At 46.8% G+C, this 72,089-nt stretch overlaps 1 protein-coding gene across 3 annotated transcripts; it reads right to left on the reverse strand.

Moving 5' to 3' along the window:
- Positions 1-7,897: 7,897 nt before the first annotated feature.
- On the reverse strand, positions 7,898-53,528 carry LOC141055846 (uncharacterized). Of its 3 annotated transcripts, none has more exons than XM_073552562.1 (8): positions 53,477-53,528; positions 51,101-51,282; positions 49,740-49,889; positions 49,431-49,610; positions 49,225-49,348; positions 49,044-49,141; positions 48,755-48,845; positions 7,898-9,911 (listed from the first exon to the last, which is right to left on the reverse strand). In XM_073552562.1, the coding sequence occupies exons 3-8, from the start codon at positions 49,833-49,835 to the stop codon at positions 8,743-8,745; spliced, it is 1,758 nt and encodes a 585-aa protein (XP_073408663.1). In that variant the 5' UTR covers positions 49,836-49,889; positions 51,101-51,282; positions 53,477-53,528; the 3' UTR covers positions 7,898-8,742. The 3 variants fall into 3 exon arrangements, with proteins under 3 accessions (XP_073408663.1, XP_073408661.1, XP_073408662.1); XM_073552560.1 differs by having other exon boundaries at positions 7,898-9,914; XM_073552561.1 differs by lacking the exons at positions 51,101-51,282; positions 53,477-53,528 and adding an exon at positions 53,434-53,466 and having other exon boundaries at positions 7,898-9,914.
- Between the last annotated feature and the right edge of the window lie 18,561 nt (positions 53,529-72,089).

Here is a 72,089-nt window from a genome sequence, read left to right on the forward strand (position 1 = left end):
CGAGAATATGATGCCACTCTTGCAGAGCAAGCTTGATGGCCAGTAGCTTCCGATCTCCGATGGAATCATTTCTCTTGGAACAGACCATCCACCCATAGGAAGACTTCTGGGTAAGAACTGCTCCTGCGTCTATGGAGGAGGCATCCACCTCGAGGAAGGACTGTTTATCTGTGATTGGCCGATGGAGCACAGGTGCGGAAGAGAAGGATTTCTTCAGAGAAGTAAACACCTCCTCTGCTTCAGGAGACCAATGCTTGGAATTGGCACCTTTTCGGGTCAGAGCAGAGATGGGAGTCACCCGAGATGAAAAATGTGGAATAAATTGACGATAATAGTTAGCGAACCTCAGGAACCGCTGAATCGCTTTAAGAGCGGTCGGCCAAGGCCATTTGAGTATAGAGGCCAACTTTTCAGGATCTATGCCCAGCCCACTGGACGAGACAATTTAACCAAGGAAAGCCAGTGAGGGTTGCTTGAAGACACACTTCTCAAACTTAGCGTACACCCTGTCTCTGCAGAACCTGATGGAGAGTAGATCAAGATGTCCTCCATGTAGACAACAATGGAAGCATACAGAAGATTTCTAAAAATGTTGTTCACAAACTCTTGGAAAACAGCAGGAGCGTGGCTGAGCCCGCACGGCATAACTCGGAATTCATAGTGGTCATCTCGGGTGTTGAAGGCCGTCTTCCACTCATCTCCCTGGCGTATGCGAATCAGATTGTAGGCCCCTCTGAGATCCAATTTGGTGAAGATCTTAGCCCCTTTGAGACGGTCAAACTCCGAAATAAGTGTCAACGGGTATCTGTTCTTCACCGTGATCTGGTTTAAACCCCTGTAGTCAATATAGGACTGAATAGATCCCACACCCACTGGGGAAGACGACTTCTGGATGAATCCTCTAGCCAAGTTCTCCTTGATGTTCTCCGACATGGCTTGGGTCTCTGCTTGGGACAGAGGATAGTTTTTATCCCCTGGAGGAGACGTCCCTGGGAGCAGATTAATGGAGCAGTCATATTGCGTGTGGGCTGGCAACATCTCCGCTTCTTTCTTATCGAAGATGTCGGAAAATGACCTGTAGAAAGATGATAAACACCGCAGGGTGAATGGCGCCACAAGATGGTGAACTGGAAGGACGGAAGTAAGACATCTGTTGAGTCTCCCCAGCACAGAATCTCGCCGGTCCTCCAATTCAACACGTGTGCTTGATGCCAGGATAAACCTAGGGGCAAGAGGTGAGACAAACCAGGCAACACATAAAAACAGATTTTCTCTGAGTGTGTCAAACCTACCCGAAGTTCCACTGGCTCAGTATGGAAATGAACAGGCTTGGTCAGAGCTCTGCTATCCACGGAGGTCACCATTACAGGGTTCTGGAGGTGCCGGACAGGAATCTGGTAAAGATTGACCACGGCTTGCTGAATGAAATACCTAGTGGACCCGGAATCCAGGTAACCAGACTCAGAAAAGCTGACAGTGCCGAAGGACAAGGACACAGATGTTAGCAGAGAACGAGAGAAATGATTTTTGCCCATGGAAGCCTCTCCTACAAACTATAGGCTCTGGAGTTTCCCGGCCTCTCAGGACAGGAACGGATCAAATGATCGGAACTGCCACAGTAGAAACACCTCCTCTCCAAGCTGCGCCCCTCCTGAAGTCCATCCGGTCAACTTGCATAGGCTCGGGGGAAGAAGCAGAGTTTTGAGAAACAGTGGGCCGTTGGAAACTGGGTGTTGAGTGAAAAGGTCTCTTCTCCCGCTTATCCTCCCTGAAGCGCTCTTGAAATCGGAGATCAATCCGGGTCGCCAGCAATATCAGGTCATCCAGAGATGTAGGAACATCCCGTCCTGCCAGTTCATCCTTTATTCTACCAGACAGACCCTCCCAGAAGGCAGCTACCGACGCCTCATCATTCCAGGACAACTTGAAGGAGAGAGTGCGGAACTGAACAGCGTGCTGTGCCACTGTGAGGTCATCCTGGCGTAGGTGAAGAAGGGAGGAATCTGTCAAAATAGTATGACCGGGCTCATCAAAGGTACTGCAGAACACCCCTAGGAAGGACTGGAGGTCGTTGACTAATGGATCTCCTCCTACAACGGATTTATCCAAGCGAGAGCCTGTCCAGCGAGATGGGACATAAGGAATGCTATCTTAGCCCGATCAGATACAAAGAGATGGCCCAGAAGTTCAAAGTGCAGCATGCACTGATTAATGACACCCCGACACTGAGTGGGATCGCCGTCGAACAGGGTGGGAGCCGCTAGACGAGGTCCTTTACCAGATGGATAGCCGGGAGCCTGGAGATTGGCAGGTGAGGTGGTCGCAGCTTGAACAGAAACAGACGAGGCTGATGATATCACTGAGTCCACACGAGTAGACAACTTCCGCAGATACATCGTGATCTTGTCCTGCTGGTCCCTGAAGCGGGAGATTTCCTGACATAACTCGACCGGGGTGGTTGAGAGCCAGCAGGTTCCATGGCCTGAGCAATCTGTAATGAATGGAAATGGAGGCACAAATGGTTAAGTGCACATTTGTTTATTGAAATTTTTGTGGAACCATGGGACCACTGCCCACGGGGGCTCCAAGGGGGCGAGACTAAGCGAGTCCCAGACTTCCATAGTAAGACTCCTCAGACAGGGCCATAATGGAAAGTGCAGGAGATGGAAGGTGCTACCTCCATTTAGACCCCGGATACGTGGAAGCTGACTCGACCAGACTGGTGGGCAGGCAGGTACTGCAAGTAGCGGAGAACCAGACAGGAGATGAGAGGCAGAAGAAAGTAGCGGGCAGTTGCTGGCACATAGAGATGCAGGAGGTTCTGGCGTAGTCCCGGAAGGCATAGGAAGACACGTAGGACACACTGAGGAGACCATCCAGTATTAGCAAGATGCAGCAGAGCATTAACACGCAGGTACAGGAACCTGAGAACTAGCAACAGGAAACACTTAGTGCTCAGGCGCCACACTAAGGGCAGAGGTGCCTGAAATAGTACAAGACAATCAGCCATTGGCTGAAACCTATTTGTGAAAATGGCGCGCTGTCTCTTTAATAGACCGGGAGTGCGTGCGTGCCCTCAGTGGTATGCCTGGAGACCTGCAGGACGCGCATAGTATTCAGGAAGCAGGAGCAGGCACCGCAGGACACGGGAAGGTAGCCCTTGGAAACTGGCGACCCCATCAGGCACCGTGCTGAAGTGGCGGCCCCGAGGCAACAGGTGAGAGCCAGGGAGCGGACCGGGACAGAAGTGCTACACTCTGCATACATGTCCTCACTCAGTGGAGGCCATGCCCCCACATTACTGGCCACGCCCCATATTGATGCTGGCCATACATGCTCAAGATGCCTTCAGTAGCCTCTTCTGCAGGCCAAGCCCCCTCTGTGTTATGGCCACGCCCCCTTTGCCTGCCTCTGCTACCCAGGAAGAATCCTCACATGTGACACCAGCTCATCTCCACAGCAAAAACTGTTCTGCAACCTGAGGTAATTATTTGACCCAGCAGCAGCCATGTCCTGCAGGACAGGACAGCAGTGGAGGTTGATTCCAGGCCCTGACAGTGTCATGTCAGTCTCTCAGGGCAGTCAGCGGCAGTATGTCAGGGCAGTCTCAGGGTAGTGAGTCACTGCAGTCTCAGGGCAGTCACTGCAGTCTCAGGGCAGAGAGTGGCAGTCTCAGGGCAGACCCTGTGCCTGCAGGCAGTGTGGTGTATGGGGCTCTGTGAGCCTGGAATGGCTCCCCTTTTTTGCCTCTGCTCATGGGGCCCCAGGGACAAGATTCTGCAGGTTCTATATTCATCTGAACGTGCGTACGTGCATTCAGCTGAAATGCATTGTTTCCTGCTAACCCTGAAATAGTTCATAGCCGTCAGCCAATCGGGGGGCTGGCAGCTGACATGAGTGCGTGGGTCGCTGGCATATAATGTTATTCATGCGCTGCCACATCCCGCGCTGCCCATGACGACCGCCCGCTCTCTTGACAAGAACTTGCAACTGCTAAATATTTGCAGCTAACATGCTCCTGTTCATGGAGAGTGGGTGGTTGTTCCAGGTGATGGGATGCGAATCACATACAAGTGTGACTCCAGCCAAAGGAAGAGAACAATGTTGGACCGCTGCCGGGTGAGGAGGAAGGAGGAAGATGACGCTGGATCGCGGCCAGGTGAGAAGGAAGGCGGAGGACGATGCTGGATTGCGGCCAGGTGAAGAAGGCGAAGGACAACACTGGATCACGGCCAGGTGAGGAGGAAGGCGGAGGGCGACGCTGGACCACGGCCGGGTGATGAAGGAGGATGATGCTGGACTGTGGCTGGGTGAGGAGGGAGGATGACGCTGGATCGCAGCCGGGTGAGGAGGAAGGAGGACGACGCTGGTTCAGGGCGGGGTGAGGAGGAAGGCAAAGGATGACGCTGGACCACGGCCAGCTGAGGAACTTTTTTTGTACTACAGGCCGCAATGTGAGGGGAAACAAATGGGGGCAGGATGAAGTTATATGGGAGAAGGTGACACATTGGTATAGGGTGGGAGTGGCCTGTCAGGACAGCGGATAATCCCCCCGATGGGCGCCAGATCCTCGGGCCTGTAACATCCCTGCCGGCATCACTGCATGGCTTCCTATCTCCCATCTTACTCACGACTCCGGGCCATGCTGTGAGTTCTGTCCTCTGCCTACTTGCGTGCTGCATACTTCCTGACTGTATGCTTAGGGGGGGCGGCGCTGGCACTTCCTGAGTTTTATAGAGACAGTGTACACACCCCTAATTTGGCCCCAGCCTATTGCCAAGAGGCATTGGGTACTTAAGGCATCTCCACCCATAGGGAGATGCCTGAGCAACCAACTCTGTCAGTCTGTACTTTGCTGCAGAGTTGCCAGGTCCTGTCCTGTTTTCTGCCTCTCTGGGGGCAGCATACCCAGACCTGTTTCTGTGCTTGTTGTGTCTTGTGTTCTGCCTCCCTGAGGGCTGCATACTCAGGCCTGAAACCCGTGTCTTGTGCTTGTTCCCGTGCCTGTCCTTTTCTGTACCTAGGCCGTTCTTTATACCTGTTCGTATCCTTGCCTGTTTCCTTCCCTACTCATCTGTAAATGACCTTCTGCCCTGCTCTTCGCTCCGCACCTTGCAGTTCTGCTCTCTTCGCTCCGCACCTTGCGGTTCTGCTTTGCTCTTCACTCCGCACCTTGTGGTTCTGCTCTGCTTTTCGCTCCGCACCCTGCGGATCTGCTGTGCACCTTGCAGTTCTGTTCTGCTCTTCGCTCCGCACCTTGCGGTTCTGCTCTGGTCTTCGCTTTGCACCTTGCGGTTCTGCTCTGCTCTTCGCTCTGCACCTTGCAGTTCTGCTATTTTCTTCGCTCCACACCTTGTGGTTCTGCTCTGCTCTTCACTCTGCACCTTGCGGATCTGCTCTGCTCTTTGCTCCACATACTGCGGGTCTTATTCCTTCTAGTCTGAACTGGTTCCTACCAATTCCTGTCTTTCCAGTCTGAACTGGTTCCTACCTGTTCTGTTATACGATTCATACCTGCCTGTGTTCCTGCCCTACCCGTTACCGTTCCGTCTCCTTTAGTCTGATCCATGCCCGCCAGCCTGCCAGAGTGCCAGCCATGCCTGCCAGAGTTCCAGTCGTGCCCATCTGTACTTGCCCGCACCTGTCATCAGTGTCCTGTCCCCCAGTCAGATCAGCTGCTACAGAGTGGTGCCTGGCAGCTACCTGCTGCACAAGCCTCACCTCACCACTAGAGGCTCCAGTGAACACCAAGGTAGCTGCTTAGTCACAGGCCTCCAGAGTAGTCTGGTTTGTGGCACAGTGGGGCTACAATCCTCGCTTGGGCCACCCAGTCAGGGCACGAGCATTTCAGGGCCCCCATGCTGGATATAGAGATGGCCCACCAGTAACCTTGGGCCCACTCTATTTCTGACCGCGGGCCTATCAGAAATCGCATCCACGTGTCACAAACTAGGGTATTAAGATGGCTGCCGGCGTTTGGGCCATTAGACGCCATTGCTATGCTCTGCGCTGATGTCAGCTCCCGATGCATAGCCTTGACATTTAATGACCCCCGACCTATCAAATGCCGCGCACATAAGCTAGCAGCCTGTGATATGCCAGCGTCCATTGAACATCACTGCTATATGCTGTGAGCTGACGTCAGTGCGGTGCAAAGCAGTGACTTGAGATGGCCGAAATGCCAGTGGGAACATAGAATCGTAGAGTTGGAAGGGACCTCCTGGGCCATCTGGTCCAACCCCCTGCTCAAAACAGGATTCGCTAAATCATCCCAGACAGATGTCTGTCCAGCCTCTGTTTGAAGACTTCTATTGAAGAACTCACCACCTCTCGTGGCAGCCTGTTCCACTCATTGATCACTCTGTCAAAATGTTTTTTCTAATATCTAATCTGTGTCTCCTCCCATTCAGTTTCATCCCATTGCTTCTAGTCTTTTCTTGTGCAAATGAGAATAAAGATGATCCTTCTACAATGTGACAGCCCTTGAGATATGTGTAGACAGCGATTAAGTCTCCTATCAGTCTTCTCTTCTGCAAGCTAAACATTCTCAAATCCTGCAACCTTTCCTCATAAGACAGGGTTTGCAGACCGGTCACCATTCTGGTCGCTCTTTTCTGAACTTGCTCCAGTTTGTTGATGTCTTTTTTTAAAATGTGGCACCCAAAACTGGACACAGTATTACAGATGAGGTCTGACCAAAGAGGAGTAGAGGGCAATAATGACTTCACGTGATCTAGACTGTATGCTTCTGTTAATACATCCTAGAATTGCATTTGCCTTTTTTGCTGCTGCATCACACTGTTGACTCATATTCAGTCTGTGATCTATTAGTATACCAAAGTCTTTTTCACATGTGCTGTTGCTTAGCCCTATTCCTCCCATTCTGTATATGCTTTTTTCATTTTTATTGCCCAGATGTAGTACTTTGCATTTTCCGTTAAACACCATTCTGTTAGTTGCTGCCCACTGCTGCAGTTTATATATATCTTTTTGAATCCTCTCTCTTCTCTAGTATTAGCTATCACTAGCTTTGTGTCATCAGCAAATTTAATCAGTTTACCCTCAATTTCTTCATCTAAATCGTTGAACAATACAGGGCCCAGGACAGAGCCCTGTGGTACCCCACTTGAGACATTCGTCCAACTGGATGTGCAGCCATTTACGACCACTCTTTGGGTCCGATCACTAAGTCAGTTATGAATCCACCTAACAGTTGCCTTGTCCTTTCCATACTTAGCCATTTTTTCAGTAAGGATTGTATGAGATACTTTGTCAAATGCTTTGCTGAAGTCAAGATATACTATATCTACAGCATTTCCCTGATCCATCCAATCATTGATTCTGTCATAGAAGGAAATTAAGTTAGTCTCACATGACTTATTAGTTACAAACCCATGCTGACTCTGGGAAGGCACTGGGAATATGCAAATTCTCTCCTCAGGACTCTTCCCCTGGTTTACCGATTTCCTCTTTTCAGCTGCAACGGCCAAAATCCAGTGGTCGTTGAGCTCGCGGAGACTCTTCACTTATCCCAGAAGGCACTGGGAATATGAAAATTCTCTCCTCAGGACTATTCCCCTGGTTTACCGATTTCCTCTTTTCATCTGCAACGGCCAAAATCCAGTGATCGTTGAGCTCGCGGAGACTCTTCACTTATCCTAGAAGGCACTGGGAATATGCAAATTCTCTCCTCAGGACTCTTCCCATAAAGATGGAGTGGCTGAGCAGGTAAGATGGGTGATGGGTTCAGAATGCTCATCACTGCTGCATGTCCCTCATGCCGATAACTGAATGGCAGATATTCTAATGTATACACATCACAAAAAAATAATATGAGTACAGATTTCTCTGGAGTGTTATGAGGGGGGTGTATTCGTTTGAATGAAAAAAAATCGAATCATTGGAAGAAGATGACAACTTTATTGTATTTTATGTAAAACAATAACATGCAGTATAATGATACCATGTAACATTTAAAATATCTTTGTTCTACTGATGTCTCTTTTTAAAAACTTTTTTGCAATTTTCTTAATAAAAATGATCTAATAAAAAGGGTGTCATAGTCCAAGAAATATATATTAAGTTCTAAAGTAATTTCTCTTTCTCATTCAATTATACATCTGTCCTTTATTTGTTTTTGTACAATTTGTCAATAAAGTATATAGTTTTTCTGAGTTATTTTTGATGGTCAACAAAATACTAGTTTCCAGTAATTCATATTTCACACTCTAGGTATGATAATGTCTTCTCCTCTGTGTGGGATTTTGACTTCTCATTCCTCATGTTTGGTCCTGTTAAAATAAAACCACTTCTATAAACCTCCCATGCTGGCATGGTTCCAGCGTTGTCAGCACTTTTGTTTTGGGGGCTCAGGTTGTTCTGTAGTGTGAGCCCTGCGTCCAATTAGCACTGGCTTCACTGTTCTCACCTTCAGACAAATCGAACAATAAGAGGAAGTAAAAGACAAGTCGCAGCCCTGGCTTTCTGTTGATGTTCAATACGTCTGAGGGTGGGGACAGTGAAGCTGTGGCTGACTGGGCACAGGGCTCGTGTGATGTAACAACCTCATATGAGCCACAGGAACGCGAGTGATGATATCACTGGAACAGCACTGACATGGAAGGTGAATATGATTAGATGAATATAATTTTTTATTTTAACAAGGCCAAATAAGATGACAACCCCTTTAAGAAAATACCATTTCTGTTTAAAACATTTCCCACATTAAGAACAAGAAAAAGGCTACTCCCCTGTGTGAGTTCTCTGGTGGTAATCAAGATGTGCTTTCCGTGTAAAACATTTCCCACATTCTGAACATGAAAAAGGCTTCTCCCCTGTGTGAATTCTCTGGTGCTTAACCAAATCTGATTTCCAATTACAACATTTCCCACATTCTGAACAGGAAAAAGGCTTCTCCCCTGTGTGAGTTCTTAGGTGTATAACAAAATGTGTTTTCTTGCTAAAACATTTCCCACATTCTGAACATGAAAAAGGCTTCTCCCCTGTGTGAGTTCTCTGGTGTATAATAAAATCTGATTTCTGGTTAAAACATTTCCCACATTCTGAACATGAAAAAGGCTTCTCCCCTGTGTGGGTTCTCTCGTGGTGATCAAGATACACTTTCTGGGTAAAACATTTCCCACATTCTAAACAGGAAAAAGGCTTCTCCCCTGTGTGGGTTCGCTGGTGCTTAACCAATCCTGAACTATTGTTAAAACTTTTCCCACATTCGGAACAAGAAAAAGGCTTCTCCCCTGTGTGAGTTCTTTGGTGTATAACAAGATGTGATTTCTTGTTAAAACATTTTCCACATTCTGAACATAAAAAAGGCTTCTCCCCTGTGTGAGTTCTCTGGTGCCTAACCAAATCTGATTTCTGGTTAAAACATTTCCCACATTCTGTACATGAAAAAGGCTTCTCACCTGTATGAATTCTCTGGTGCTTAAGCAAATCTGATTTATGGTTAAACCATTTCCTACATTCTGAACAGGAAAAAGGCTTCTCCCCTGTGTGAGTTATCTGGTGTATAACAAAATCTGATTTCTGGTAAAAACATTTCCCACACTTGGAACAAGAAAATCTGTTCTCTGCTGTGAGAATTGTTTGATGTTTAAGAAAAGACTTTTCAAGGGGAAAGCTATTTCCATATTCTGAATGTGATAACAGCATCTTTGATTCAGGAGCAGTTCTTTTTTTAATGCTTATTTTGTGACTTTTTTCCTTAGTAGTCGGTAATGAATCAGAAGACAGGACCTGTTTCAAAGGGTCAGATGACAGATCTTTGCTGTGAAGGGATGATAGTATATCTAGAGTAATGGCATTCACTTCAATTGTAGCCTGTGTGATCTCAAGATCATCTGATTTAAAAATTGAAGATGTCAGCTGTTCCTCTGATATCCTGGTACAGTAATCTGCTAAGAATAAAACCAATTATTATTTTTCAATTAAATATCCTCAAACTTAATATTTTTGAACATTTCTACTTAAACTGTCATTAAAAATGGCAAGTTATGTAAAAAATTTGAATTATTCACCAAAAAAATTACAGTACACAGTCTAATAGAAAACCTCATGGCACACTTTATGAGGATTTCTAAAGCTCTGGTTTTATGACATTTTGTCATATTAGGACTTCTAAAAATGCTGTGTCCCATATTCTTTGGGATCTGCTCCTATGACGTTTGCTTATTTATTCTGTAGGCGGCGCTAGTAATGGAGGAGACATCAGAACCAGAATCTCTGTGGGGCGCAGACTCTGTCCAGCCACTAAGATTAAGATACCTGCGACCTGTGATACCATCCATTCTGTCAGTGGTACCATCCAGTCTGGCATTATGGGTGTGTGTGCTGTCCAGCTAAAGTAATCTGCTACCTACTTCAGCCAAATGGAAAACACCACACCCTACTAAAGCTCGAAGCATATTGCCGGAAGCTGCCAGATACAGGTGTCTTCTCCTCTGGTTCAGTCCTCTGTACTCAGTTCTCAGCTTGTGTATTTGTTTCCTGTTGGGACCCCGGCCTGTTTACTGACTACTCTTGCGTCTTCTGATTTTGTATTTTCTCGGCCCTCCCGGTTGTAGCCAGACTACCTGACTATTCTTCTTGCCATCTCATACTACATTAATCCACTATATGTCCACAAATGCTGCAAATGGCACTTCCATACAAATGCACAAAAACCAATGGAGGTAGTAATTTAAACTGACACCAAAAAGAAGAGAACCATAAATGTTGACAAACAATATCATTTATTAAACAATAAAAATGTTTAAAATAGCTACTGTAATTTTTTACAAACATATACCCCTAGGAGGCAGCATCAACTACAGCCCATAAAAATTGGTTGTAATATTACAATATTGTATTTATATTATAATAATAATATAATAGAGCCATATTATTATAATATAAATACAATATTGTAATATTACAACCAATTTTTAGGATAATTAGGCTCTTGGCAATATAAACTATCATAAAGGCAAATGTTTTCTATAATATTAATTTCAACAAGAGATACTATTAAATATAACTATTTCTAATAGTGCAGAGCTGATGTGTGATAAATTTAGATCTCAAGCATTTGCAAGACGCCATGTAGACCTTTTATTAACCCCTTAATGACCAGGGGTATTTTTGATTTTGCATTATCATTTTTTGCTCCCCTTCTTCCCAGAGCCTTAACTTTTTTATTTTTTGCTCAATATGGCGATGTGAGGGCTTGTTTTTTGCGGGACGAGGTGTACTTTTGAACGAGAACATTGATTTCAATATATCTTGTATTTACATCAGCACAATTTTGCAACATTTTTTTTTTTTAGGAAGTTATAAGGATTAAAAGTTGACCAGCGATTTCTCATTTTTACAACACCATTTTTACTGAAGACGTTTATTAACCCTTCAAGTGCTTCACAGGAATTTTTTGAATGTTTAAAAAAAAATGAACATTTAACTTTTTTTCCCCAAAAAATTACTTCAGGTCCAATTTTTTTTGTTTTACCAAGGGTAACAGGAGAAATTGGACTGCAAAACTTATTGTGCAATTTGTCCTGAGTACGCTGATACCTGATATGTGGGGGGAACCGCTGTTTCTGTGCATGGCAGAGCTCAAAAGGGAAGGAGCGCCGTTTGACTTTTTCAACCCAAAATTGGCTGGAATTCAGATAGGACACCATGTCACATTTGGAGAGTCCCTGATGTGCCTAAACAGTGGAAACCCCCCACAAGTGACCCCATTTTGGAAACTAGACCCCCCAAAGAACTTATCTAGATGTATGGTAAGAACGTTGAACCTCCATGGGCTTCACATAAGTTTATAACGTACAGCCGTAAAATAAAAAAATCATATTTTTTCCATAAAAATGATCTTTTCACCCCCAATTTTTAGTTTCCCAAGGGTAACAGGACCCCAAAAGTTATTGTGCAATTTGTCCTGAGTACGCTGATACCCCATATGTGAGGGTAAACCACTATTTGGGCACATGGCAGAACTCGGAAGGGAAGCAGCGCCATTTTAATTTGTTGGCTGGAAGAGATCGGACGCCATGTTGCGTTTGGAGAACTCCTGATGTGCCTAAACAGTGGAAACCCCCCACAAATGACACTATTTTGGAAACTAGACTCCCCGTGGAACTTATCTAGATGTATAGTGAGCACTTTAAACCCCCAAGTGCTTCACAGAAGTTTATAACGCCCGGGCGTGAAAATAAAAAATCATATTTTTTCCACAAACATGATCTTTTAGTCCCCAATTTTTTTTCATTTTCCCAAGGGTAACAGGAGAAATTGGACCCTAAAAGTTGTTGTCCAATTTGTCCTGAGTACGCTGATATCCCATATGTGGGAGAAAACTACTGTATGGGCACACGTTGGGGCTCGGAAGGGAAGTAGTGACGTTTTGGAATGCAGACTTTGATGGAATGGTCTGCGGGTGTCGTGTTGCCTTTGGAGAGCGCCTGATGTGCCTAAACAGTGGAAACCCCCCACAAGTGACCCCATTTAGGAAACTAGACCCCCAAGAAACTTATCTAGATGTGTGGTGAGCACTTTAAACCCCTAGTGCTTCACAGAAGTTTATAACGTAGAGCTATAAAAATAAAAAAATCATATTTTTTTCCACAAAAATGATAATTTTGCCTCCAATTTTTTATTTTCCCAAGGATATCAGGAGAAATTGGACCCCAAAAGTTGTTGTGCAATTTGTCCTGAGTAGGCTGATACATCATATATGGGGGTAAACCACTGTTTGGGCGCATGGCAGCGCTTGGAAGGGAAGGAGCACCGTTTGACTTTTTCAACGCAGAATTGGCTGAAATTGAGATCAGACGCCATGTTGCATTTGGAGAGCCCCTGATGTGCCTAAACAGTGGAAACCCCCCAATTCTAACTCCAACCCTAACCCCAACACACCCTTAACCCTAATCTCAGCCCTAACCGTAGCCCTAGACCTAACCCTAGCCCTAATGGGAAAATGGAAATAAATCCTTTTTTCCTAATTTTATTATTTTTCCCTAACTAAGGGGGTGATAACGGGGGGTTTGATTTACTATTTATGGTGAGTTTTTATGTTTGGCAGCTGTCACACACTAAAAGACACTTTTCAATGTAAAAATAGTTTCTTCATCACCACATTTTGAGAGATATAATTTTTTATATATTTTGACCCACCGAGTCATGTGAGGTCTTATTTTTTGTGGGACAAGTTGACGTTTTTATTGGTACCATTTTCGGGCCCGTGACATTTTTTTATCTGATTTTTGGGACGCAGAATGAACAAAAAAACAGCATTTCATTAATTTATTTTGTGGAGGGGGGGCGTTTACACCGTTCCTCGTCCGGTAAAATTGATAAAGTGGTTTTATTCTTCGGGTCAGTACAATTATGATACCTCATTTATATAATTTTTTTATGTTTTGGCGCTTTTATACAATAAAAACAATTTTATATAAAAAATAATTATTTTTGCATCGCTTTATTCTGCGAGCTATAACTTTTTTGTTTTTTTGCTGATGACACTGTATGGCCAGTGGTGTAACTACAAAGTTATGGGCCCCGATGCGAACTTTCAAATGGGGCCCCCCATGCCAAAATATATTCCACCCATATTCCGTAACTGGGTAGTCTGTGCTATCACCACCAGAACGGAGGCCAGACGGAGGACAAAGTGACTGACTCATTATATTGAACTAGCTATGAACCCGTTTTATGCCCGGGTGGTGAGCATTTTTATTGGTATATGGTCTCCCATCCTGGTATGTGCTGCCCCCCTCCTGTCCTGGTATGCATGACACCCCTCATCCCTATCCTGGTATGCATGGTACCCCTGATCCCTATTCTGTTATGTATGGTACCCTCACCCCCCCAATCCTGATATGCATGGCACCCCCTTCCTCATCCTGGTATGCATGGTCCCCTCACCCTCTAATCCTGGTATGCATGGTAAGCCCTCATCCCTATCCTGGTATGTATGGTCCCCTCACCTCCCAATCCTGGTGTGCATGGTTTCTCACTCCTCAATCCTTGCATGCATGGTCCCCTCACCCCCCAATCCTGGTAAGCACTGTCCCCTCACCCCCCAATCCTGGTATGCATGGTCCTCTCACCCCACCAATCCTGGTGTGCATGGTTTCTCACTCCCCAATCCTGGTATGCATGCTCGCCTCACCCTCCAATCCTGGTATGCATGGTCCTCTCACCCTCCAATCCTGGTATGCATTGTCCCCTCACCCCCAATCCTGGTATGCATGGTCCTCTCACTCCCCAATTCTGGTATGAATGCTCCCCTCACCCCCCAATCCTGGTAAGCATGCTACCCCTCACACCCTAATCCTGGTATGCATGGTCCTCTCACCCCCCAATCCTGGTATGCATGGTCTCCCTCGCCCCTAGTCCTGGTATACATGGTCCCCTCACCCCCCAATTCTGGAATGCATGGTCCCCTCAGTCCCCAATCCTGGAATGCATAGTCCTCTCACCCTCCAATCCTGGTATGCATGGTCCTCTCACCCCCCTTTTGTGGTATGCATGGTCCCCCTCACTCCCCTTTCATGGTATGCATGGTCCCCTCACCCTTCTTTCCTGGTATGCATGGTCCCCTCACCCCCCCTTTTCCTGGTATGCATGGTACCCTCACCCCCTCTTTCCTGGTATGCATGGTCCCCCTGACCCCTATTAAACTGCACACATACAAAAAAAATTATACTTACCTTTCTTCCCTGTGTCCAGCGCTGTCCTGTTCTGCCGGAGGCCGGGGGGGGGGGGGGAGGAGTGTGGCGCCGGAGTACGCGCATGCCCATACCGCGCTGTCCGGCGCCATATTGCTGAAGACTCACTTGGATCTGGAGGCCTGCAGGGAGGAGACCCTCGGTGCAGCGCGAGCACATCGCGCTGCTCCGAGGGTCTCAGGGAAGCACGCAGGGAGCCCCTTCCCTGCGTGATTCTCCCCTATGCCCCCCGGTACACTGTGATCATGTTTGATCGCAGTGTGCCAGGGGTTAATGTGCCGGATGCGGTCCGTGACTGCCCCTGGCACATAATCAGCTGACACCCGGCCGCGATCAGCGGCGCTCCCCCCGTGAGCGCCACTGATCGCGCTGATGTACTATTCCGTCCCCGGTCATACGGGCCCGGGTACCATGGACGGGATAGTACGTCAGATGTCAGAGAGGGGTTAAAAAAATAAATTGCGCCATTTTCCGATACCCATAGCATTTCCATTTTTCCTGATCTCGGGTTGGGTGAGGGCTTATTTTTTGCGTGCTGAGCTGACGTTTTTAATTATACCATTTTGATGCAGATACAATCTTTTGATCACCAGTTAATGCATTTTAATGCAATGTTGTCGTGACCAAAAAAACGTAATTCTGGCGTTTTTACTTTTTTTCTCGCTACGTCATTTAATGATCAGGTTAATCCTTTGTTTTTTATTGATAGATCGGGCGATTCCGAATGCGGCGATACCAAATATGTGTAAGTTTTATCTTTTTTATTGTTTTATTTTGAATAGGGCAAAAGGGGGGTGATTTGAACTTTTGTTATATATATTTTTAAAAACATTTTTTTTTTAACTTTTGGCATGCTTCAATAGTCTCCATGAGAGACTAGAAGCTTCTATAATCTGATCAGCTAAGCTACACACAGGTGATGATCAGATCACCTGTATGTACTCACTTGCTATGAGCGCCAACCATGGGGCGGCGCTGACAGCAAGCCAGCAGTAATAACCATAGAGGTCTCCAGGAGACCTCTGGTTGTCATGCCAACCCATCGGTGACCCGCGATCACGTGACTGGGGTTATCAATGGGCAGATTTCTGGTGCGATTGCCGGAAGCGCATGTTAAATGCAGCTGTAAGCGTGTGACAGCGGCATTTAATGGGTTAATGACCGCGGGTGGATCGCGATTAACGGGTAGGCGATCTCACCACAATCAAACTATCAAACAGATGAACAGGTAAAAAAATACATAGAAAAAAAACCTATGATACATCCACAAGAACAACTTATGTATGAGGGGAGATCACCAACACTCAAACGGAAAAGCACCCATTTATGGTGGATAATTGGAGCTACTATGAGTTCTGACCAGAAGAGTAGGGAAAGTATTAGTGCTCCTCATTTCAGGAGAGATTGTGCATAAGGCCGGCATCACACACAACGTATAAAAATCCGGACCGTATTGTACGGCCGTAATACGCATAAATGGTCCCTAAATAATGATCCGCATGTCCTCCGTTGTCAGGGTGTGGCTGCATATTTTTCCCATGTAAGCATCCGTATGTAATCCGTATGACATCCATATGCTGAGATTTTCTCGCAGGCTTGCAAAATGGACATATAATGGAGCCCTATGACAGGTTTTCAAACACAAATGAAAGAATAGATATATACACATAGAATGCATATATATATACATACACACACACACGTCATAGAGGCATTTACTGTATATATGTATATATATATATATATATATATATATCTCCAACAATGTAGACCAGCTCACTCCTGTGAACCACCTGGGACCTCAGCTGACCTGGTTAACTCCGTTGTGCCCGGATCTGGATGTAGGAGTCCATCCATACAAATGTGAACAACGACAGAGCAAAGTCCAGCAATAATGTGAGCAATCCAGGATGCTGTTAAAAAAAAATTTTCTTTCTTTTTATTCATAAATCCATTAAAATACAATGGTCCAAGCAGTTCAAAACAGCAATAACGCAGGAAAGTAGTGCAGATAGGACTACGCGTTTCAGCGGTAAAACCCGCCTTCTTCATGGTCCAGAATCTGATCTGCTTTCCAAACATGGAACCTTATATACATCCCACTCCCATCAGGGTAATTATAAACATATGTGAGACACTAAAAAACATGTGTTATAAAAGCAGATCAAACATATAACCTATCCACATATTGATCAGTATACAACATGCATAAAGATTATAAGGAAAGAATTCAACATATTGGAGAAAAATACATTAGGAGTGTCCAATAACCTGACCATAAGATTTAAATGGTACAAGATCATATAACAATAGTACTAACCAGTGTTGTATAGTACAAATATATCCATAGTGCATAATGATATCCAGGCGGTTATTGAAGCCCTGCGGCATACGTGTCCCCAACTCAAATATCCACCTACTTTCTCTTGCAAGCACTTTTTTTGTGAAAATCTCCCCCCCCCAATGGTTTTTTTACATGCTCTATGCCCATAAAGGAGAAACCACGTAAATCCTCATTATGTTTTTTTGAGAAATGTCGGGATACTACTGATGCACTAACCATAGGCAGATTACTGGCGTCTGATAGGTGTTTGCGGATTCTAGTTTTAAGGGGGTTCATCGTACAACCTACATATTGCATACGGCATATATTGCAATTAATTAGATACACTACATTCTCCGTATTACAGTTTATAAAAGAACAAACATTAAACTGTTTTCTATTGGAGATAGATGTAAATGTTTTAGATTTATTAGCAAAACCGCAGCACTTACAAATGTTGGCACCGCATTTAAAAAATCCTGTTGTTTTTAACCAATTGCTAGGGGAAATTTTATCCGGATCTTTGAACATGCTGGGTGATAATAATGTAGCTAAAGTCGGGGCTCGTCTTGCTACAAAGGCAATATCATTATTTTCCACAATATTTTTCAAAACATCGTTCTGAGATAACAAGGGGAGATATTTTCTGATGATTTTAACAATAGAATTAAACTGAGGACTATAATTGGTACTGAAAACCACCCTAGATTTTTTAGAGTCAAACTGTCTTTTTTTCTCAGTAGATTCCAACAGCTTAACCCTATCCATGCCTGGTACCATTTTCTTGGCTCTGTTCAAGGACCAATTAGGAAACCCCCTTTTTTTAAATTATTACAGGTCATTTCAATTCCTTCCTCCAATTTGTCACTAGATGTAGTATTCCTTTTCAGTCTAATAAGCTCCCCCACAGGAATATTCTGAATGACATGTTTGGGATGATTAGAGGAAGCCATTAACCCCTTCACCCCCAAGGGTGGTTTGCACGTTCATGACCGGGCCAATTTTTACAATTCTGACCACTGTCCCTTTATGAGGTAATAACTCTGGAACGCTTCCATGGATCCCGGTGATTCTGACACTGTTTTCTCGTGACATATTGTCCTTCATGTTAGTGGTAAAATTTCATTCAAATAACTTGCGTTTATTTGTGAGAAAAACGAAAATTTCGCAATTTTCCAACTTTGAATTTTTATGCCCTTAACCCCTTCATGACCAAGCCTATTTTGACCTTAATGACCAGGCCATTTTTTGCAATTCTGACCAGTGTACCTTTATGAGGCAATAACTCAGGAACGCTTCAACGGATCCTAGCGATTCTGAGATTGTTTTTTCGTGACATATTGGGCTTCATGTTAGTGGTAAATTTAGGTTGATAATTTTTGTGTTTATTTGTCAAAAAATCAGAAATTTGGTGAAAATTTAGAAAATTTTGCAATTTTCAAATTTTGAATTTTTATTCTGTTAAACCAGAGAGTTATGTGACACAAAATAGCTAATAAATAACATTTCCCATATGTCTACTTTACATCAGCACAATTTTGGAAACAAAATATTTTTTTGTTAGGAAGTTATAAGGGTTAAAAGTTGACCAGCGATTTCTCATTTTTACAATAAAATTTACAAAACCATTTTTTTAAGGGACCACCTCACATTTGAAGTCACTTTGAGGGGTCCATATGGCAGAAAATACCCAAAAGTTACACCATTCTAAAAACTGCACCCCTCAAGCTACTCAAAACTACATTCAAGAAGATTATTAACCCTTCAGGTGTTTCACAGGAACTAAAGCAATGTGGAAAGAAAAAATGGACATTTTAATTTTTCCAACAAAAATTTTCTTTTAGCATCAATTTTTTCATTTTCACATGGGAAACAGGATAAAATGGATCCTAAAATTTGTTGGGCAATTTCTCCTGAGTACAACGATACCTCATATGTGGTCATAAACCACTGTTTGGGCGCACGGCATGGCTCAGAAGGGAAGGAGCGCCATTTGACTTTTTGAATGGAAAATATGCTGGAATATTTAGCGGTTGCCATGTCGTGTTTGGAGAGCCCCTGTGTGCATAAACATTGGAGCTCCTCCACAAGTGACCCCATTTTGGAAACTAGACCCCCCAAGGAACTTATCTAGATGCATAGTGATCACTTTGAACCCCCAGGTACTTCACAAATTGATCTGTAAAAAAAAAAAATACTTTTTTTTCACAAAAATTTTCTTTTAGCCTCAGTTTTTTCATTTTCACATGGGCAACAGGATAAAATGGATCCTAAAATTTGTTGAGCAATTTCTCCTGAGTGCACAGATACCTCATATGTGGTCATAAACCACTGTTTGGGTGCACGGCATGGCCCAGAAGGCAAGGAGCACCATTTGACTTTTTGAATGGAAAATTAGCTCCAATCGTTATCGGACACCATGTCGCATTTGGAGAGCCCCTGTGCACCTAAACATTGGAGCTCCCCCACAAGTGACCCCATTTTGGAAACTAGACCCCCTAAGGAACTTATCTAGACATGTAGGGAGCACTTTCAACCCCCAAGTGCTTCACAAAAGTTTATAACACAGAGCAGTGAAAATAAAAAATATTTTTTTCTCCTCAAAAATGATTTTTAGCACACTATTTTTAATTTTCACAAGGCTAACAGGAGAAATTGGACCACAAATCTTGTTGTCCAGTTTGTCCTGAGTACTCTGGTACCCCATATGTGGGGGGGAACCACTGTTTGGGCACACGGCAGGGCTCAGAAGGGAAGGAGCGCCATTTGACTTTTTGAAATGCAAATTACTTCCAATTGTTAGCGGACACCATGTCGTGTTTGGAGAGCCCCTGTGTGCCTAAACATTGGAGCTCCCCCACAAATGACCCCATTTTGGAAACTAGACCCCCTAAGGAACTTATCTAGATGTGTAGTGAGCACCTTGAACCCTCAAGTGCTTCACAAAAGTTTATGACGCAGAGCCGTGAAAATAAAAAAAAAAATTTTCCCTCAAAAAATTATTTTTTAGTGCGCAATTTTTTATTTTCACAAGGGTATCAGGATAAATTAGACCCCAATATTTGTTGTCCAGTTTGTCCTGAGTACGCTGGTACCCCACATGTGGGGGGGAACCACTGTTTGGGCACACGTCGGGGCTCGGAAGGGAAGTAGTGACATTTTGAAATGCTGACTTTGATGGAATGGTCTGCGGGTGTCATGTTACATTTGCAGAGCCCCTGATGTACCTAAACTGTGGAACCCCCCCACAAGTGACCCCATTTTGGAGACTAGACCCCCCCAAGGAACTTATCTAGATGTGTGGTGAGCACCTTGAACCCCCAAGCGCTTCACAGAAGTTTATAACGCAGAGACGTGAAAATAAAAAATATTTTTTTTTCCACAAAAAAAAAATGATTTTTAGCCAGCAATTTTTTTTCCATAGGGGTAGCAGGATAAATTTGCCCCAAAAGTTGTTGTCCAGTTTGTCCTGAGTACGCTGATACCTCATATGTGGGTGGGGACCACTGTTTGGGTACACGTCGGGGCTCGGAAGGGAAGTAGTGACATTATGAAATGCTGACTTTGATGGAATGGTCTGCGGGCATCATGTTACATTTGCAGAACCCCTGATGTACCTAAACTGTGGAACCCCCCCACAAATGACCCCATTTTGGAAACTAGACCCCCTAAGGAACTTATCTAGATGTGTGGTGAGCACCTTGAACCCCCAAGTGCTTCACAGAAGTTTATAACGCAGAGACGTGAAAATAAAAAATATTTTTTTTTCCTCAAAAAAAATGATTTTTAGCTAGCAATTTTTTTTTTCACAAGGGTAGCAGGATAAATTGAACCCCAAAAGTTGTTGTCCAGTTTGTCCTGAGTACGCCGATACCCCATATGTGGGGGATGACCACTGTTTGGGTACACGTCGCGGCTCGGAAGGGAAGTAGTGACATTATGAAATGCTGACTTTGATGGAATGGTCTGCGGGCATCATGTTACATTTGCAGAACCCCCGATGTACCTAAACTGTGGAACCCCCCTACAAATGACCCCATTTTGGAAACTAGACCCCCTAAAGAACTTATCTAGATGTGTGGTGAGCACCTTGAACCCCCAAGTGCTTCACAGAAGTTTATAACGCAGAGACGTGAAAATAAAAAATATTTTTTTTTCCTCAAAAAAAATGATTTTTAGCCAGCAATTTTTTTTTTCACAAGGGTAGCAGGATAAATTGGACCCCAAAAGTTGTTGTACAGTTTGTCCTGAGTACGCTGGTGCCCCATATATGGGGGGGACCTATTGTTTGGGCACACGTAAGGGCTCGGAATGGAAGTAGTGGCGTTTTGAAATGCAGACTTTGATGGAATGGTCTGCGGTCGTCATTACGTTTGCAGAGCCCCTGATGTGCCTAAACAATAGAAACCCCCCACAAGTGACCCCATTTTGGAAACTAGACCTCCCAAGTAACTTATCTAGATGCCTGGTGAGCACTTTGGACCCCCAAGTGCTTCACAGAAGTTTATAACGCAGAGACGTGAAAATTAAAAAAAAAATTTTTTCCACAAAAATATTTTTTTAGCCCCCAATTTTTTATTTTCTCAAGGGTACCAGGAGAAATTAGACCCCCAAAGTTGTTGTGCAATTTTTCCTGAGTACGCTGATACCCCATATGTTGGGGTAAACCACTGTTTGGGCACACGTCGGGGCTTGGAAGGGAGGAAGCACCATTTAACTTTTTGAACGCAAAATTGGCTGGAATCAATGGTTGCACCATGTCGCGTTTGGTGACCCCCTGATGTGCCTAAACAGTGGAAACCCCTCAATTCTAACTCCAGCCCTAACCCCAACACACCCCTAACCACAGCCCTAACCCCAACACATCCCTAACCCTAACTCCAACCCTAACCATAACCCCAACAGACCCCGAACCCTAATCCCAACCCTAACCATAACCCTAACCACAAGCCTAACTCTAATTCCAACCCTAACCCTAATTCCAACCCTAACCCTAATTCCAACCCTAACCCTCTTTCCAACCCTAACCCTTTTCAACCCTAACCCTCTTTCCAACCCTAACCCTCTTTCCAACCCTAACCCTCTTTCCAATCCTAACCCTAACCCTCTTTCCAACCCTAACCCTCTTTTCAACCCTAACCCTCTTTTCAACCCTAACCCTCTTTTTAACCCTAACCCTAACCCTCTTTTCAACCCTAACCCTAACCCTCTTTTCAACCCTAACCCTAACCCTAATGGAAAAATAAAAATAAAAATATTTTCTTTATTTTATTAGTTCTGCCTACCTATGGGGGTGATAATCGGGGGGTTTATTTACTTTTTCTTTCATTTTGATCACTGTGAGAGTGATCAAAATGAAAGAATGGAATCTGCAGCCGGCAGATTCGGGCGGGCGCACTGCGCATGCGCCCGCCATTTTCAAAGATGGCGGCGCCCATCATCCGGACCCGAGGGACACCGGGAGGGACGGGGGGACTCAGGAGGTACCGGGGGGGTGAGGGAGGGATCGGAGGCTGGTGGGGAGCAGAGGGAATGGGAGGGGGGCAGATGATGACAGCGGCGGCAGATCGCCGCTGTCATTCAGTTGCGGGGGGGCGATCGCCGGTGGGGGGGGTGGAATCGGTGTCTCCAGCCATGTCCGATGTTACAGCAGCGTCGGACATGGCTGGATTGTAATATTTCATCAATTTTCATTGATGAAATATTACTATCGCTCTGATTGGCTGTTTCACTTTTAACAGCCAATCAGAGCGATCGTAGCCACGTGGGGGCGAAGCCACGCCCCCTGTGGTGAATTACAAAGCCCCCTGTATCTGCGGGTCGGGTGACCTTTCAGTGACCCCGGTCACCCGACCCGCAGGGGGGCTTTGAAGTCATGACGCCACATAGGCGTCACTGGTCAGATTTGAACCAGGTTTCATGACGCCTATGTGGCGTCATTGGTCGTGAAGGGGTTAAATCACAGAGATACAGCACACAAAAAAACTTGATAAGGGTAGTTTCACATTAGCGCTTTTTAAGCGCACGCACGGCCGGGGGTAGCTCCGCCCCCGAGCCGGCTCTCTGCCCGGCGTGCCTGCCCCTTGCTTGTAGCGCTGCCTCCTAGCGCACAGCGGCGCCTGCGATCGGCGCACCCTATCTTTAGCATAGGGTGCGCAGATCATGCGCAGGCCGTGCGCTAGTTGCGCTTTGACCTGCGCTGCGCACTTTTGACGGTGCGCCGTGCGCGCCAAAATCCGAAAAGTTTGATTTTGGCACGCACGGCGCACCATCAAAAGTGCGCAGCGCAGGTCAAAGCGCAACTAGCGCACAGCCTGCGCACGATCTGCGCACCCTGTGCTAAAGATAGGGTGCGCCGATCGCAGGCGCCGCTGTGCACTAGGAGGCGGCGTTACAAGCAAGGGGCGGGCACGCCGGGCAGAGAGCCGGCTCGGGGGCGGAGCTACCCCCGGCCGTGCGTGCGCTTAAAAAGCGCTAATGTGAAACCACCCTAAGTAACATTTCCCACGTTTACTTTACATCAGCACAATTTTGGAACCAAAATTTTTTTTTGTTAGGAAGTTATAAGGGTTAAAAGTTGACCAGCGATTTCTCATTTTTACAATACCATCTTATTTTTAGGATTTTTAGACTATTTGGGCGCATGGCAGAGCTCGGAAGGGAAGCAGCGCCATTTGACGTTTTTGGCTGGAATTGAGATAGGACACCATGTCGCGATTGGAAAACCTCTGATGTACCAAAACAGTGGAAACCCCCCACAAATGACACCATTTTGGAAACTAGACCCCCTAAGGAACTTATCTAGATGTGTGGTGAGAACTTTGAACCCCCAAGGGCTTCACAGAAGTTTATAACATACAGCCGTACAATTAAAAAATCATATTTTTTCCACAAAAATGATCTTTTCACCTCAATTTTTATTTTCCCAAGGGTAACAGGACCCTAAAAGTTATTGTGCAATTTGTCCTGAGTACGCTGATACCCCACATGTGGGGGTAAACCACTATTTGGGCGCATGGCAGAGCTCGGAAGGGAAGCAGCGCCATTTAACGTTTTTGGCTGGAATTGAGATCGGACACCATGTCGCGATTGGAAAACCCCTGATGTACCAAAACAGTGGAAACCCCCCACAAATGACACCATTTTGTAAACTAGACCCCCCAAGGAACTTATCTAGATGTGTGGTGAGCACTTTGAACCCCCAAGGGCCTCACAGAAGTTTATAACGCCCGGGCGTGAAAATAAAAAATTCGTATTTTTTCCACAAACATGATTTTTTAGTCACCATTTTTTTATTTTCCCAAGGGTACCAGGAGAAATTGGACCCCAAAAGTTGTTGTCCAATTTGTCCTGAGTACGCTGACGCCCCATATGTGGGAGAGAACTACTGTATGGGCACACGTCGGGGCTCGGAAGGGAAGTAGTGACGTTTTGGAATGCAGACTTTGATGGAATGGTCTGCGGGTGTCATGTTGCCTTTGGAGAGCCCCTAATGTACCTAAACAGTGGAAACCCCCACAAATGACCCCATTTTGGAAACGAGACCCCCTAAGGAACTTATCTAGATGTGTGGTGAGCACTTTGAACCCCCAAGGGCTTCACAGAAGTTTATAATGCCCGGGCATGAAAATAAAAAAAGCGTATTTTTTCCACAAACATGATCAATTAGTCCCCAATTTTTTCATTTTCCCAAGGGTAACAGGAGAAATTGGACCCCAAAAGTTGTTGTCCAATTTGTCATGAGTACGCTGACACCCCATATGTGGGAGAAAACTACTGTATGGACACACGTCGGGGCTCGGAAGGGAAGCAGTGACATTTTGGAATGCAGACTTTGATGGAATGGTCTGCGGGTGTCATGTGCGTTTGGAGAGCCCCTGATGTACCTAAACTATTGAAACTCCCCACAAGTGACCCCATTTTCGACACTAGGCCCCCCACGGAACTTATCTAGATGTGTGGTGAGCACTTTGAACCCCCAAGTGCTTCACAGAAATGTATAACGCTCGGGCGTGAAAATAAAAAAATCATTTTTTTCCACAAAAATGATATTTTTGCCCCCAATTTTTTATTTTCCTAAGGGTAACAGGAGAAATTGGACCCCAAAAATTGTTTTGCAATTTGACCTGAGTAGGCTGATACCCTACATGTGGGGGTAAAACACTGTTTGGGCGCATGGCAGAGCTTGGAAGGGAAGGAGCACCATTTGACTTTTTCAACTCAGAATTGGCTGGAATTGAGATCAGACGCCATGTTGCATTTGGAGAGCCCCTGATGTGCCCAAACAGTGGAAACCCCCAATTCTAACTCCAACCCGAACCCCAACACACCCCTAACCCTAATCTCAGCCCTAACCCTAACCCTAGCCCTAACCCTACCCTAACCCTAACCCTAGCCCTAGCCCTAACCCTAATGGAAAAATGGAAATAAATAAATTTTTTTATTTTATTATTTTTCCCTAACTAAGGGGGTGATAACGGGGGGTTTGATTTACTATTTATGGCAGGTTTTAATGTTTGGCGGCTGTCACACGCTAAAAGACGCTTTTTATTGTAAAAATAGTTTTTGCATCACCACATATTGAGAGCTATAATTTTTCCGTATTTTGACCCACCGAGTCATGTGAGGTCTTATTTTTTGCGGGACGAGTTGACGTTTTTATTGGTACTATTTTCGGGCACGTGACATTTTTTGATCGCTTTTTATTCCGATTTTTGGGACGCAGAATGAACAAAAACCAGCGTTTCATGAATTTCTTTTGGGGGGGGTGCGTTTACACCGTTCCGCGTGCGGTAAAATTGATAAAGCGGTTTTATTCTTCGGGTCAGTATGGTTACAGCGATACCTCATTTAGGTCGTTTTTTTATGTTTTGTCGGTTTTATGCAATGAAAACTATTTTATATAAAAAATAATTATTTTTGCATCGCTTTATTTTGCGAGCTATAACTTTTTTATTTTTTTGCGGATGATGCTGTGTGGCGGCTCGTTTTTTGCGGGACAAGATGACGTTTTCAGCGGTACCATGGATATTTATATGCGTCTTTTTGATCGCGCGTTATTACACTTTTTGTTTGGCGGTATGATAATAAATCATTATTTTTTGCTTCGTTTTTTATTTTTTAAGGGGTTCGCTAATGGGGTTAACTAATGGGACAGTTTTATAGGGCAGGTCGTTACGGACGCGGCGATACCTAATATGTGTACTTTTATTGTTTTGGTTTTTTTTATTTCTAAAAAATGGATTTATTTGGGGGGAATATTTTTTTTTTTTTCTAATTTATTTGGCGATTTTTTTTAATTTATTTTAACACTTTTTTTTACTTTATTAAATAGTCCCAGGTGGGACATCACTGTCCTGTGACAGATCGCTGATCTGTCACATCACAGATCGCTGATCTGTCACATCACAGATCACTGTGACAGATCAGCAATCTGTCACAGGCACTGCAGAAGGCTTCCTCATGCCTCCGCTTTGCAGGCACTGAGGAAGCCAGCTTCCTGCAGGCCCCCGAAGGCCCCCGTCGCCATCTTGGATTCGGGGGCCTGCAGGAAAGGAGCCCCCGGCAGCAGCGCTGCACATTGCGCTGCCGTGGGGGGCTCAGGGAAGCACGGAGGGAGCCCCCTCCCTGCCGATGCTTCCCTTTAACTCCCGGTACACCGCGATCGTGTTTGATCGTGGTGTACAAGGGGTTAACGTGTCGGGGGCAGTCCGTGACCACCCCTGACACATTGTGCCGGGTGTGAGCTGTGATAATCAGCTGACACCCGGCCGCGATCAGCGGCGCTCACCACGTGGGCGCCGCTGATCGCGGTAGACGTACTATCCCGTCCATGGGCATAGGGGCCCGGGTCCCATGGATGGGATAGTACATCTCATATCAGGAAGGGGTTAAAATACTATTGCATGCAATAGATTTTTTATAGGGAGATATCAGAACCCCATCATTGTCCAGATCTACGGTCAGTTTCAAATCCAAGAAGTTAATTGATACCTCATGACCACTACTAGTAAATTTTAGATTGAAATCATTCAAATCCAAATAGGAGAAAAAACTTTTTGCATCATTTTAATGGCTTCCTCTAATCATCCCAAACATGTCATTCAGAATATTCCTGTGGGGGAGCTTATTAGACTGGTGCCACCACCGCACCGCAGAGCGCCGCCCGCTGCCACCACCGCACCGCAGAGCCTCGCCCGCTGCCACCAGCGCACCAGGTACCGTGCATTGCGACCATAAGACGCACCCCCCACTTTCCCCAAAAATTTTGGGGGAAAAAAGTGCGTCTTATGGTCCGAAAAATACGGTAGGTGGATATTTGAGTTTGGGACACGTATGCCACAGGGCTTTAATAACCGCCTGGATATCATTATGCACTATGGATATATTTGTACTATACAACACTGGTTAGTACTATTGTTATATGATATTGTACCATTTAAATCTTATGGTCAGGTTATTGGACACTCCTAATGTATTTTTCTCCAATATGTTGAATCCTTTCTTTATAATTTTTATGCATGTTGTATACTGATCAATATGTGGATAGGTTATATGTTTGATCTGCTTTTATAACACATGTTTTTTAGTCTCTCACATATGTTTATAATTACCCTAATGGGAGTGGGATGTATATAAGGTTCAATGTTTGGAAAGCAGATTAGATTCTGGACCGTGAAGAAGGCGGGTTTTATCATAGAATCATAGAATCATAGAATCGTAGAGTTGGAAGGGACCTCCTGGGCCATCTGGTCCAACCCCCTGCTCAAAGCAGGATTCGCTAAATCATCCCAGTCAGATGTCTGTCCAGCCTCTGTTTGAAGACTTCCATTGAAGGAGAACTCACCACTTCTCGTGGCAGCCTGTTCCACCCATTGATCACTCTAACTGTCAAAAAGTTTTTTCTAATATCTAATCTGTGTCTCTTCCCATTCAGTTTCATCCCATTGCTTCTAGTCTTTCCTTGTGCAAATGAGAATAAAGTTGATCCTTCTACAATGTGACAGCCCTTTAGATATTTGAAGACAGCTATTAAGTCTCCTCTCAGTCTTCTCTTTTGCAAACTAAACATTCCCAAATCCTGCAACCTTTCCTCATAAGACAGGGTTTGCAGACCGGTCACCATTCTGGTCGCTCTTTTCTGAACTTGCTCCAGTTTGTTGATGTCTTTTTTAAAATGTGGTGCCCAAAACTGGACACAATATTCCAGATGAGGTCTGACCAAAGAGGAGTAGAGGGAAATAATGACTTCACGTGATCTAGACTGTATGCTTCTGTTAATACATCCTAGAATTGCATTTGCCTTTTTTGCTGCTGCATCACACTGTTGACTCATATTCAGTCTGTGATCTATTAGTATACCCAAGTCTTTTTCACATGTGCTGTCACTTAGCCCTATTCCTCCCATTCTATATATGCTTTTTTCATTTTTATTGCCCATATGTAGTACTTTGCATTTCTCCCTGTTAAAAACCATTCTGTTAGTTGCTGCCCACTTCTCCAGTTTATTTAAATCTTTTTGAATCCTCTCTCTCTCTTCTCTAGTATTAGCTATCCCTCCTAGCTTTGTGTCATCAGCAAATTTAATCAGTTTACCCTCAATTCCTTCATCTAAATCGTTGATAAAGATGTTGAACAATACAGGGCCCAGGACAGAGCCCTGTGGTACCCCACTTGAGACATTCTTCCAACTGGATGTACAGCCATTTACGACCACTCTTTGGGTCCGATCACTAAGCCAGTTATGAATCCACCTAACAGTTGCCTTGTCCATTCCATACTTAGTCATTTTTTCCATAAGGATTGTATGAGAGACTTTGTCAAATGCTTTGCTGAAGTCAAGATATACTATATCTACAGCATTTCCTTGATCCACCCAATCAGTGATACCGTCATAGAAGGAAATTAAGTTAGTCTGACATGACTTATTAGTTAGAAACCCATGCTGACTCTGTTTAATCACTTCATTCTTATCCAGGTATTGACATACATGTTGTTTAATAATTTGTTCAAAGATCTTTCCTGGTATAGAAGTCAGACTCACCGGCCTATAGTTGCCTGGGTCCACCTTCTTCCCCTTTTTGAAGATAGGAACAACATTTGCTCTTCTCCAGTCTTCTGGCACTTCTCCTGTTCTCCAAGAATTTTCAAAGATTATGGAGAGGGGTTCAAAAATTTCTTCTGCTATCTCCTTCAGTACTCTGGGGTGTAATTCATCTGGACCTGGAGACTTGAATTCATTTAGGTTAGCTAAGTGTTTCCTCACTATCTTTCTGTTTATAGATATCCTGGATTCTTCTATTCCCTTAATAGGACAGTGAATAACAGTTGATGTTGCATTTCCTTTCTGAGAGAAAACAGATGCAAAATAGGAATTTAAAAGTTCAGCCTTCTCAACATCCTGTCTTACCATTTCATCATTTTCATCCTGTAAAAATCCTATAGCATCTTTGACTTTTCTTTTACTTTTGACATATCCCCAAAATCCTTTATTATTGCTTTTGACATCTCTTGCAAGCCTCAGTTCATTTTCAGCTTTAGCTAATCTGATTTGTGCCCTGCAGGTTCTGCAGACAGCATTATATTCTTCTTTAGATATGCCTCCCTCTTTCCATTTTACGCTGAAACGCTGAAACGCGTAGTCCTATCTGCACTACTTTCCTGCGTTATTGCTGTTTTGAACTGCTTGGACCATTGTATTTTAATGGATTTATGAATAAAAAGAAAGAGAAAAATTTTTTTTAACAGCATCCTGGATTGCTCACGTTATTGCTGGACTTTGCTCTGTCGAGAGAGAGAGAGAGAGAGAGAGAGAGAGAGAAAGAGAGAGAGTTCTGTATAGCAGAATAGCCGCAAAATCCATTGCCGGCTTTTGTAAAATCATTCCCCAACCCGACTTTAAATGACACATGGTTTACATACAGTAAACCATTTCATTTCATGTTTTTTTATATGCCTTTCACTAGTAATTAGATGAGGGTTTGTGTGTAAAATTTGGGAGGTGTAGGTGTTAATTTAAGGGGTTAATTCGTTGTCAAAAATTGCGTGGGCTCCCGCGGTAATTTGTCAACCAGATGTCATGATCCATGCTGGATCATGACTGATATAAAGCACAGGTAACCTGTTTTTTTTTCCTAAGCTGTTCTTAAGGTGATTTTGCCCCTGATCGCCATTAGGATTATTGCACTGTGTGTCGTTTGTTCTAAGTTTTCCCCCTGGTGGTGGTAAGCATCATTGCACTCTAGTTTCGTTAGTTTAATGCACCTGATTATAATACAGGTGTGATTGCTGGCTCAGCTGTAAAAGAGTCACAGGTGTTGCAATCAGTGTTGGTGATAGTGCTCATTTCAACCATCCTTGGTGGAGGAAGGAGCTGGAGAGCAGCTCTGACAAAGCCTGGTGTGAAAGGAGTCATAGGGGATTTCCTTAGCTCTGACAGAGCTTGGTGGCAGCGATTCAGGAGGAGAGCTGCATGCTGGTGGTGGACTCTGTTGCCAGGAGCAAGTGCAACAGAGTAAAGCTAAGTTGTGTTTCCCCATTTGTGTTTTCTCCTTAGTGTGTATTAGTACAGCGGTGGGGCCCGTGCCTGCGCCACCCAGCTCTCTAGCAAGGGATAGGTGTAGGGTGTGCTAGGGCGACAGGTTCCTGATCGGCGCCCGGTGCGGAACCGGCATAGGGAATGTTAGGAGCGTTAGGGACACTGACTCAGGGGAGTGCAGGAAGTCTCCACGTCCCCTTTCCCTATCGCAGGGCCCACCGTTGTAACTGTTTTCCCTACCCCTTGTCTTGTTTTAGTTACCGGCCTGCGAGCCGTGTCACACAGGACAGTATCACCTGCCGCGTCCTGTTGTTTTAGTTACCGGCCTGCGAGCCGTGTCATACAGGACGGGTCCACGTGACATTTATCACCAACCGCAACTTTTTTTTTCTGCTGAGCCATGGACCCAGTTCAAACCTTTGCCCAAATGCTGCAGACCCTTACTGATGAGATTAGGGGGCTGCACGGTGAGTTGGTGCAGCAACTGCAGCAGTTGGTGGGCTTTGGGGGCTTGGTTCAGAGACAGGCTCAGCCAGAACCCAAGATATCCCTCCCTGACAGATTTTCTGGAGGGAAAGATTAATTCTTGGTGTTTCAACAAGCCTGTAAATTGTATTTCAGGCTGCTCCCTCGTTCATCAGGGAGTGAAGAGCAACTGGTGGGAATCATTATGTCGCTTCTTAAAGGGGATCCCCAATCCTGGGCCTTCTCCCTACCAGACGATTCTCCATCTTTAGAGTCCGTGGACGAGATATTTGCGGCTTTGGCGCTTGTGTATGGGGATCCTGATGGCGTCGCTCTGGCAGAATCCCGACTCCGTAGGTGTAAACAGAGAGCCCGGGTTGCTGAGGAGTACTGCTCAGAGTTTAGGAGGTGCGCCACTGACACTCAGCGGACTGACGCTGCACTTAGAAGTCAATTTTTGCAGGGTCTGTCTCCAAAGTTACAGGATACTCTGGTGCAGTACGCCGCCCCCAGGTCGCTGGAGGTCGCCACGTCCCTTGCCATCCGGGTAGATAGACGCTTTTGGGAGAGACATATACAAAAAGTGCCCCCTGATGTCCTTGCTAGGGAGGAGGACCCACCAGTGCGGATGGAGGAACCCAGACAGCCTGGTGTTGTTAATACAAAAAAGGGGGTGTCTGCGGCTCGTCGTGGTAGGGGGGTATGCTTTTCCTGTGGGAAGCCTGGCCATTTTATGAGAGCCTGCCCAGTTCATGCCAAGTCTCCTGACAAACCTATGCAATTAGTAGGAGTTACTTTGTGTATAGAACTGCCTACGGTTCGGGGAGTGGTGTCGGCATGTTGGTACTGTGGGCAGACTGGTCATGTCCTGATGGCTTGCCCATTGCGTGCCAAATTATTCGTGCCATCTGAGAAGCCGCATTCCCCTGGTCGCTTAGAGGGAGGCGACCAGGGAGTATACATTTCCTCCATTTTGCCCTCCCAAGGTACTATGTCAGCAGAGGTCTTGACTGGCGTGGTACCGGAGGGAAAAGATTGGCGGGCGAGGGAAGTAGCCAGCTGGGGGCAGTTGTGTGAGGGCTGCCGCCTAGGGACTACGGACTCTGCCGTCTCTCTTCAACGGACCCCTTCCTCTCCGGTGAGGGCAGCAGATGTGCTGCAGGAGAGTAGGGGCAAGTCTCAACCCTCGCCATTGGCCAACCCTGGGAGGCGCAGACCTCGTGGTGGAAAGGGTTGGAAGGTGGTGTACCCCTTGGTGAGGTGCGGGGGTGTGAGTGTGGTGACACAGGGGGACGCCTCTGTTGTCAATCCCAGAAAGAGTTATCCAAGTGGTGACAAACGAACGAGTGGCAATAAACGTTCAGGTCCGGACTTGTGTGTGAACGAGCATGTATGGGTGGCCACCAAAAAACATCCAGTGGAAGTGTGTTGTGGAGTGTTGCCAGCTCATACCAAAGATACCCATACACAACCCGTTCCCCAGGTCAGAGCTTCGGAGATGTGTGTTGCCTCCAGAACATACGTTTCCAATACCAGCGGGCTCGACATGCAGGTAGTTGCTGGGGTGAACTCTTGGTCTCGGCGTCCCCGCTGTAGGTGGTTCCCTGATGGGGAGCGGTCTTGAGGGTCCAGAGGCCCCTCATTAAGGGGAGGGTACTGTCATGATCCATGCTGGATCATGACTGATATAAAGCACAGGTAACCTTTTTTTCCCTAAGCTGTGCTTAAGGTGTTTTTAACCCTGGTGGCCATTAGGATTAGCGTTAGGGACACTGACTCGGGGGAGTGCAGGAGGTCTCCACGTCCCCTTTTACTATCGCAGGGCCCACCGTTGTAACCGTTTTCCCTACCCCTTGTCTTGTTGTTTTAGTTACCGGCCTGCGAGCCGTGTCAAACAGGACAGTATCATGTGCCGCGTCCTGTTGTTTTAGTTACCGACCTGCGAGCCGTGTCACACAGGACGGGTCCACGTGACACCAGAGAGGTAAAACAGGTGAGTCAGGGCAGATTTTAATAGCCTTGAGAGGGACCATTGTTCCCCCCCCGCTACAAAAATCTGCCCCCAGACACCCCAGAAAAGGCGCATCTATAAGATGAGCCAATTCTGGCACTTATCCTCTCTATTCCCATTGCCTTGTAGCGGTGGCGAATGGGTTAATAACAAAGGGTTAATGTCACCATTCGATTGTAAGGTGACATTAAGCCGATTAATAATGGAGAGGTGTCAATAACACCGATCCATTATTAACCCTAGACTATGAAAGTGTTAAAAACCACACACAGACATTAATTAAAAAGTCTTTTAATTAAATAAAGACTCCAAGTTTTTCACAAATTTTTATTACTCCTGCTGACATCACTGAGGCTGCGGGGAGTCCCCTGGCTGACCTGAGGTGAACTAATGAGTGTGGGACTAAATGCAGAAACTTTCCCACACTAATTAGTTCATCTCCGGGCAGCCAGTGAGGCTGCGCAGTGCTGAACTAAGTTATTCTGAAGTAGTTTACAGTGGGGCTGGTCGCATTAGCACCGGTCCTTATTGTAAACTATTTAACCCCTTGTGAAGGATTACAGCATGGGACATGACTGAACGGCAGAGAGGTAAGGATATTGTTTATTTTTTATGCTTTTTTTTTGCAGATAATGGTTTAATTTTGGAATAGCAGAGTAATAAAAATTTGTCAAAAACTAGGTGTCTTTATTTCATTAAAAGACTTTTTAATTAATATCTGTGTGTGGTTTTTAACACTTTCATAGTCTAGGGTTAATAATGGATTGGTGTCTTATTGACAACTCTCCATTATTAATCGGCTTAATGTCATCTTACAATCGAATGGTGACATTAACCCTTTGTTATTAACTCATTCGCCACCGCTACAGGGCAATGGGAATAGAGAGGATAAGTGCCAGAAAAGGCGCATCTTATAGATGCGCCTTTTCTGGGGTGTCTGGGGGCAGATTTTTGTAGCCGGGGGGGGCCAAAAACAATGGTCCCTCTCAAGGTTATTAATATCTGCCCTCACTCACCTGCTTTACCTCTCTAGTTGACAAATTACCGCGGGAGCCCATGCAATTTTTGACAACAAATTAACCCCTTAAATTAACACCTACACCTCCCAAATTTTACACATAAACACTCATCTAATTACTAGTGAAAGACATAGAAAAAAACATGAAATGAAATAGTTTACTGTATGTAAACCATGTGTCATTTCAGGTCTGGTTGGAGAATGATTTTACAGAAGCCGGCAATTGATTTTGCGGCTATTCTACTATGTAGAACTCTATGAAATATAAATAAATATATATATATATATATATATATATATATTGTGGTGTAGTGACCACTATGTCCACTAGGGGGCGCTGTGTCGGTGTCCCAGGACGGGTGTACAGGCACATTCAGTGTGGTAACAGGAGCAGGGTCCTAAATGACCATTATGGGTCTCAAGGTGGGTGGCCTTGGGATGCAGGCTCCAGGGTGTATTGATTAGCAGAGGTACTGCTAATCTTTCTGTTACACTGTGTCAGGGAAGCCTGTGTGTGTCTATACAACCTTTAGTGATGTCATAGCCATGTGATCACCTGTGGGTGTGGTTACAGGGCTATGTAATTGAGGTGTTTGGCACATGTGAGAGAGAGAGAGAGGGAGTCTGTCAGAGTGTGGACAGACTTCCATGTGTCCAGGTGGGACACTACAGAGAGTGGCCTGTGTGCTAAGGAAGGAGAAGCCTTCCTGGGTCTGCGGCTGCAGATAGAGCGCTGCTCGGGACATTGCCCTGGCCTATGTATATTAGTTGTATATGGGGAGGACTACACCTCCCAGCATGTGCTGAGACTCTCAGTCCGAGTCTGAAGCCACGGACATTTCTGTTCCTTTGCCTGAGCTGAAGGTTACATTTCAGTGTTATGCTGCCTTGTGGGTTTATGAAGTTAATAAACCACATGGACTTTGGGAAAACCTGCCTCATAATTGTCTCCCGCTGCACCTGAGCGAGTCACATCCCTACAATTGGTGACAGACTGCGGGCAGCAATTCCCAGAAGCACGTGGGGCAGTGCTGGCGGTTCTGAGCCAGGAGAGCAGACGGTCTGACAACCGTGAGTAATACTGACCGAGGTCAGAGAAAGTGACTATGAATATTTGTGGGATACCTCTGAGGAGAAGAGGCATCCGAGACCTGTGTGGCTGACACCAGTAGGTAACAGACAGGAGTCTGTGTTGCACTAACCTGGGTCAGTGGTAAAGACTGTGTTCCTGGAGGGTTCAGTGAGCAAGGTCCTGGAGGGTCAGTGTTGGGAGGTTCTGTGAGAGGAATCGGATCCCTGGATCACGTGGTATGACCTTGGACCTGGTGAGGTGTGTGTTGGGAAGTCTCAGGCGGAGACGGATATCCTGAAGAGCACTCGCTGAGCCCCTGGACCTGGTGAGGCCGGTGTGTTGGGAGACCCTGGGAGGAGGGTCGGCTCCCTGAATAGCACCCGGTGTGCCCTGTGTGTTGGACGTTCTCAGGTGGAGACGGTACGTCCTGAACAGCACACGGACAGGACATGTGAGAGACTGTGCATGTGTTTTTGTTTTTTTTTTTTCTCTTTTCCTCTGCAAAACCTGAAGGCAGATTGCTGTGGCTCAGAGCAGTCACGAAGGTTTTTTTGCAAGGCAGATTGCTGTGGCTCAGAGTGGTCACGAAGGTCTCGCAGCACAGGGACCTGGTGTTTTTCCTCTTTGATCATTGGTAGCAGACGCTGTCTGTCTACACCATCCTGCTGCAGCTTTATGGAGTGTAACTAAGCGGATACAGTAGTTGTGGCTTTACACAACTATTAAGGGGTGACAAGCGGCTTCCAGTTACCTGGTGGGGTTACGAAGGTGACAAGCAGCTTCCGGTGGATCGGCGGGTCCACGAAGATGGCGCAGCAGGAGCTGCAGTGACACCAGCCGCTGTGTGTGTGTGTGAACAGCAGCCGGAGGTGCCGGTGATCAGTGACAGCAGGAGCTGTGGTGGTGCCAGCAAAGACTTGTGTGGTATCGTTAAAAGACAAACTGTACTGTGTGAACTGTGGCATAAGAAGTTCTGCAGAACGGACATGGGGAAATCCCAAAAAGGGGTGGAGTCCCAAAAGGGGACGGTGATCCAAAAGGGAGTGGTAACCAAAAAAGGGGTGGAGCCCCAAAAGGGGGCGGTGACCCAAATTGGAGTGGTAACCCAAAAAGGGGTGGAGTCACAAAAGGGGGCGGTGACCCAAATTGGAGTGGTAACCCAAAAAGGGGTGGAGTCCCAAAAGGGGGCGGTGACCCAAATTGGAGTGGCAACCCAAAGTGGGGTGGTGGTCCAGAAAGGGGCCAAGTGTGAAGAAGTGACAGCACTGGGTGACTCAGTAGGTATGTCTGGAGTACCGCAGTGTATGTGCAGGTCTTTTTCAGAATGTGGAATATCCTTTCCGGGTAGTAATGACGGGCCACAGATGTGTACAGTGATGCTGCACCGGGAAGGAGCCTTTGGTCGGCTGGACTCAGAGAGTCAGGTGACTCTGACAGGAACACCTCTCGTTTTCTCTCTGACCGAGAAAAACGTCAGGGTTCGCTGTAAACACGGGGTCACGGTGAACTACACAGTAGACACAGTAGTGTTTGAGGGGACCAAAGGTGGTGAGTGCCAAGGTAGCGGGATACCACGGGACTTAGTCTATGCCTGGGAGAGGGGCCGGGACTTTCTTTTGTTTGATGACGTTTGGCCGGACGATGGAGATGCTTAGACTGTGGGGCCAGCGGAGACTGAGACAGTGACGGCTCCTGACGTGGACAGGTCAGAGGTAGAACTGACCGGAAGAAGGACATCTGCCCAACTTACGGACCTGACGTCTCGTGATAAGACAGATGGTGGGCTGGGAGATGAGATGACTGGACTAAACAAATTGGTGACTGACCCAGTGGTACCCTTTAACGATATAATTAAAGAGGTAGTGGTGAGACACGTGATGGACAAAAGAGAGCAGGATCGTGAGATACAGCTGATAAAGGAGACTGTAACAGAACATGTCGAACGGGAAAGAGTCCTAAGGCAAGCAGCTGAGCACAGAGTGGATGCGCTGGAGAAGGAAGTCTCTGAACTCAGAGGTCACCTGTCAGCGTGTAAAACCATGAACAAGACCCTGTTGGAAGATATGGAGGGGCTCAGAGAGGCCCAAGAGAAGCATCAACAGGAGATACTCAGGAGAGAGGATGAGCGTCGCTACCTGGCAGAGGAGCGAGATAAAGTTCTGCAAGAACTCAGTGGAGTAGTAAAAGGTCTTCTACGGGAGAAGAAGTGGATGGGTGAAGACGTACAGTGGCCGTGCCCGACTGATAGCAAGGCAGAACTGCCAAAGCCCATCTTGGAAATGGGTCCTGAGGACTGTAAATCTCAAGATGGTGAGCCAAGAGCTGCACAAGACAGTCACCCGGTCTTGGCAGATACCTTGAGGGAAGTGTCCGTGGGGAACCCAGGGCCATCTGTTCAGGATGAGAGGAAGTCCATGACCTTCAAGTGCGTGATGGAGGTACCCGAAGACGTGCGAGAAGCGTGTGCCAGCGAAGGTGTGCATGAGACCTTTAAAAAGGCAGTAAAGGCCTATAGTGTGAGCTGGGCACCAGAAACAAACCAGTTGGTGATACTGGCAGAAACGAAAGACACAGAGAGAAGGGTGGCTGTCCTGAAGGAGATGCACCTACAATGTCTCCGCACGAAACAGATGTTCGTGGAGCGTAATAGGAAAGCCGCTCGACGTCTGGAGCTTGCCAGGGAAGCTCAAAGTCGGCTGGGCTTTGTGGAAGACGTAATTCCGGGAACCAAGAAATCTGGTGGGGAAAGTCGTTGGCAGACTTGGAAAGGTGATGCAGGAGATGGTGAATCGATCCAGTGTGAAGAGAGTGAGGATCCCACCTGCTGGTGAAATCCAAGTCGTTGTTGAAGATGACATGGTTCCTGTCATTGTGGTTGGTTCAGTGGAAAGCATTGGGAAGCTTCGCATGCTCCTGGAATATCGGGTAGCGTACCTGAAGGAGATTGAGCAGCTAAGACAGGATCGACTGCAGATGAATGAGCAGATAGAGAACGTCAGGTGGCGTCCACCTCAAACCCAAGGTGTAAGGACCCGAAGGGATCCTCCAAGGAATGAAAGGACAGGTAGTCGAAGGCAAGAACGTCGAGAGTCTGCAAGTGGCCGTTCTAATCTTAATAACGTAGGCACCAGACCCGGTGGACATAGCGACAGAGGGTCAGACTCAGACCAGCCAGTTAGCCCAACTGGACGTGGGACTCATGACCGTCCAAACTGGGAGGACCGGCCAGTGAGAGAAAGGTCGGGTGACGGAGCGCACTGCAGACAGGTGGAGACTAAAGAGTGTCTGGTCACACTGATGGACTATGACGGGAAGGCCAAAGCCCAAGGCCGAGATACTGACTGCTGGGGGCGGGGGAGGCCTAACGTAAATATGATGCAGTATGACTGCCGAAACAGATGGAGACGGTCCTCTCGATTGGTAGGGCAAGGTGACATGAGTGCCCGGTCTTAAGATACCTGGGTGATGTCATGTGTTCAACCCCACAAGTTTGAACAGAAGGGGGAGGTATGTGGTGTAGTGACCACTATGTCCACTAGGGGGCGCTGTGTCGGTGTCCCAGGACGGGTGTACAGGCACATTCAGTGTGGTAACAGGAGCAGGGTCCTAAATGACCATTATGGGTCTCAAGGTGGGTGGCCTTGGGATGCAGGCTCCAGGGTGTACTAATCAGCAGAGGTACTGCTGATCTTTCTGTTACACTGTGTCAGGGAAGCCTGTGTGTGTCTATACAACCTATAGTGATGTCATAGCCATGTGATCACCTGTGGGTGTGGTTACAGGGCTATGTAATTGAGGTGTTTGGCACATGTGAGAGAGAGAGAGAGAGAGGGAGTCTGTCAGAGTGTGGACAGACTTCCATGTGTCCAGGTGGGACACTACAGAGAGTGGCCTGTGTGCTAAGGACCGAGAAGCCTTCCTGGGTCTGCGGCTGCAGATAGAGCGCTGCTCGGGACATTGCCCTGGCCTATGTATATTAGTTGTATATGGGGAGGACTACACCTCCCAGCATGTGCTGAGACTCTCAGTCCGAGTCTGAAGCCACGGACATTTCTCTTCCTTTGCCTGAGCTGAAGGTTACATTTCAGTGTTATGCTGCCTTGTGGGTTTATGAAGTTAATAAACCACATGGACTTTGGGAAAACCTGCCTCATAATTGTCTCCCGCTGCACCTGAGCGAGTCACATCCCTACAATATACACTCACTGGCCACTTTATTAGGTACACCATGCTAGTAACGGGTTGGACCCCCTTTTGCCTTCAGAACTGCCTCAATTCTTCGTGGCAGAGATTCAACAAGGTGCTGGAAGCATTCCTCAGAGATTTTGGACCATATTGACATGATGGCATCACACAGTTGGCGCAGATTTGTCGGCTGCACATCCCTGATGCGAATCTCCCGTTCCACCACATCCCAAAGATGCTCTATTGGATTGAGATCTGGTGACTGAGGAGGCCATTTGAGTACAGTAAACTCATTGTCATGTTCAAGAAACCAATCTGAGATGATTCGAGCTTTATGACATGGCGCATTATCCTGCTGAAAGTAGCCATCAGATGTTGGGTACATTGTGGTCATAAAGGGATGGACATGGTCAGCAACAATACTCAGGTAGGCTGTGGCGTTGCAACGATGCTCAATTGGTACCAAGGGGCCCAAAGAGTGCCCAGAAAAAATTCCCCACACCATGACACCACCACCACCAGCCTGAACCGTTGATACAAGGCAGGATGGATCCATGCTTTCATGTTGTTTACGCCAAATTCTGACCCTACCATCCGAATGTCGCAGCAGAAATCGAGACTCATCAGACCAGGCAACGTTTTTCCAATCTTCTACTGTCCAATTTCGATGAGCTTGTGCAAATTGTAGCCTCAGTTTCCTGTTCTTAGCTGAGAGGAGTGGTACCCAGTGTGGTCTTCTGCTGCTGTAGCCCATCTGCCTCAAAGTTCGACGCACTGTGCGTTCAGAGATGCTCTTCTGCCTACCTTGGTTGTAACGGGTGGCAATTTGAGTCACTGTTGCCTTTCTATCAGCTCGAACCAGTCTGCCCATTCTCCTCTGACCTCTGGCATCAACATGGCATTTCCGGCCACAGAACTGCCGCTCACTGGATTTTTTTTCTTTTTCGGACCATTCTCTGTAAACCCTAGAGATGGTTGTGCGTGAAAATCCCAGTAGATCAGCAGTTTCTGAAATACTCAGACCAGCCCTTCTGGCACCAACAATCATGCCACGTTTAAAGGCACTCAAATCACCTTTCTTCCCCATACTGATGCTCGGTTTGAACTGCAGGAGATTGTCTTGACCATGTCTACATGCCTAAATGCACTGAGTTGCCGCCATGTGATTGGCTGATTAGAAATTAAGTCTTAACACACAGTTGGACAGGTGTACCTAATAAAGTGGCCAGTGAGTGTATATATATATACTGTATGTCTCAATGACATGTGTGTATATATATATACAGTGGGGCAAAAAAGTATTTAGTCAGTCAGCAATAGTGCAAGTTCCACCACTTAAAAAGATGAGAGGCGTCTGTAATTTACATCATAGGTAGACCTCAACTATGGGAGACAAACTGAGAAAAAAAAATCCAGAAAATCACATTGTCTGTTTTTTTTTTTCATTTTATTTGCATATTATGGTGGAAAATAAGTATTTGGTCAGAAACAAAATTTCATCTCAATACTTTGTGATATATCCTTTGTTGGCAATGACAGAGGTCAAACGTTTTCTGTAAGTCTTCACAAGGTTGCCACACACTGTTGTTGGTATGTTGGCCCATTCCTCCATGCAGATCTCCTCTAGAGCAGTGATGTTTTTGGCTTTTCGCTTGGCAACACGGACTTTCAACTCCCTCCAAAGGTTTTCTATAGGGTTGAGATCTGGAGACTGGCTAGGCCACTCCAGGACCTTGAAATGCTTCTTACGAAGCCACTCCTTCGTTGCCCTGGCGGTGTGCTTTGGATCATTGTCATGTTGAAAGACCCAGCCACGTTTCATCTTCAATGCCCTTGCTGATGGAAGGAGGTTTGCACTCAAAATCTCACGATACATGGCCCCATTCATTCTTTCATGTACCCGGATCAGTCGTCCTGGCCCCTTTGCAGAGAAACAGCCCCAAAGCATGATGTTTCCACCACCATGCTTTACAGTAGGTATGGTGTTTGATGGATGCAACTCAGTATTCTTTTTCCTCCAAACACGACAAGTTGTGTTTCTACCAAACAGTTCCAGTTTGGTTTCATCAGACCATAGGACATTCTCCCAAAACTCCTCTGGATCATCCAAATGCTCTCTAGCAAACTTCAGACGGGCCCGGACATGTACAGGCTTAAGCAGTGGGACACGTCTGGCACTGCAGGATCTGAGTCCATGGTGGCGTAGTGTGTTACTTATGGTAGGCCTTGTTACATTGGTCCCAGCTCTCTGCAGTTCATTCACTAGGTCCCCCCGCGTGGTTCTGGGATTTTTGCTCACCGTTCTTGTGATCATTCTGACCCCACGGGGTGGGATTTTGCGTGGAGCACCAGATCGAGGGAGATTATCAGTGGTCTTGTATGTCTTCCATTTTCTAATTATTGCTCCCACAATTGATTTCTTCACTCCAAGCTGGTTGGCTATTGCAGATTCAGTCTTCCCAGCCTGGTGCAGGGCTACAATTTTGTTTCTGGTGTCCTTTGACAGCTCTTTGGTCTTCACCATAGTGGAGTTTGGAGTCAGACTGTTTGAGGGTGTGCACAGGTGTCTTTTTATACTGATAACAAGTTTAAACAGGTGCCATTACTACAGGTAATGAGTGGAGGAAAGAGGAGACTCTTAAAGAAGAAGTTACAGGTCTGTGAGAGCCAGAAATCTTGATTGCTTGTTTCTGACCAAATACTTATTTTCCACCATAATATGCAAATAAAATGAAAAAAAAACAGACAATGTGATTTTCGGGATTTTTTTTTCTCAGTTTGTCTCCCATAGTTGAGGTCTACCTATGATGTAAATTACAGACGCCTCTCATCTTTTTAAGTGGTGGAACTTGCACTATTGCTGACTGACTAAATACTTTTTTCCCCACTGTATATATATATATATGCTACATTATGTGTATATATCTGTTCTTTATTAAACCTGTCAGTGCGATTTTACTGTATCGCACACTGAATTGTCGGCTTTCTAAAGGACACCGGGTGCGTATTTCTCACAAGTTACACGTCTGGTCTGTGTGTAATGCGTTGTTTTTGCCCACCCATAGACTTGTATTGGCGTACTATGGGTGTAGTACGCTGACAATCGCAGCATGCTGCGATTGTCAGGGCCCATAAAAAATACGTGACAAAAATACCGCTGATGGGAGCTGCCCCATAGAGAATCATTGGTCCGTGTGCAATGCGTTTTTTTAACGCCTCTCACTCGTCCGTATTTCTCTCTAGTGTGACGCCGGCCTTATTCAGAACTCCTGAGGATTGAAAATATAATGTAATATATGATGTGGAGTGAATCCATGAAACCAGGGCTGGAGCCATGCCAACACATCTCCTGCAGGGGAGAATAAATGTACATTACAGCCATCAGCCACGCACAGCTTAGAGATGTATCATCATGACACAGGTTTAATGTCTTTTATGTAGTTCATCATGATTCTGTTTGATGTTAGTTGGTTTTAAAAGGAACTGAAAAGTCAGGATAAAGGGAAACTCTGTTGTTATTGTACAGAAATTCACACTTGGCCTCACTGCACATTTAATGTTATCGATCATAAAAGTGAAGTTTGGCCAAAAAGACAGGACCTGGTCTTGTAGGGACCATATGAGCACATTCAGCAGCACAGAAGGGAGAGAAGAGATTCATCCAATAAGATATCAGGGATCTAGGAAGTCAACAGCATCATTACCCTTCGCTTTCTCTTACCGACCCATTATAATATTTTTCTTCAAATGACTTTCTAAGGCCTCTTTAACACATCAGGTTTTCGGCGTCAGGCGCGATCCGGCGCTTTTGACAGAAACCGGATCCGGCGAAATGCAATGCCGGATCCGGTTTCCCCCCCATTGACTTGCATTTGCGCCGGATCGCGCCGGATGGCCATGCGTTTCATCCGGTTTTCGCCGGATCCGGCAATGTGTCGCGATCCGGCGTCTGGAAAAAACGGCTACTGTAACGTTTTTTGTCTCCGGCGAAAAAGCCGGACACGCCGGATCCGGCGCGTCCGGCTTTTTCACACAATGAAAGCCTATGAGCGCCGCAATGCGCCGGATCCGTTTTTTTGGTCTGAGCATGCTCAGTAGCTCTGCCCACAAGACATATATAAAAGCAAGACAGTGGGACCCACAGCCACACCCAACATGCCACCCAAGAAAGCAACCAAGCGAAGCAGGAGAAGGCAGGAGACCACTGCAGCACCATCAGCACCACCACCACCCCAAATGGAGCAGCAAATAGAACATGCTGAGGAGGGGAGGCCAGCAGCAGATGAGAGACGGTAATTATCAAATCCCCCATTCCTCCAAACTAGGGCTATTGAATTTCAAGATATTCATTGGCCCTTTGTTTCTCTTTATTCAACAGCTGCCCAATAGATGCAGCAGCAGCAGCAATGGCAGCAGCTGGAACACCACCCACAGGCATGGAGTGTGGCCACCAGGAAGACAGCACATCATCTTCTGGGAGCCCTCCCTCGCATCGTCACCGTTTGACGGTAAGTTTTTATTTCCAAAATCCATCTTCTCTGTAATATATGTCTATTCATTGCCTTTTATTTCAAAACAGGAATCACAAGATGAAGAGGAGCTCCCAGAAGAAGAAGGAGGGGGGGGACAGACACCTGGAGTGGGCTCACAATTGGTAAGTTTTTTGCATCAAACGCAGAAACACAACATCACACTACACACAACACATAGAAAACAATGTTCTGCAGACCACACACAGCAAACAAATGCCTACATCCAAAGACATAACATTTTTTGTTTTCTTCTCTAGTCTTCCCAATCTGGTGCTCGGCCAAGAGGTCCTCGCAGTGCCTCCCAGGGTCGTCGGCGACAGCAACGCGGCGGTCACCAGCGTGTAAGTATAAATATTTTTGCTTTGTTTTTTTGCACTTTTTATTTCATTTCTTATGTGGAGGCTAATTATGTTATTTTTGTCTTTTTCTTTAACAGCCTTCACAGCGTGCTCCCGACTCTGACGGTGAGGATGGAGGACTCGATGTGGACCACCTCATCGATCTCGTCAGAGAAAGGGAGCCGCTCTGGAATATGGCTGACCGCCGCCACGCTGACCTTATCGTTACCCGACGACTCTGGGAGGAAATCTGTTCGCTCCTTGTGGGCCGCTGGGAGGACCTCGATGTTCGGGCCCAGATTAAAGAGCGTAAGTATATACAGTACCGGTTGCTTGATGTAAACCAGTGTTTCCCGAACTCCAGTCCTCGTGGTCCCCACGGATCATGTGTTCAGGATTTCTATTTACTATGGAAATCCTGAAAACATGACCCCTGGGGACCATGAGGACTGGAGTTTGGGAAACACTGATGTTGTATACTAACCACTCCTTTCTCGTTTCAGGGAACAGAATTGTGAATCGGTGGCGGTCTGTGAGGGATCGTTTCAAGAAGGAGTTCAATAAAGAGATGCGGGCCCCGAGTGGATCTGGAGGACGCAGGAGCAAGTACAAGTACGCAGAAGCCCTGTCGTTCCTCCGGGAAACAATGGTCACCAGAAGGTAAATATTACACACCACATATGAAAAAAATGTTAGATGTAAATTTTTTTTTCAGCCAGGGCCATACCATGTCAGTATTTTAATTGGTTTTTTTTCTCTTTATTCCACAGCACGGTGAGCAGCACTCGGGAGCCTGCACGATTGGACCCTTCTGAGGCGATCCCTGAGGAGACCGGCACCGAGGGACACTTCGACCGCCCCGGTACATCTGCACCTTCCCAGCCTTCCCACACATTCGACCCATCTGTCCCATCCACCAGCACAGGAGCATCGTGGCCGCCTACATTACATGAAGCTGCTGGTGAGGAGATCGCTTTCCCTTTACCCCACCCTTCTGCCCCTGCCACCTCTAGTACACCTGCGGGTACTGGGCGGCAGCGGCAGAGGGGTCAGGAAAAGACTTATGCGCCAGAGTTCTTGCATCTGAATGCATCTTTCCAGAACTGTCTAAAAGTCTTGTCAGAGCAAATCTCCGCAGGCTATCAGCAGATCAACTCCAGCATTCTGGAGGTGAAGACACTTCTGCAAACCATGCATTCAGAAGCAAGATCTTCGCCAAACCACACCTTTTTCAGGTCTGTTGTGGAGCGCATGGAAACGCTCTCTCCTGCCCAGCAGATGCATGTAATGCATTCATGCCACGCTGCTCTCCAGCAAGTTACCTCCCAACCTCCTCCTCCCACCACAGTAGTTCCTCCACCTGCACCCCCTCCAGCCACTTTCCATCCTCCCCCTCCTATTACATCTACACCCCCTCCAGCCACTTTCCATCCTCCCCCTCCTATTACATCTACACCCTCTCCAGCCACTTTCCATCCTCCCCCTCCTATTACATACCATCCACCTCCAGCCACTTTCCATCCTCCCCCTCCTATTACATACCATCCACCTCCCCAGCACCATCCACCTCCCCAGCACCATCCACCTCCCCAGCACCATCCACCTCCCCAGCACCATCCACCTCCCCAGCACCAGCAACCTCCACAGTACCTGCAAACTCCCCAGTACCAGCAACCTCCCCAGTACCAGACATCTCCCCACTTCCAGCAACCTGCCCCGTACCAGACATCTCCCCACTTCCAGCAACCTGCCCCGTACCAGACATCTCCCCACTTCCAGCAACCTGCCCCGTACCAAACTCCTTCCCCATACAACTTGCCATCAACATCATCTGCTCCTACAGTCCCTGCCCAACCCTCCACTCCACCACCCACCACCTCTTCTGCTTCCCACATGTCCACCCATTCTGTAGTTTTTTCCACACCTTCACCTCTAACTGTTCCTTCCCCACCACGATCCCAGTCCTCTCTCCACACTCCCAGTGTCGAAGTGTCCCGCAGCCCCTACAGCAGTATTTCCACCACACACTACACAGATTTATAATGTGTGTATTTAAATAAAAATGACCAGTTTTATGGTTTCAGTTTTATAGTTTCAAAGTTTTATTAAACAAGTTTATTAAAATTTTAAAAAAGTTTACTAAAAAAAACATTTTTCAATAAAACTTAAATTATTTTACACTGGTTGTCTGTCATTTCTTTCTGCGGCGAAAAAGGTTAAATACAGGGTATTTAAAAGGTGAAATGGTATTCAAAACTAGGTATATAACTGTGGGTAAATTTTAGCTTTTTGCCACAGTTGTGTTCCTGGTTGTGTTTGAAGCAAAGTATTTCAAATAAAAAGTTGTGTTTATTGTTGGTGATTTCCTAACAATGTACACAACTTTTGTTAAAAGGTGAAATACTTTGCATAAAACACAACCAGGTACACACCTGTGGCCTAAAGCTAAAAATAGAGACCATGACAAGATTGCCAACCAAAGTTGGCTAAGGTATATACTGTTGGTACAGAAGGTACACAAGTTTGGTTGGGCACAAATCTTTCACACTCTGTCATCCTGCCAGTGTACTCTGCCTTGAGGTGACATAAAGTATAGGGCAAAATTGTCCCTCATTACTGAAACCGTCACAGAACTTCTAGTGGTAATGTCATGGTAATCTTGCAAGGTGGTTTCTTCAGAGGTGTCCTCAATGGAAATGGGTTCCTTGCAGATAACAAAATTGTGGAGTACCACGCACGCTTTGATCACCTCGTCCACAGTTTCTGTCTTGAGGTTGATCGCAGTCAATAGGACCCGCCATTTGGCTGTCAGAATACCAAAGGTACATTCAACCATTCTTCTTGCTCTTGTGAGGCGGTAATTAAAAATGTGTTTTGGTCTTGTCAATCCTCTGATAGAGTACGGTTTCAAAAGGTGTTCTGACAGCTGGAAGGCTTCATCCCCTACACAGACAAATGGCATAGGTGGACCAGATGTTTGCGGCAGCGGTCTAGGTGGTGGGAACTGGAAGGTGTTTCCATACAGTTTACGCCCCATGGCAGACAGTTTGAAAACTTGAGAGTCATTGGAGCGGCCATAGGCACCAATATCAACCGCAATAAATTTGTATTCCGTGTCAGCGATGGCCATGAGGACAATTGAAAAATATTTCTTGTAATTGAAATATTCCGATCCCGATCCAGCTGGCTTTACAATGCGGATATGTTTCCCGTCCACAGCGCCCAAGCAGTTTGGAAACTGACATATCTGTTGAAACTTGTCAGCAATTTCAATCCACCTCTCTGTTGTGGGCTCTGGTAAAAACTCTTCAGCTAAGGAGTCCCACAGTGCACGGCATGTGTACTTCACAATTCCAGATATGGTGGAAATCCCGAGTCTGTACTGGAAATGCAGTGACGAAAGGGATTCTCCAGTTGCAAGAAATCTGTGGGGAATTAAAAAACAATAAATTAGTTTTAAATCACAGCATTACATACCAAAACTGACCTATAACACTTGGAGATACAAACTACCACCAACAAGATTGCAGTGAAAGTGTGCTCTGATGCGATCATATCCAATAAATGTGGCTTACCTTAAAGTCACCATCAGACGCTCTGCGGGTGAAACAGAGAAGCGGCAATAGGTGTCCGCTTTTCTTATGAGGTGTGCAATGCGCTCCACCAAGTAATCAAAATTCTCCATTTTCATCCTAACATATCCAAAAAATTTATCCGGGTTTCGTCGAAGGTCCATGCATAGTGTAGAATAGACCCCACACGTCATTCTCTTGGCTGTGATGGGGTGGATCCACAAACGTCGTCTACGATGCCTGATGCGCTGCTGTCTCGCTCTCTCCTTCTCCAGAACAATCACCCTCAAACGATTTGCCTCCGCTGTAAAATCCGCCAAATTCTTCAAAATATTTCCAATGACAACATCCATCTTCGCCAGTAACTTGCTCTTCTCTCCAACCTGCACTTTCTCCTCTACAACCTGTCAAAGAAGGGCTGTAGGAACATGCTATATATAGTTTTCCAGTAGCCAATCCCGTTCGGAAGGCCACAAGGGTCAATTTTAAAAACCGGATCCGGCGTAATCCGTCGAAAAACGGATAGAAAAACGGATGAACCGGATGAGACGGATCCGGTTTTGTCTGTCAAGAAAAAGACCGTCACATCCGGTTTTACGAAACATTTGCCGGATCCGGCGTTCCGGCACGACGCCGGATTGCGCCTGACGCCGAAAACCTGATGTGTGAAAGTAGCCTAACTTGTCAGCACATTCTATGCACACTGTCATTTGGCTTTGTAGTTTACAGACATGGGCAAGTAATGGTCTCCTAATTTCAGAGGGTTGGTGGATCCTCAAGGCTATACGCTCTATAGAAATGGGATTTTAATGCCCTAAGTCATTTGAACAGTTCTGGATGGAGGAGACTGTTGTCGTCTAGAGGCAAAATGGTGATCACATGATTGTGATACGGCCGGACTGCACCACCGATAAAGCAGCCACAGCCAGTGACTGAGAGGAATCTGTGATTTCTCTGCATTTAGTGGTCACTACTCACCTGGGTAGTCATATGTAGGAATCTCCTCTTTACACCGCTCATCACCCCTCACATATGTCTCTGTAGTATTAATATGGGTCAGATCTTCACCCTGAAACAAATATTGTAAAAGTCACAGACAGATGGAGAAGTCACATCTATGATCAGCTCTAATCCTGCCATCTCCACCGTTCTCATTACACAAGTATAAAACATATAATACTGGTGGATAAAACAAGACTGAGCACAAGACCTTCACAGACGTCTACACATCATAGGGGAGATCTCATGACACCTTCTCTCCATCTACCTGATGATCCTGAAGAACACTGGGATCTTCTTGTTTATAGTCCCGTGGAAGAAGAGGACGGGGACATCTCTCTGGTGTTGTCTTCTTACTGGATAGATCTGGAGGAAACACATACAGGGACTGAATTCATTCGTTACATACAGATAATTATAGGCCGTGTGTATTTAGTCCTGTCTACTACCTGGTGATGTGAGGGGCTGGGGAGCCTCCATCATGATGTCCTTGTACAGATCTTTGTGTCCTTCTAGAAACTCCCACTCCTCCATGGAGAAATAGACAGCGACATCCTGACACCTTATAGGAACCTGACACATACAATGATACCGTCATCCCCCGATCCCTTCATAGCGTTACTGTATAATGCCCCAGCATTCCCAGCAGTGTCACCTCTCCAGTCAGCAGCTCAATCATCTTGTAGGTGAGTGCTAGGATCTTCTGGTCATTGATGTCCTCATGTATCAGGGGGTGAGGTGGAGGCCCTGTGATTTGGCTCAGGGGTCTTCCCCATCCCTCAGACACAGGGTCCTGACAGCGCTCACTAGAGGTCTTCTTCACTACTGTGTAATCCTGGTTATGGAGAGACACATTAATAAATCTCACTACAGACATTTCCAGAGTCCTCACCTCTCCAGTTTTGTCCATCTGTTATTCCCATAGATAAAAATGATGTAATGTGACGTCATCAGAATCTCTCACCTCTCCAGTAAGCCGGAAGAGGATCTCTAGGGTGAGGTGTAATATCCTCTCCACCATCTTGTCTCTGTCCATATCCATCCTTGATGCGTAAATCATGAAAATTCTCTTCTATTGAAGATCTTCACTGAGAGAATCCGATATTGTAGAGACCTGAATGAGAAGAAGAGCCGATGTAACATCATAAAAATCCTGTGTATTAATACAATTACTGGAGATAATAAGGTGAAACATGTAAGGAGATAGAACGTGTAGATGTTATATTCTGCAGTCTTGTATGGACTGGAACGCAAGTTGAATTGCTGACTAAGACATCTCCTCCATGCTCCCAATCACTGGTTATGTTACTCACTGCTTCAGCAACTGATTGGCTGCAGGAATCACAAGTTCGTTAGAACTGAGCAGAAAATACAGAGACTGGCGGGGACCCAAGCACCAATGGTATTTTTGTTATTTTACAGTATTTAGTTTTCTTCTTTACATCTACTAATAAAACCTATATATTTTAGGCCACAGACAACAAGCAGTTTCTTCCTCGGAGTTGGCAGCTGAATACGTTCCTCATAGTCTCATCTTCCATAACGCTAATTCTCGTCTCATTTCCCAACACTGGAATCGGCATTAGCAATACTGCAGGAGATATTCATTACACGGGACAGGAGAAATAACTACTTCATGATGAGGACGACATCTTCATCTTCTACTACGGCTCTAGAAACATATCTGGCCAGAGTCCGTCACTGACTCCATCCCCACCGGCCGTCTATATGAAAGTTTCCCGTCTTCCCCGCACTGTAATCTTCTATCACGTTAGATCTCAGGTCTGAGTCACACACAGAAATTTGAGGCTTTTATAAAAGTTTATTTGTAAAAGCATCAAGACAGGAAATATTTGATGCTAATGTCACAATGGACAGTGTTTTTTTTCTATGGATATGATGTTTTTGGGGGGCATTTTCCCATAGGCTTCCATATGCTGCATGAAAACATTATACTGTGTGGGTGCCAAAGAGTCAACGTACTATAAGAGTAATACATGTTTCCTTGGTTCCCATCTTTCATAATCAGGTTTTATGTATCAGTGGACAAGGAACAAAACCATTGTGATTCTTATATGGAGACAACACAAAACCCCCTAAATATAACATTTCTGTACCAACCCCCCAATCTGTGACTCTTCAGGGTAAATCGCTCTCTCACCATTGGATTAGAGCTGATACTATGGAGCTAAAGAGACTAAACAGACTTTCTGTCCCCTCCATAAAGGGGCACTTTCTCGTGTTTGTCAGAACTGTCCGAGGATTATTAGAGGGGATAGTTTCCCCCCAATTAGAAGGGACACCTGTGGATATTGGGGTCTTTACCTGCTACAGTCCTGGTGGGATTTACTCAGTAAAGTGCTGAAATCACTTTCTCCCAAAGGGTTAAATAGCGTCTGTAACTTCAATGTCTTTCTATGAAGCTTCTTCTCTGAGCTTTCTTCCTCTGTTTTCTGCCGTATTTCTATTACTCTCCGGAATCAGGAATGTGTTAAGTCCTATAGAAACTGCGGAGAAAAAATCATTTCTAATTCTGTGTTTCCAGGATTCTTCTTCTGGGAATTGGCTGCAATATCCCCTGTGCAATAGATTTCTAGTGTTAATGCGCCAGGAATGGGGAATCTCCATATCCCTCCACCTGCAGAGCCGTGCACCACATACAGCTCTGGCAAAAATTAAGAGACCACTGCACAGTTTTATAAAAATCAGCTTCTCTACATGTCTGACAGCCATTCCATTCCAGTGTCAGTTGAATTCCAACCATAGTACACCTCATTCTACTTATTGTTCTTCTGATTAGGTGATCACCTGAACCAAATCTTATTTAACGAAGGAAAGTATAAAAACCCTGCTGTGGTGTTCACAATCGTCTTGTAATAGGACAAGCTGGATGGCAAAACAAGTGCTAGTAATATCCCAAAAGTAATAGGAATGAAAAAATAACTTTTAATCATGCCAAAGGAGTTGAAAAGTCTTGAGTGAGGAAAAGTAGGGCTCAATTCTGGATTTAGTAGCAGAGGGATACAGTGAGCGTCATGTTGCCTTCATCCTTAAAATTTTTAAGACAGAAGTCCATTACAACAAGGTCAAGCAGCAAACATTGGGGACAACAAAGCTACAGACCGGCAGAGGGCGAAAACGACTCTCCACTGACCGGGATGACCGTCATCTTATTCGGATGTCACTCTGCAACCGCAGAATGACATCAAGTGACCTACAAAAGGAATGGCAAATGGCAGCTGGGGTGAAGTGCACAGCAAGAACAGTTCATAACAGGCTCCTAGAGGCAGGGCTCAAGTCATGAAAAACTAGTAAAAAGCCTTTCATCAATGAGAAACAAAGGAGAGCCAGGCTGAAGCTTACCAAAGACCATAAGGATTGGACGATAGAGGACTGGAGTAAGGCAATCTTCTCTGATGAGCCTAATTTTCAGATTTGTCCGACCCCTGGTCGTCTAATGGTTAGATGGAGACCTGGAGAGGCGTACAAGCCATAGTGTCTTTGACCCACTGTGAAATTTGGTGGAGGATTGGTGTTGATCTGGGGATGGTTCAGCAATGCTGGAATTGGGTGGGTTAATCTTTGCGAAGGACGGTGGAGGATCGGTGATGATCTGGGGATGCTTCATCAAGGCTGGACTTGGGTGGGTTAATCTTTGCGAAGGGCGTATGAATGAAGCCGCATACAAGGTTATCCTGGAAAATCAGTTGATTCCTTCTGCTCAGGCAATGTTCCCCAACTCTGAGGACTGGTTTTTCCAGCAGGACAATGCGCCATGCCACGCAGCTAGGTCTATCAATGTGTGGATGAAGGACCACCACATCAAATCCCTGTCATGGCCAGCCCAATCTCCAGACCTGAACCCCATTGAAAACCTCTGGAATCTAATCAAGAGGAAGATGGATAGTCACAAGCCATCAAACAAAGAAGAACTGCTTAAATTTTTGTACCAGGAGTGGTATAAGATCACCCAAAAGCAGTGTGAGAGACTGGAGGAAAGCAGCCAAGACGCATGAAAGCTGGGATTAACAATCCTGGTTATTCCACAAAATATTGATTTCTGAACTCTTCCTGAGTTAAAACATTAGTATTGTTGTTTCTAAATGATTATGAACTTGTTTTCTTAGCATTATTTGAGGTCTGCAATCACTTCCTTTTTTTTGTCATTTTGACCATTTCTCATTTTCAGAAAATAACTACAAAATGTAGTGCTAGGAAATTCGGAGACATGTTGTCAGTAGTTTATAGAATAAAAGAGCAATGTACATTTTACTCAAAAATATACCTATAAAGAGAAAAATCAAACTGAACATTTTGCAGTGGTCTCTTAATTTTTGCCAGAGTTGCGGATCCAAGGGAGAATCCGCACTGTGTGAATGTGGCCTAAGAAGAAAATGTTTCAATAATGACGCAGATATGAAGTCGCCATGTGGGAAATGTTACTAACTATTGTGTGAGACATAATTCTCTGATCTAAGGGAATAAGAATTAAAAGTTTGAAAATTGCAAATGGTCCAAAGTTTTCTCCAATTTTTCGATATTTTCACAACAAACACAAATAATAATCGTCCTAAATTCCCCAGAGACACAAAGAACAATTTGTCACAATAAAACAACGTCAGAATCTCCGGGATCCGCTGAAGATCCAGAGTTATTACCTCATAAGGAGGAAACAGGGGAGAAAGGGTTAATAGGACTCACAGGAGGAACCGGCCCAGAAAGGAGAAGATCCAGGAGCCTCTGCCACATATACGGCTGCTCTGTGCGCACAGGACCTGTGATGAGGTCACAGGAGGGGAGGAGTCAGGGGTCACATGATCAGGGGCCTCAGTGTATGCAGGACTCTGCTGTGCTGGTTGTCATGGTGCTGGATGAGGGGAAGTTTCTGTGTGGGGTCAGGAGGGGTTTACAGGGGGGATGTAGCAGAGCCGTGTGTGTACGAGGTGTACAGAGCGGAGCCGTGTGTGTACGAGGTGTACGGAGCAGAGCCGTGTGTGTACGAGGTGTACGGAGCGGAGCCGTGTGTGTACGAGGTGTACGGAGCGGAGCCGCGTGTGTACGAGGTGTACGGAGCGGAGCCGCGTGTGTACGAGGTGTACGGAGCGGAGCCGCGTGTGTACGAGGTGTACGGAGCGGAGCCGCGTGTGTACGAGGTGTACGGAGCGGAGCCGCGTGTGTACGAGGTGTACGGAGCGGAGCCGCGTGTGTACGAGGTGTACGGAGCGGAGCCGCGTGTGTACGAGGTGTACGGAGCGGAGCCGCGTGTGTACGAGGTGTACGGAGCAGAGCCGTGTGTGTACGAGGTGTACGGAGCAGAGCCGTGTGTGTACGAGGTGTACGGAGCAGAGCCGTGTGTGTACGAGGTGTACGGAGCGGAGCTGTGTGTGTACGGAGCGGAGCCGTGTGTGTACGAGGTGTACGGAGCGGAGCCGTGTGTGTACGAGGTGTACGGAGCGGAGCCGCATGTGTATGAGGTGTACGGAGCGGAGCCGCATGTGTACAAGGTGTACGGAGCAGAGCCGTGTGTGTACGAGGTGTACGGAGGGGAGCCGTGTGTGTACGAGGTGTACGGAGCAGAGCCGCGTGTGTACGAGGTGTACAGAGCGGAGCCGCCTGTGTACGAGGTGTACGGAGCAGAGCCGCGTGTGTACGAGGTGTACGGAGCGGAGCCGCGTGTGTACGAGGTGTACGGAGCAGAGCCGCGTGTGTACAAGGTGTACGGAGCAGAGCCGTGTGTGTACGAGGTGTACGGCGCAGAGCCGTGTGTGTACGAGGTGTACGGAGTGGAGCCGTGTGTGTACGAGGTGTACGGAGCAGAGCCGTGTGTGTACGAGGTGTACGGAGTGGAGCCGCGTGTGTACGAGGTGTACGGAGCGGAGCCGCGTGTGTACGAGGTGTACGGAGCGGAGCCGCGTGTGTACGAGGTGTACGGAGCGGAGCCGCGTGTGTACGAGGTGTACGGAGCGGAGCCGTGTGTGTACGAGGTGTACGGAGCGGAGCCGTGTGTGTACGAGGTGTACGGAGCAGAGCCGTGTGTGTACGAGGTGTACGGAGCAGAGCCGTGTGTGTACGAGGTGTACGGAGCAGAGCCGTGTGTGTACGAGGTGTACGGAGCGGAGCTGTGTGTGTACGGAGCGGAGCCGTGTGTGTACGAGGTGTACGGAGCGGAGCCGTGTGTGTACGAGGTGTACGGAGCGGAGCCGCATGTATATGAGGTGTACGGAGCGGAGCCGCATGTGTACAAGGTGTACGGAGCAGAGCCGTGTGTGTACGAGGTGTACGGAGGGGAGCCGTGTGTGTACGAGGTGTACGGAGCAGAGCCGCGTGTGTACGAGGTGTACAGAGCGGAGCCGCCTGTGTACGAGGTGTACGGAGCAGAGCCGCGTGTGTACGAGGTGTACGGAGCGGAGCCGCGTGTGTACGAGGTGTACGGAGCAGAGCCGCGTGTGTACAAGGTGTACGGAGCAGAGCCGTGTGTGTACGAGGTGTACGGAGCAGAGCCGTGTGTGTACGAGGTGTACGGAGTGGAGCCGTGTGTGTACGAGGTGTACGGAGCAGAGCCGTGTGTGTACGAGGTGTACGGAGTGGAGCCGTGTGTGTACGAGGTGTACGGAGCAGAGCCGTGTGTGTACGAGGTGTACGGAGCGGAGCCGCGTGTGTACGAGTTGTACGGAGCAGAGCCGTGTGTGTACGAGGTGTACGGAGCGGAGCCGTGTGTGTACGAGGTGTACGGAGCGGAGCCGCGTGTGTATGAGGTGTACAGAGCAGAGCCGCGTGTGTACAAGGTGTACGGAGCAGAGCCGTGTGTGTACGAGGTGTACGGAGCAGAGCCGTGTGTGTACGAGGTGTACGGAGTGGAGCCGTGTGTGTATGAGGTGTACGGAGCAGAGCCGTGTGTGTACGAGGTGTACGGAGCGGAGCCGTGTGTGAGGTGTACGGAGCAGAGCCGTGTGTGTACGAGGTGTACGGAGCGGAGCCGTGTGTGTACGAGGCGTACGGAGCGGAGCCATGTGTGTACGAGGTGTACGGAGCGGAGCCATGTGTGTACAAGGTGTACGGAGCGGAGCCGCGTGTGTATGAGGTGTACGGAGCAGAGCCGCGTATGTACGAGGTATACGGAGAGGAACGGAGCAGCATGTGTACGAGGTGTACGGAGCGGAACGGAGCAGCATGTGTACGAGGTGTACGGAGCAGAGCCGTGTGTGTACAAGGTGTATGGAGCAGAGCCAGGTGTACGAGGTGTATGGAGCGGAGCCGCGTGTGTATGAGGTGTATGGAGCAGAGCCGCGTATGTACGAGGTGTACGGAGCGGAACGGAGCAGCATGTGTACGAGGTGTACGGAGCGGAACGGAGCAGCATGTGTACGAGGTGTACGGAGCAGAGCCGTGTGTGTACGAGGTGTATGGAGCAGAGCCAGGTGTACGAGGTGTATGGAGCGGAGCCGCGTGTGTACGAGGTGTACGGAGCGGAACGGAGCAGCATGTGTACGAGGTGTACGGAGCAGAGCCGTGTGTGTACGAGGTGTATGGAGCATAGCTGGGTGTATGAGGTGTATGGAGCAGAGCCGTCTGCATGAGGAGTATGGAGCGGAGCCGCGTGCATACTAGGTGTATGGAGCAGAGCCGGGTGTATGAGGTGTATGGAGCAGAACAGTGTGTGTACGGAGTGTGTGTGTACGAGGTGTACTGAACAGAGCAGCATGTGTACGAGGTGTACGGAGCGGGTCCGCGTATGTACGAGGTGTACGGAGCGGAGCCACGTGTGTACGGAGCAGAGCCATGTGTGTACGAGGTTTACAGAGTGGAGCCGTGTGTGCACGGAGCAGAGCCTTGTGTGTACGGAGCAGAGCCATGTGTGTACGAGGTTTACAGAGTGGAGCTGTGTGTGCACGGAGCAGAGCCGTGTGTACAGAGCAGAGCCATGTGTGTATGAGGTTTACAGAGTGGAGCCGTGTGTGCACGGAGCAGAGCCGTGTGTGTACAGAGCAGAGCCATGTGTGTACGAGGTTTACAGAGTGGAGCTGTGTGTGCACGGAGCAGAGCCTTGTGTGTACGGAGCAGAGCCATGTGTGTATGAGGTTTACAGAGTGGAGCCGTGTGTGCACGGAGCAGAGCCGTGTGTGTACAGAGCAGAGCCATGTGTGTACGAGGTTTACAGAGTGGAGCTGTGTGTGCACGGAGCAGAGCCTTGTGTGTACGGAGCAGAGCCATGTGTGTACGAGGTTTACAGAGTGGAGCCGTGTGTGCACGGAGCAGAGCCATGTGTGTACAGAGCAGAGCCATGTGTGTATGAGGTTTACAGAGCAGAGCCGTGTGTTCTCGGAGCAGAGCCATCTGTATACGGAGCAGAGCCATGTGTGTACGAGGTTTACAGAGCTGAGCCATGTGGGCACGGAGCAGAGCTTTGTTCCACTAAGTTTTGGTTTGTTTAATAATTAGATTTTTTGTAAAGCAATGATTGGATCCATCTGAATATTCCATGTTTTTTTCTCCAATATTTCCTCTCTATTATCACCATCTGCGTATTATCGTCTTGTGTCTTTTTCTTCCTTCTGATATTATTCTGTGCTCCGCACAGGGCATCTTGCTAGAGACCATGGACTACAAAGCTGAGGAATGGTCTTCGCTTGGTCACGTAAATCCAGTTTCCAAAAACGAAGCACCAACAATTGGCAGCTCTGGATTTTAACGTTTTGGTTAAAAAAAATCAACTTTTTAAATGAACCAAAACCTGGTGAAACAAAGCTTTCCTGGAAAATGATCTTCCCAAACAATTAATCCTGAGAGAATTATGGATACGTTTAAGACCTTCTTTTCTTATTGAGGAGCAGGAGTTCAACAATAACTGGGAAAGTATATGCAATAACAACTCAAAGAAATGCATGGAACTTTTCATTAAGTTTAATAGCACCACCCTATTAAATATTGAACACCAACTGGATGAAGCATTTACAATGGCATGTAAAAGTTTAAGCACCCCTGGTCAAAATTACTGTTATTGTGCACAGTTAAGCAAGTTGTAGATTAAATGATCTAAAAAAAAGTCTAAATTAAAGATGAAGGTCAAGATAAGGTATGGAAAACCAAGCAAAATTTCAGTGAGAGCTGCTCTTAGGATTGCTAGCAAATCATAACCCCTGCTTCACTTCAAAAGACCTTCAGAAAGATTTAACAGACTCTGGATTTGTGGTAAATTGTTCTACTGTTCAGAGACACCTGCACAAATATGGCCTTCGTGAAAGAGTCATTAAAAGAAAACTCCTGCGTCCTCACCATAAAATTCAACATCAGAAGTATGGAAAAGTACATCTAAACAAGCATGATGCATTTTGGAAACAATTCCTTTGGATCGAGGAGGTTAAAATAGAACTATTTGTACACAATGATCAAAGGTATGTGAAAAGAACATCCCACCAACCATTAAGCATGGGTATGGATCAATCATGCTTTGGGGTTGTGTTGCAGCCAATGGCACTAGGAACATTTCACAGATAGAGGGAAGAATAGATTAAATGAAATTTCAACAAATTCCTGATGCAAACATAACACCATCTGTAAAAAGGCAGAAGTTGAAAAGAGGAAGAAGATGGCTTCTACACATGAGAATAATCCTAAACAAGTCAAAATGCACAATAGACGACCTCAAAAGGCGCAAACGGAAGGTTTTACAACGGCCCTCACAGTCCACTTATCTGAACATCATTGGAAATCTGCAGCTAGACCTCAAAATAGAAGTGAATGCAAGACCACCCAGGAATCTCACAGAACTGAAAGAACTTTCCAAGGAAGAATGGATGAAAATCTCTCAAAAAAGAATTGAAAGACTCTTGGATGGCTACAAAAAGCATTTACAAACTGTGATACTTGCAAAACTGGGTGCTATTAGGTACTAACCATGCAGGGTGCCCAAACATTTGCATAAGCCCATTTTCCTGTTTTCTAATTCTTAAAATGTAAAAGATAAAAATATATATTTTTCTTGTTAAAATACAAATGAAATGTTTCATCTTTAGCTTTAGACCTTTTAGAGGTCATTTCATGTTCAACTTGCTTAACTTTCCACAATAACAGTAATTTTGACCAGGGGTCTCCAAACTTTTACATGCTACTATATATTCATTAAATCAGAATTATCAGCAGATGACCTTGAATCCATTAATTCCCCAATAAATAAACATGTGGATACTTGGGTTAAAAACATTCAGTAGACTCGCACTACTAAATTCACCCGAAACCTCAAAGACCTGCAGGCAAATTACGTATATCAGAGAAAACAACTAATCAACTCTAGGCGTCTGGACTCATTCGGCTGCGGTTGAGGTAGGCACAGGAAGCGGTACTGTTGTGATGTCCAGGCAAGTTTATTAAAAACTGAATACACCTCTCTGGATAGCCAAAACAAACAAACAGCCTTTTCAAGCACAAAAGAAAAACAAACAGAAAAATAAACAGTCCATATAATAATGCAGGTCCGCCCGCTCAGGTCAGTGTCTTTGGCACACACACAGAAGGTATCCCCAACTCCAGCCACATACACTGTATGAAACATCTGGCCTCCATTTTATTAGCCAAAATAATATGGATAATGTAATATGTGAGCGGTCATTCCCACTCATCACTTATAACCTCTCATAAAACCCAGCCCTGGAACGGCCCAAATAACTCTCTCAGCACTATACTTGCTGGAGCATACTTCTGAGCGCACATCACTGCAACTAATAGCCACAATGACACAAGGACTTGTCTGGTGGCCATCTAACATACCCTCCCCTTCTTTCCAAAGCCGGGGGGCTTGGCACCTTCTGCCAACAATGTCAGTATTGCGTCAGCATTGCCATGCAGTTTCCCTGGCCTATGCTCCACGTGGAAGTTAAAATCCTGAAGTGCTAGGAACCACCTGGTTACTCGAGCATTGTTCCCTTTTTTATCCCTCATTCACTTCAGTGGTGCATGGTCTGACACCAGCCTAAACTTCCTACCCAAGAAGTAGTACTTTAGAAATTTCAACGCCCACTTGATGGCTAAACATTCTGTCATGATCCAGACCGGGTTCTGAGTCCTGTCCTCCCCTTTTTCTGGTCTGGTCATGACAGGGGGTTAACTTTCTCAACCTCAGTCTGTTCTCAGGTTTGCTATTTATCTCCGCTGCGTCCTGCAGACCATGTCAGTTATAGTTTCTGTCTATGGCATGTGTAGCTGACCCCGTTTACCCTGATTTGTACTGCTGCTTGCTTACTGAACCCATGTCTATTAATCCCCTCTTCCTTTCCCGACTCAGTGCTTTCCTTTTATGTATTGACTCCCTGGTTTTGAATTGGCTTGGAACCTGCCTTGTTGATTTGTCTCTTGTCTTTGACATATCTGCTCCTGACCAGTACTGACCCATTTGGCTTGTTTGTGAATCTGTGTTTGCTTATTCCTTTTGTACTGCGCTACAGTCTTATATCGACCCGGCTTGTTTGACTATTCTGCTGCCACCTAGTGGTGGCCTCGCCGCTGCATTGCAGGTCTGGCCTTGCTGTATGCAGTCCTCCCTCCAATCTATTGCCATCTAGTTTAGCTTGCATTTACCTGCATGGCAGCGGCGTGACACATTCCTTCTCCACTATGAAGTAATTTCTCTCGCAGGTAGATAACTTCCGGCTGAGAAACATTATGGGGTGCTCTTCCCCGTTCGCCTCTTGAGACAGGACAATGCTCAGCCCGAAATCCGACGCATCCATCTGGACCACAAACCGGGTGCTACCAGCACGGGCTGTTTGCACAAGGTCAGCTTCAGTTCTTGAAAGGCCATCTCAGCTTCTGGAGACCACTTAGCCATAGCAGACTATCCCTTTAAGGAGATCAGTCGGAGAGGCGGCTACTATGGCAAAGTTAGGGATGAACCAGCGGCAATACCCCACAATGCCCAGGAATGCCCTGAACTGTTTCTTTGAGATGGGTTGTGGCCAGCCATGGATCACCTCAACTTTATCTGAGGCTTTATTTCACCCCTGCCGGCAACATAGCCCCAGCATCTCGCTTCCTTCTTTCCCAAGGCACACTTTTTTGGGTTTATGGAAAACCCTGCCTTCCGTGGACCATCAAATACAGCCTGGACCTTGCTCAGATGGCTTCACCAATCCTGGCTGAAGATTACAATATCATTCGGGTAGGCCAATTGTGAGGAAACCGGATTATATTTTAATTACCCAGATTACTATTTTTAGCAAACCAAGAAGAATATGCTGTTATCTATACTTTTGCTTGTGTAAGCCTGTAATAATGACTTGTAAGCTAAAATTCAATATAACATAGTGTGCGCTTATCTTTGGTGACTAGTGATGTTTGCTCATATGCTAATTTTACATTGTATTATGGAGCCAGCTTGTTGACTTCTAAAGCAGAGAGGGAAAAACTATGCAAATAGATTAAATAATCAAGTAATGCTACTTGATCTCATCACCATTGTTCCTGTTATCTTGATGCTGGACTGAAGGACACTGGGTAAATCTAAAAATAAGTTACATGACTCTGTATAAAGAGACTCAGAGACAGAGATGGGGAGAGACAGCAAGAGATTCTGCCAAGACATATACATCCAAAGGACCAGAGACAGGTCAGCAGCCAATATCATGACACCATCACAAGGGACACGGATCTATCATTCTACAGGAAACAATCTAGGGGTTTTCTGTTGGAAGAATACAGAACTGCTCCATTGACCATTGTTGGACCATGGATACGTTTGGTAAAAGCCAGGAGTGGGACCAGCTGGTTGCCTGCCTCCAGGGAGATGTTCGGGTAAGCCGTTCGGATAAGCCAGGTTGTGACTCTCGTGTCAACTGACCATGTACCTCATATGGACTCAATGGACTGTCATCTTCCTACGCTTGTCGTTACCTCCTCTCTGTGTGTGTACCACAGGTGGGGTAGCTGACCCTGAAAGCTCTGATGTAACATCTGCCATTATCCTGGTGTCTCAGTGGAAGGGTGAGACTCTGTAATGTGCCCTATCTGGTGTACTGTGCTGGAACTGTTATACATGATGTCTGCCTGTTGTGTGGTTCAATGAAGCATTGTCACACTGTTTTACCCTCATCTTGTGTTGTCTGAATAGCTTTATGCCCATGTTAACAGGAGAGCGGGTGTTAGGTGGGTCGATCCGTGGTCCATGTGTTTCTGGCTAGCGTACCTGGGCACCCGCCGACCCCCCCCGTGTCTCCACACCACTGCATTCCTCTTATGGGGAACTATTATCCAGTCCATGGCTCTCTGGAATGTTGCTGGAGCGCCTTGTAACCCAAACGGCATCCTTTGTAGTGGAAGCATCCATCTGGTGTTGAGAACGAAGTCTTCTCTATGGCGTCCTGGGACATGGGGATTTGCAATACCCTTTTGTGAGGTCAAGGATAATAATAATAAATTTTATTTCTATAGCTCCGACATATTCTGCAGCACTTTACATTTCAGAGGGGATTTGTACAGACAATAGACATTACAGCATAACAATAATCACATAGATTATAACAAATACCAAGTGTAATGAGGGCCCTGCTCCCAAGCTTACAATCTATGAGGAAAAACGAAAGGTGGGTGGTAGCAATTGCCCTGATTGTTTGGACCAGCCATAATGTTAAGTGTGTAATAGTACAGACACAGAGGGCTAATGGATGCATAAAGCATGTGGGAACATGATGCGGGGAACCTGGTTATGGTAAAACTTTTGACTGTGCCACCCAGGGATAGATTAGGTTAATGTGTTGAGGCGGTAGGCCAGTCTGAATAAATGCGCTTTCAGGGCGCGCTTAAACTTGTGGGGATTGGGGACTAATCGTATTGACCTGGGAAGTGCATTCCAAAGAATTGGCGCAGCATGTGTAAAGTCTTGGAGATGGGAATGGGAGGTTCTGATTATTGAGGATGGAACCTCAGGTCATCAGCAGAACGGAGGGCGCAGGTAGGGTGGTATACTGAAACAAGGGAGGAGATGTAGGGTGGTGCTGAGCCATGGAGAGCTTTGTGGGTGAGGGTAATAAGTTTGTACTGGATTCTGGAGTGGATGGGTAGCAAGTGTAATGACTGGCACAAGGTAGAGGCATCGGTGTAACGATTGGCGAGAAATATGATCCTGGCTGCAGCATTCAAGACAGATTGGAGAGGGGAGAGTTTGGTAAGAGGGAGACTGATTAGAAGAGAGTTACAATAGTCGAGACGAGAATGAATAAGAGAATCAGGAAGAGTTTTTGCAGAGTCAAAAGTAAGAAAAGGTCGAATTCTAGAAATGTTTTTGAGGTGCAGATGACAAGAGCGAGCCAGTGATCGAATGTGGGGGGCAAAGGAAAGCTCAGAGTCAAGTATGACCCCAAGACAGCGGGCATGTTGCTGGGGAGTAATAGTGGAACCACACATGGAAATGGCAATGTTGGGTATAGGTACATTAGTAGAGGGAGGAAACACAAGGAGTTCAGTCTTTGACAGGTTCAGTTTCAAATATAGTGAGGACATGATGATAGACACAGCGTTTAGACAATCGCCGGTGTTTTCTAGAAAGGTTGGCGTGATGTCAGGAGAAGTGTATAATTGGGTGTCATCAGCATAGAGATGGTACTGGAAACCAAATCTACTGATTGTTTGACCAATAGGGGCAGTGTACAAGGAGAAGAGGAGGGGGCCTAGAACCGATCCTTGAGGAACCCCAACAGTAAGGGGAAGGTGAGAAGAGGAGGAACCGGCAAAAGATACAGTAAAGGAGCGGTCAGAGAGATAGGAGGAGAACCATGACAGAATGGTGACCTTGAGGCCAATGGAACGGAGCATAGTGAGGAGGAGCTGATGATCCACAGTGTCGAATGCTGCAGAGAGATCCAAGAGAATTAGCATGGAGTAATGACCATTTGATTTAGCTGTTAGTAGATCATTAGAGACTTTAGTGAGGGAAGTTTCAGTAGAGTGTAAAGAGCGGAAACCGGTTTGGAGAGGGTCGAGAAGAGAGTTATCAAAGAGATAGCGGATAAGACGGGAGTGGACCAGGCGTTCCAGGAGTTTAGAGATGAAGGGAAGATTAGAGACAGGTCTATAGTTAGCGGCACAGTTTTGGTCGAGGGATGGTTTTTTAAGTAGTGGATGTATGATGGCATGCTTAAATGAGGAGGGAAAGATACCAGAAGAGAGAGGTTAAATATTTTAGTTATGTGAGGGGTGACAGCAGGGGAAAGGGACTGGAGGAGATGTGACGGAAATGGGTCACTGGTGCAAGTGGTTGGGTGAGAAGATGCAAGGAACCTACTTACTTCTTCTTCTGTGACTGGTTCAAAATCAGAGAGTGTGCTAGATGCAGTGGGGAGGGAGGACAGTGCATGGTATGAGGTGATTGGGAGATAATTTCCTGTCGGATCTGGTCAATTTTTTCTTTGAAGTAATTGGCCAGATCGTCAGCTCGGAGCTCCGTGGTTGGGGCCTGTACTCTTGGGTTGAGTAGAGAATGAAAAGTGTCAAAGAGACGTTTAGGGTTATTGGACAGTGAGGTAATGAGGGTGTTGAAATAGGTTTGTTTTGAGAGGTGAAGCGCAGTGTTGTATGTTCTAAGTATAAACTTATAATGGATGAAATCTTCGTGTAGATTGGATTTTCTCCACAGACGTTCAGCGCACCAGGAGCACCGCTGCAGGAAACGTGTTTGCAGGGTGTGCCAGGGTTGTCGCCGTCTGTGTTGTGGTGTTCTATTTATAGGGGGTGCAAATTCATCCAGGGCACTTTGAAGTGTTTCATTGTAATGCTTCAATGCAGAATGCGGACATGAGAGGGAGGAGATAGGGGCCAATGAAGACTGCAAGTTCTTCATAAGTTTCTGGGTGTTAATGGCCTGTATGTTTCTATAAGTATGGAGAGTGGGGGTGACCTGAGCAGCGTGGCAGTTCTTGATAGAGAATGAAAGAAGATTGTGGTCAGAGAGCGGGAGAGGGGAGTTTGCAAAATCATCCACTGCACAAAGCCGAGAGAAGACCTAGTCCAGGGAGTTTCCGTCTTCATGCGTTGGAGAATTAGTAAGCTGCGAAAGGCCAAACGAGGAGGTTAGAGATAAAAGGTGAGTAGCAGATGGGGAGAGGGGAAGAGCAATGGGGATGATGAAATCTCCCATGATGAGGGTAGAATGTCACAGGAGAGAAAATGTGGATGCCAAGTGGCAAAATGATCCAGGAACTGATGGGAGGGGCCGGGAGGACGATACACCACCACCACTCGCATGGAGAAGGGGGTGTAGAGTCTGACGGCATGGACCTCAAAAGAAGGGAAGACTAGTGAGGGTAGTTGAGGGATAACCTGAAAGGTACATTTTGGTGATAGGAGCAGACCAACACCTCCACCTGCTCTATTGTCTGATCTTGGGGTATGAGAGAAGTGTAGTCCCCCGTATGAAAGAGCAGCAGCAGCGGTCGTGTCTGACTGCTGGATCCAGGTTTCAGTAAGAGCCAGGAGGTTAAGAGAATTAGAAAGGAAAAAGTCATGAATGAAGGAGAGTTTGTTACACACTGAGCGAGAATTCCAAAGGGCACAATTAAGAGAGACAGATGGCAAGCAGGGAATATTAATAAGATTAGAGGTGTTTCTGAGTGTAGCAGTTGGGGGGTTTGACTTTCTATAGCATGGGGGACCAGGGTTGGGAGCAATGTCTACTGCAACTAGGAGAAGGAGGATAGAAAGCGTGAGCAGATGGTTAAGTGATTTGTGAGAGCGTCTCTTATGTTCAATGGTGGGACTGACTGGATCTCTGCAATTTAACAATGTGAAAAGAGCGTGAGTGCTATACATAGGAGAGGAAAGGAGTGAGGGGCCGATATGGATGGAGTGTAGAGAGTTAATGCCAGGGCGGTGGATGTGTGTGAATGCAGCGGCCAGGATATAAATTACACAAATGCATATGGTATATATTTGTTGTATTCCAAATGTACAGGGAGTAGATGTATATAAATGTCTTACCTGTCTCCTGCCCTATCTAACTGCCATGTTATAACTGCCTCGCACTTTGATACATGTACTTCGATTACATGTGCATAAATGCCCCCTGCATAAATGCTCCCCCAAGCTATGTCTGAATATATAGGAGGCTAAGGCTTAGATCTTTTTTTTTTTTGTTTGCTCTCTCTCTTCTCGTTAATCAATCAAACTAAAGTGAGACAGCAGGACCCAATAAAATGTTGTGGTCAGATAAACAGATGTCCGGCACTACATGGATCATAAAGCACTTTGAAAAGTTTCTTGACCTCACAACATAAGGGGACAAGCAGAGTAAGTTGAAATAACTATATACCAGATATAAGCTTGCATAGTTGAAAACACATATATAGCATTCAGGATTAACTGCTTGCTGACATTGGATGTGAGTGGAGAAACACAGGAGTTGATTCAGAGCAGAGATTGAAAGAGCTGGTTACCAGATATAAGCTTGCATAGTTGAAAACACATATATAGCATTCAGGATTAACTGCTTGCTGACATTGAATGGAGTGGAGAAACACAGGAGTTGATTCAGAGCAGAGATTGAAAGAGCTGGTTACCTGTATGAAGAGAATAGAGATGCGTGTCACATTCATCCATGTTATAACTGCCTCGTACTTTGATACATGTACTTCGATTACATGTGCATAAATGCCCCCTAGATGCTAAAGCTTTACTGGCAGTGACCGTCTTGCTACAAAAGGATAGTAATATACCGAACCGGCTCTAGTCTCTCAATTAATTCATCGACCTGGGGCATTGGGTAGGCATCGGTCTTAGAAACCTCGTTCAGCTTCCGATTGTCATTGCAAAACCGCCATTTCCCATCTTGTTTAAGCACTAGGACTATTGGGCTGGACCAGCCACTTGGGATTCCTCAATGACTCCCAGGCTCAGCATCTGCTTTACCTCCTTTGAGATAACCTCTCGGGGTGCTTCGGGAATTTGGTATGGCTTCAAGTTCACCCAGACATGAGGCTCCGTCAGTACGTCATGCTCTATGACCTTCGTACAACCTTGAAGATCTGAAAACAGGTCTCTGTCACACTGTAGCAATTCTCTGCACTGCTGCTTCTGCGTGCGAGACAACGTGTCTGCCACCTTAACATCCTCCACACCAGCATTGGACTTGGCCAACAGACAAGGAGCTTCCACGGGTTCTCTGTCCTGCCACGGTTTGATCAGGTTCACATGGTACCCCTGGTAGGGCTTCCACTTCCCCAGTTGGTGGACTTTATAGTTGAAATCTCCAACCTTTTCAACCATTTCGTAGAGGCCCTGCCACTTGGCCAGGAATTTGCTCTCCTCCGTAGGTACCAGCACAGTACTCAATCCCCAGGGTCGAAGTGTCTCATGTCTCATCCTCACCAACCTATTGTGCACCCTCGACTGCGCCTCTTGTGCTTTGAGTGTTCTCTCACGAGGGGCATCACCTTGGCAATCCTCTCGCATATGGGCCACATGCTCGATCACACTACACTAGGGTGTAGACTCTGCCTTCCATGTCTCTTTTGCTATGTTGAGGAGTCCATTTGGGTATCGGCCATACAACAGCTCAAAAGGGGAGATCCCAGTAGGGGCCTGTGGGACTTCTCTGATGGAGAATAGAAGGTGCGGTAGTAGACAGTCCCGAACATCCTTCTCTACGACCTTCTTCAACATGGCCTTCAAGGTTTTATTGAACCTTTCTACCAAGCCATCCGTCTGTGGATGGTAAACTGAGGTCCGGAGTTGCATGATTTGCAGGCTTTTGCACAACTCCTTCATCACCTTTGACATAAACGGTGTCCCTTGGTCCGTCAGGATCTCTTTAGGCAACCCCGTTCTAGAGAAGACATGGACCAACTCTCGGGCGATACACTTGGTAGAGGATTTACGTAGTGGAATAGGATCCGGGTATCGTGAGCATAGTCCAGCGTCACCAGGATATACTGATGACCTCTGGCGGATTTGACCAGGGGTGCCACTAGATCCATGGCTATGCGATCATACGGTACCTCAATAATGGGCAACGGCACCAAGAGGCTACAAAAATTATTTTAGTAGTTCTATTCAGTGCCCGTCTATTATTACTACGGTTTTGGAGTCTGTCATATATTATGTCTCCTTCCTACTATATTACTTTTGTTCTGAGCAATTTCTTTTTGCATAGATCATTTCACCCACAGGAATCTCTAATTTAGTGTGTCTGGAGTGACAAGAATTAGCTCTTAGGATGATGTTACGTATGGGTTCTCACAAATGCTGGGGCTGCATTATACTCCTATGGGGGCTGCATTATACTCCTATGGGGGATGCATTGTACAACACTGAGGACTATGGTTGTGCATTGTACTGTATGGAGCACTATGAAGTGTGTATTATACTATATGGAGGACTTTGGGTTGCATTATATTATATGGAGGACTATGAGGTGCATTGTACTGTATGGAGTTCTATGGGGTGTGCAGTATACTATGTTGAGGATTATAAGGTACATGTCACGCTCGCGCCTTGGCTGAATGGCGCGAGCCGGGGGGTTGTGGCCCCACTGTGCCACAAACCAGACTACCCTGGAAGGGGCGTAACAACGGCAGCTACCTTGGTCTTCACTGGAGCCTCTGATGGTGAGGTCAGGCTTGTGTGGCAGGTAGCTGCAGGGTGCCTCTCCAGGGTGGTGTCTGGCTGTGGCTGCTGATCCCACTCGGGAACAGGACACCTGGACAGGTGCGAGTGACAAGCAGGCTGAGACACAGGGCAAGCCGGCATGGCTTGGAGACACAGGACAGGCGGACACGGCTTGGAGACACAGGACAGGCGGACACGGCTTTGAGACACAGGACAGGCGGGCACGGCTTGGAGACACAGGACAGGCGGGCACGGCTTGGAGACACAGGACAGGCGGACACGGCTTGGAGACACAGGACAGGCGGGCACGGCTTGGAGACACAGGACAGGCGGGCATGGCTTGGAGACACAGGACAGATTGGCATGGTATGAGAAGGGGCAGGTAGGGACCTGTTCACACAGCAGGTGTAGGCAGGAGGGAGTGATGTATGATGGAACAGGATTTGGACCTGTTCACACAGGAGGTGCAGGTATTGATACAGGCAGGAGTGTGGAGTAGGCTGGCCGGCAAGAGAGCCGGGCAGGCAGAGCGGCTAAGGAGCCGAGCAGGCAGAGCGGCTAAGGAGCCGAGCAGGCAGAGCGGCTAAGGAGCCGTGCAGGCAGAGCGGCTAAGGAGCCGTGCAGGCAGAGCGGCTAAGGAGCCGAGCAGGCAGAGCGGCTAAGGAGCCGTGCAGGCAGAGCGGCTAAGGAGCCGTGCAGGCAGAGCGGCTAAGGAGCCAAGCAGGCAGAGCGGCTAAGGAGCCGTGCAGGCAGAGCGGCTAAGGAGCCGTGGAGACAGAGCGGCTAGGGAGCCGTGCAGACAGAGCGGCTAGGGAGCCGTGCAGACAGAGCAGCTAGGGAGCCATGCAGACAGAGCGGCTAGGGAGCCGTGCAGACAGATAGGGAGGACACAAGGAAAGGCACGACAGAGAAGGAACCACAGACAAGGAGACTGACAGACAGAGGTAAAACTGAGTTCAGACAGAGACTCAGGGACAAAGACACAAGGACCAGGATATTCTGCCTCCTGGCAGGCGGACAGAGTACAGACAAGGTACTGGGAACAAGACTCAAGGGCCAGGATATTCTGCCTCCTGGCAGGCGGACAAGGTACAAAGCGAGACAAAGAGTATTCTTACAGAGAAGGAGATACACAGAACAGGGCCTGGCTTCCTCAGCAGCAAGATACTAACTGAGTATAGACATTGCACAGGCAATGTTTCAGTGGGAGTGGCGAAACTAAATAGTAAAGGGCTCCAGGTGATTGGTAAGGGACATATTACACAAGTGCACCCTGACTGCATAAGAACCAGAGAGTTCAGGTGCCGCCCCCCTATACACACAGTCTGGAAACATGGAGAGCAGAGGCACAGAGCTGGCAATAGACAGAATTCACAGCATGGCTTGAAGCAGAAAGTAAGTTGGTGATCGGGGGATGGGAGGCCATGCAGTGATGCCAGCAGGGTTGTTACAGTACCCCCCATTTACGGCCCCTCTTCCTCAAGCCTGCCAGAATGACCAGAAGAAGGAGTACGGGACCACACACAGTCCAGGTTGACACGACATCCTTCAGGTAGGGTGGAATACGTGTGCCATCTGGAATCACATAGTGCCAAGTTTCTTGGTGCCCAACAGTTTCCAACACAGAGGGTACAAGGACTTCTTCCTCCTGATTGGCAGAAGGCAGGGACCTGGAAGCTTCAGACTTGACCCTGACATCAGCCGGCCAGCTAGAAACAGAAGACACCTTCACTGAGTCCAACTTCAGCCCGACATGCCAGAAAAACTGGACCTCCTCCTCCCGGTTGGTGAGAAACGGAGATACGTAGGTCACTGTTCCAACCTCTTCACCCACCTGCCAAATGGAAGCTGGAGGCATACATACAGGGAGCCACTTCAGCCTGTTACCCTGAAAAAACTGGACCACATCTTCCTGGTTAGATGATGAGTGAAGCTCTGTCTTGGGACCTTCACCCCTAGGCCACAGTGGAGCAGAAGGCATACACTCTGGATCCATCTTCAGCCCTTTATCCTGGGGAAGACAATCAAGAGGCAGGGGTGCTCTTGGGAGCAGAACACTGGTATAGTCGCTGGGGATGTGTGAGGAGACTGAGACCGCCTCCAACTCTTCAGAGGCATCCTCACACCTTGACTCGGCGACTAGCAAACCAGGCGAAGAAGACGACCTTGCTAACTGAATGCGACGCAAGGGAACCAGACACCTCTTGTCACTTGGTTGTTTCAAGTGTGGTGCCTTGCTGGGTCTCCAAACATAAATAGGCATCAGGATCTCTGGTTCAGAATGACCCATGGGCATACCAGACAGCCAATGGAAGACGAACTTCTTCGTATACAAAGCTCCGACCTGGAGCTGTAGTTGTCCTTGCAGGACTAGACTGTTCTCCAATAGGGCTCGGCCACCTCGAGACCGCCCACGCCGGCTTCGGGAGCTGTATGACAGAGACCACACACTGACTCTGTAAGACTGGTGACTTAAACACACCAAAGCTCCCTGAAGGCAGAGAAACAGTTAAAGAGTTTAATGGAGAGGGAGTACTCTCGCCAGGGGCAGCCTCTTCTACTGGCCCAGGGTTCTGGAGTACAGGCTTCACAGGGCAGAGGCCAGATTCCGGCTGCAACTTGGCCCGCTTCTTCTTTTTAGACCTCTTGGATCTTGCACGGGAGGCCGCATCGGCAGACTGTGGAACAGGTGATGGCTGGACGGTCATAGGTGGTTGAGATGTTTCACCCACAGGTTCCTCTTGTCTAGTCTGTCTCTGGAAGCTTGGAGGGGAAGACTTTTCAGGATCAACTGGTCGAGGCACATCAAAGACTTTACGGAAGGCCACCAGGAAGGCCCCCAGGCTCAAGACGACATGGTCCCCTGCTTCCCAAAGGGAACAGATCCACATCAAGGCATCACCAGCTAGGTAGGACATGATGTACCCCACCTTGACCCGGTCAGAGGGGAAACAAGCTGCATTCTGCAGGATGTAGTGCAGGCACTTTTTCAGGAACCCTTGGCACCCTTTGGGGTCCCCATAGAACCTAGGCGGGTCTGCTGGGTCATGCTCTTCATTGGCCAGGAGCTGCTCATAGATGGCCTTGGAGACTATGAGTGCTTCAGAAGTCTCAACAATTGGAACCACACAAGGCGGAACAAACTCTTCTGGTGGCTCACACTTGCAGGGAGAGAGTATTTATCATGCTCGGCAAGCAGAAGGACATGGGACTCAGCGGGGACCATGGCCTGTGCAAACTGTCACGCTCGCGCCTTGGCTGAATGGCGCGAGCCGGGGGGTTGTGGCCCCACTGTGCCACAAACCAGACTACCCTGGAAGGGGCGTAACTACGGCAGCTACCTTGTTCTTCACTGGAGCCTCTGATGGTGAGGTCAGGCTGGTGCGGCAGGTAGCTGCCGGGTGCCACTCCAGGGTGGTGTCTGGCTGTGGCTGCTGATCCCACTCGGGAACAGGACACCTGGACAGGTGCGAGTGACAAGCAGGCTGAGACACAGGGCAAGCCGGCACGGCTTGGAGACACAGGACAGGCGGGCACGGCTTGGAGACACAGGACAGGCGGACACGGCTTGGAGACACAGGACAGGCGGGCACGGCTTGGAGACACAGGACAGGTGGGCACGCTTGGAGACACAGGACAGATTGGCGTGGTATGAGAAGGGGCAGGTAGGGACCTATTCACACAGCAGGTGTAGGCAGGAGGGAGTGATGTATGATGGAACAGGATTTGG

Source organism: Dendrobates tinctorius, unplaced genomic scaffold, assembly GCF_039654945.1.
Source record: "Dendrobates tinctorius isolate UK_male_01 unplaced genomic scaffold, ASM3965494v1 ptg000192l, whole genome shotgun sequence".
NCBI lineage: Eukaryota > Metazoa > Chordata > Amphibia > Anura > Dendrobatidae > Dendrobates > Dendrobates tinctorius.

Bases quoted from the DNA above. Each gene is read 5' to 3' on its own strand.
- LOC141055846 (XM_073552560.1), bottom strand. From the start codon at position 49,835: ATGATTTACGCATCAAGGATGGATATGGACAGAGACAAGATGGTGGAG. The intron at 49,349-49,430 runs GTGACACTGCTG...TGTATGTGTCAG, and splicing joins TTGAGCTGCTGACTGGAGAG to GTTCCTATAAGGTGTCAGGA. The intron at 9,915-48,754 runs GTGAGTAGTGAC...TTTTATTCTTAG, and splicing joins TCCTACATATGACTACCCAG to CAGATTACTGTACCAGGATA.